The sequence below is a fragment of the Emys orbicularis genome, chromosome 8 (assembly GCF_028017835.1).
Source record: "Emys orbicularis isolate rEmyOrb1 chromosome 8, rEmyOrb1.hap1, whole genome shotgun sequence".
Taxonomy (NCBI): domain Eukaryota; kingdom Metazoa; phylum Chordata; order Testudines; family Emydidae; genus Emys; species Emys orbicularis.
The window spans coordinates 91,060,506-91,132,594 of NC_088690.1; the positions used below are offsets into that span (position 1 = coordinate 91,060,506).

The window sequence follows — 72,089 nt, forward strand, 5'->3', positions numbered from 1 at the left end:
CTGGTGTCTGGCTGCGCGTAATCAGCGGCCAGGCGATTTGCCTCTACCTCCCACCCCGCCATAAATGTCTCCCCCTTACTCTCACAGATATTGTGGAGCGCACAGCAAGCAGCAATAACAATGGGGATATTCTTTTCGCTAAGGTCTGAGCGAGTCAGTAAGCTGCGCCAGCGCGCTTTTAAACGCCCAAATGCACATTCCACCACCATTCGGCACTTGCTCAGCCTGTAGTTGAACAGGTCCTGACTCCTGTCCAGGCTGCCTGTGTACGGCTTCATGAGCCATGGCATTAAGGGGTAGGCTGGGTCCCCAAGGATCACGATAGGCATTTCAACATCCCCAACGGTTATTTTCTGGTCCGGGAAGAAAGTCCCTTCCTCCAGCTTTCGAAACAGAACAGAATGCCTGAAGACGCGAGCATCATGTACCCTTCCCGGCCAGCCCACGTTGATGTCGGTGAAACGTCCCTTGTGATCCACCAGGGCTTGCAGCAGCATTGAAAAGTACCCCTTGCGGTTTATGTACTCGGTGGCTTGGTGCGCCGGTGCCAAGATAGGGATATGGGTTCCGTCTATCGCCCCACCACAGTTTGGGAATCCCATTGCAGCAAAGCCATCCACTATGTCCTGCACGTTTCCCAGAGTCACTACCCTTGATATCACCAGGTCTCTCATTGCCCTGGCAACTTGGATCACAGCAGCCCCCACAGTAGATTTGCCCACTCCAAATTGATTCCCGACTGACCGGTAGCTGTCTGGCGTTGCAAGCTTCCACAGGGCTATCGCCACTCGCTTCTCAACTGTGAGGGCTGCTCTCATCCTGGTATTCTGGCGCTTCAGGGCAGGGGAAAGCAAGTCACAAAGTTCCATGAAAGTGCCCTTACGCATGCGAAAGTTTCGCAGCCACTGGGCATCGTCCCAGACCTGCAACACGATGCGGTCCCACCAGTCTGTGCTTGTTTCCCGGGCCCAGAATCAGCGTTCCACGGCATGAACCTGCCCCAGTAACACCATGATTTCCACATTGCTGGGGCCTGTGCCTTGTGAGAGGTCTAGGTCCATGTCCATTTCCTCATCACTGTCGTCGCCGCGCTGCAATCGCCTCCTCCTCGGCTGGTCCCGGTTTTGCTTTGGCATGTCCAGGCTCTGCATATACTCCAGGACAATGCGCGTGGTGTTCATAGTGCTCATAATTGCCGCGGTGATCTGAGCGGGATCCATGATCCCAGTGATAGCTATGGCGTCTGGTCTGAAAAAAGGCGCGAAACTAGTATCTGAAAGACCAGGGGAAGGAGGGAGGGAGGGAGGGAGGGAGGGGCGAGTGACGACATGGCGTACAGGTACAGGGAATTAAAATCAAGAAAGGTGGCTGTGCATCAGGGAGAAATACAAACAACTGTCACACAGAATGCACCCCCCCCCCCAGAGATTGAACTCCTAAGCCTGGGTTTAGCGGGCCGTTGATTTGATGGAGGGAGGGGGGAAGGAAATGAATACAGAACAAATCTATTTTTTACATCTTAAGACGACAGTGCAGCATGACTGATAGCCCTCGGCATTTTCTGGGTGCTTGGCAGCAAATACTGGGCGCTTACCAGTATGATGATGACGGATACCAATCATAATACACTATTTATTGCCAAAAGGCAAGGGGTTGCTGCTGTGTAGCAATGTAGCCCTACGTGTGCCAGCCACATGTCTGCCAGCACCCAGATCGCCCTCGGCCTTTTCTGGGTGCTTAGCAGACAATACTTGGCAGAAAATAGTATACTACGACTGATAGCCATCATTGTCCGACGAGGACGGTTAAAGGCAAGGGGTTGCTGCTGTGTAGCAATGTAGCCCCACGTGTGCCAGCCATATGTCTGCCAGCACCCAGATCGCCCTCGGCCTCTTCTGGGTGCTCAGCAGACAATACTTGGCAGAAAATAATATACTATGACTGATATCCATGATTGTCCGACGAGGACGGTTACCAGTCGTAATAAACCATCTACTGCCAAAAGGCAAGGGGCTGGTGCAATGCAGCCCTGCGGCTGCCAGCCCCACAGCTACCAGCATCCCGATTGCCGATGAAGGCTACCAGTCATGCTGCACTGTCTACCGCCAAAAGGCAGTTAGCTGCTGCTGCTGTGTAGCAATGCAGTCCCACGTCTGCCGGCACCCGGAAGACATATGGTGACGGTGAGCTGAGCTGAGCGGGCTCCATGCTTGGCGTGGTATGTTGTCTGCACAGGTAACCCAGGTAAAAAGGCGCGAATCTATTGTCTGCCGTTGCTGTGACGGAGGGGGAGGGGCCTGACGCAATGTACCCAGAACCCCTCGCGGCACTGTTTTGCATCATTCGGGCATTGCGATCTCAACCCATAATTCCAATGGGCGCCGGAGACTGCGGGAACTGTGGGATAGGTACCCATAGTGCAATGCGCCGGAAGTCGACGCTAGCCTCGGTACTGTGGACGCGGTCCGCCGACTTCATGCACTTAGAGCATTTTATGTGGGGACACACACAATCGGCTGCATACAACCGGTTTCTATAAAACCGGCTTCTATAAATTCGACCTAATTTTGTAGTGTAGACATAGCCTCAGTCTTCTCTTTTCCAAACTAAACAAACCCAATTCTTTCAGCCTTCCTTTCAGTTTGATAAGGTGTTTTTTTCTTTTTTGTTGTTTTTCTTCATAGCCTGGTTTAAACCATTTTAACTGTTCATTTTAAATGGTTGTCATGTTACACCCCGGAAATTACTGCAGCCCAATGGTGGATGAAATTCCTACAGTAAGCAAGCCACATAAAGGTCTTAGAACTGAGAATCAAGGTGAATAGTGCAACATATCGTATTTATCAAATGATAATGAAAATCACAGAAAGATATAGTAGGAAAAAATGCATTCCTTGTCCAGGAAATTACTAACCCATGTTCAGATGAAGAAAAGCATACTATAGACAAGGCATTTTCATGCTTCCTTCCAACACAAGAAGATTGGTGTCGTCACTAAAACTCTGCACATGATCCCAGGAGATCTGGGTCCAATTCCCATCTCTGCCACATATTGCTTGTGGGGCCTTGGACAAGTCATTTAAGGAAAAATTTCCAAAAGTGTTTAACTGACTTAGGAGCCTCAGTCCCATTTACTTTCATTGAGATTTAGGTTCCCAAGTGCCTAGGTTGCTTTTGAAAATGGGACTTGGCTCCTAAGTCTCTTAAGAGACTTTGAAAATTGTACTCCCTTTTCCTCAGTTCCTATGCATAAAATATGGCTAACAATACTTCCTCTCTCCCATTATTGTCTGTTTACAGTGTAATTTATTTGGGATGGGGATTATTTCTTACTATATATAGACACAGCATTTAGTACAGTGGGGTCTTGACCTTGGTTGGGCCCTCTATGCTACCATAATACTAATCAGCCTTTGTGTTTGTATACCTTAGCTTTTAATTTTGTCTTTATAAAGCACTTTGGCATCCTTTGGCAGGAAAAGGCCAATCTATATGTAGGATATTCATACTATTTTATTCTTTACTGTAATTAGATGTTTGTTTGAAGGTTTGACCTTAGTTAAATAATGACAGTGTTCAATAAATTATATAAAAAGGACAAGTTCCTTTTTCCTCATTGTTGTATTGAGAATAAAAGTGATATTATCTTATCTTTGGCATTAATCCCTGAGTTGCCTGCAGTGCACCTCTAAACCAGGTATCGAAGGAAATTCCAGAAGAGGAACCCTAGTGATTCTACTGTTTACACAAGCCTCTCAGCATGTGACTGTAGCAGGAAGAGACTGAAGTGGCAAGGTACATGTTTGTATTCCATACCTGTGTGCACATGTGGCACAGGTGTGCACCACAGTTGCCAACTTTCATGTGGTAAATAAGCACCCTGACTTTCACAATAAGCCAAAAATCAAGCTAATCCCATTTCAAAACAAGGCCAAAACAAGCCAATCCCTAAGAACCCCAACACTCTATGTGACTAGATCCCCCCGCGTGCAGAGACTGTGGTGGGCCCGCTGTGCACCCCAACTCTCTCCCCCCTTGCTCCTGCTTGCCCCTTGTCCCTGCTTGCCCCCCTCTTGCCCCTGCTTGCTGGGAGCCAATCAAAAAAAAGAAGCGACAAGCAACAACAAGCAACAAGCTACAAGTCAAACAAGCAACAAGCTACAAGCCAAAAACTAGCCTACAAGCAACTCACAAGCCAATTAAGCCAAAAACAAGCCCAATTTCTGCATTTTTTTCACAGGTTTGGCATGTCTGGTGTGCACAGAGCTGTTCAGAAAACAGAATTTTCATCCTGAGGAAAGTTTCACTACACCTTTCTGTTCTGAATTGGATTTGTTAGTCCAAATATTCGAAAATATAGTGAAATGAAAATTCCAAAAAGTTTTTAATTGGAAAAGTTGAAACCAAAAAATTGTGACTTTTTGATCAGAATGAAACGAAAATTGTTCTTTCAAATTGACATTACGACATTAACGGTTGCTTTGCTTAGTTCTTCTTAAATCAAAAATCTGGAATGAAATGACATTTTATGGCAAAACAAAAAGAAAGTTGTCATTTCATTTGAAAATGCTGATTCAAAACATACATTTTTCTTTTGACATTTCTTGCTGTAAAACTGAAATTCATCAGAATGCTATGCATCTGAAGAAGTGAGGTTTTTACCCAGGAAAGCTTATGCCCAAATAAATCTGTTAGTCTTTAAGGTGCCACCAGACTCCTTGTTGTTTTTGTAGATACAGACTAACATGGCTACCCCCTGATACTTGACATCAGAATTGAGATTTTCCTGTGAAAAGTTTCTGTTTTGATGAAGCCATATTTTTCAGTGAGTACATTTTCTGTATGGAACATTTTAGCCAGCTTTATGTATGTGTTTGCGAGCACATACTGTGTGCAGATGATTATGTAATAATGATGCCCTTGATATCCTACACAGTACTGATGTACCTGTTTTCTATAGGACGGATATCCTCTCTGCTTTATGAGCTATACCCCATTTGTCAATTATTGTTGCCATGTTAGGAGATGGCTGATAGATTGAACAGATACATTTGGAGCATTGTTTTGCTGGGTTTTTTTTAAATCTATTATTTCTTTATGTATCTAACAACTGTGATACCTTTGAAGAATCAGACAATGTCATCTGCTGAGCAGTCAGACATTAGTGAAAAGAGAAATCACATGTAAAAGAAGAATTTTAAAGCAATCTACTTGTGTCACTGAGGAAAACTTATCAGAAAGTAACCACACAGCACCTGTCTGATGATAACATAAACCCCTGTTCCCCTTCACATGGTTCTCTTTTTGGTGTGGTATTTAATCATCTTATTAATGTTACGTAAACTTTTTTTTTCCTTTTAGTCTTAGTAAAATGCCTGCTTCACCCCATTAAGGATTAGACAAAGCAAAAGTCCTCCCTTGTAAAGGAAATCATTTTCCAATCAGCTGGTTATTTTTAATAGAAAGAGGTGTGTCTGGAATATTCCTAATTGTGGAATTATCGTATTTTGTAGGGCTTTACTGGAAAGCAAAACAGACTAACTTACAGCTTCCACCTCTCTCTCTCTCTCTTTCAGTATCATAGAGGAAGTGGATAAAATGGTGGGACCAAATGCTGTCCTCTAAATTTCCCCTTAAGAATATATGAGATCATAATGGAAAAACAGACTGACATCAAGAGATATTTTCGCAATAGCTATGGTTTGATATTTAAAAATTCCACTTTGATGGATCACAGAGATTATCTAGGCATGGAAGTTCCACACAGATGTATCTGATTGCGATCCAGGATTCTTGACACACACCTTGGTCACTATATTTTACTTTTTGTTCTGTGTTTGGAATTAACCTAGAGCATGTGTGTATTATATACATTTACGCAAACATTGTACATTCCATAAACATGTACATATTTACTGTTAATACTAATTATTATTATTATTAGGTTGGTGCCCAAAATCCACAACCAGGCTAGGCTGCATTGTATTAGGTGTTATATGTATAATATTTTATTGCCTCTGCCCCCCCAATGAGCTTACAATCTAAAAGAGAGAAGATGTAACAAGTGGATGATACAGTTAAGCAGACTGGGATGGGATGAGGTAGACAAGGTAAAAAATAAATATAATATGATGTGCAAATCTTTAGCGGGTCAGTGGCAGTGATCCCCTGCCCAGACATTATCAGGTTGCTGTGTGCATTACGGAAGAAATGGATGTTGAGGAGGGACCGGAATGAGTACAAGATGGTGCATTTACAGATTTTGATTGAGAGCTTTTTTCTTGTCAGGGAAGGTTGGGGAGAACATGCTAAAGTGCTTGTTGGAGAAATGGATGATGGAGGCTGGCGTCACTGGTGAAGTGAAGTCCGGAGATGACTTTGCTCAAGATATAGGTTAGATAGATAGGGCTATGTGTTTGCCACTTGACAATCGTTGTTAAAAATTAATCCACAAAGCCACGACATTATCCTCCTTCAAATCTGTCCTTCAACTCAGCCCCGCCACGATGCTTACAAAACATGTGATGATGAATGGACAGTTCAAACACAGTTGGTGTGCGGTGACTGCTGGTCTTTATGTTAATCATTGCTGTCTCACAGCAACTTTGTGCTGTTCCTGACTATTTGCTGTATTCACCTGTTGTTTTATCATATTTTTGGGGGCCCCAAACCAGCAACTAATTGCGCATGGGTGCATTGCTGCCCCTGCATGGAGCCCCACTGACGTGTGCTCATGTGCTGTCAATTGCAGGATCAAGACCGTCATTTGCAACAATTTGCAGCAGCTGGTATCTTTTTTTTATTATATGTATGTCCACAATAAGGCTTCAATCCCTGCTTGGGGCCTCTAGGTGTAATAATTAATAAATAATAATAATATTATTAACAACTCCATGTGAGTATACAGTACATAGATGCATCACTTATTCATTTCTAGTTTTTTAAGTTAACTGGAAAACAAAGGTTTTTTTTTTCCCTTAAATGATGTATATATTGGTTCCCATGTTTTTAAATATTACAATCATTCAGGTTTTGAATTTGTTTTGGTAGTAGAGCTTTTATTTCACATTATTATCATCCCTTTAATACTTAACAGCTAATAAAAGACTAAGTGCATTAACTTTCTCTCTCTTTCATAATATAAAAAATTCCAGGTCAAACAACATTGGAAGTTTATTTACTGTGCATTTTCCCCATCGCAAAAAACAGATTGTATATGAAGGACAGACAGAGAATGACAGCTGGGAAGGAAATACCTCTGGCATGGAATAAAAGGTCATTAAAATAATCTTATTTCCTCTTCAAAGATTACCTGGGACTCCCAAATTTTTTCTTACTTTCTTGCTTTACCACTATCACTATGTATAAAAGGAACTTACTCCACGTGTTGCAATTCTGTGGTATTGCGGTGAAACAAAGTATCTCTTTACTTTCAGAGTTTACAAATATAAAGGCAACCAGCGCCTAGCTGTTGTCAGATCCACAGAACGACCACTTCCAGCAGCATCACCTAACAAGCTCCACTGGAAAAGGTAAGAAATCCTTCTTATTGCTCTATGGTGGAGTATCTCTACACTGGGGCATCAGAGAGCCAGTAAGAGATGAAGTCAAAGGATGCTAGTTATATAAAATACACCAATGCAAAAAAAAAAAAAAAGCTGAAGATCTTTCAGTTTACATTCTTGCTAAAGCAAGATACCCAAGAAAGTATGGTTAAATAGAGTCAGTTGTTATTACATTTTTCTGAAGACAGGGTGGTTTAATATACTTATACATATTGATGTATGTATACACTGTATAGATTTAAATATTTACAGTTAATAGAATTGAAATATATATTATACACCTCTACCTCAATATAACGCTGTCCTCGGGAGCCAAAAAATCTTACCGCGTTATAGGTGAAACCGCGTTATATCGAACTTGCTTTGATCCACCGGAGTGCGCAGCCCCGCCCTCCCGGAGCACTGCTTTACTGCGTTATATCTGAATTTGTGTTATATCGGGTCGCGTTATATCGGGGTAGAGGTGTATATTATCAACATTTATGTTTTTGTGTATGAATTACGCAAACATACAAATTACATAGCCAGATCCTTAACTGATATAAATGAAGTGAATGAAGATATGCCAATTTATACCAACTGGCCCATAAGATATACATGTGTTGTTCATACATCCCTAATCACAGGGGAGGTGTTCATACTGTGATTAGAGCTGATCAGAAAATGGGTTTTCTTTCTGATGAAATTGTAGATGAAAATGGGGGGGGGAAAACAATGGTTTTCCATGGAAATTTTTGACTTTTCATCAAAAACACCCAAACCCAAACACTTCTGTTCTGAAAACAGGGAAAACTTTGCAGTTTGGGTTTTTGTTTGTTTGACAAAAATTCAAAATTTTCCACAAAAACTAGACACTTCTAATGAAAAATGTAGTTTAGTTCAATACCTGATTACACAAAACAACAGTTCTGATGGAAAAATTTCAACCAGTCTTAAAAGTGATGGGTACCAATATAAGAACCTAGGATTTGTCTACACTGCCATCTAGTTCAGACTAGAGGGAGTGTGAATAGCAGTACACACCATAGTGCTGCATTGTAATGCCCCTGCATGTATGCTGCAGGTGCAAACATAAAAGTCCAGAGCTCAGGACTACAGTAGTGTATTAGTTTCACCCTGTCTATTAAAAATACAGTACAGAGGAATGTATACAGTGTGAATCTATGTATTTAAGGTGTCTCAATGGGCACACATGCTCTGGCCACTTTTGCAAATATAGTTATTAACAATTATGTGTCATTCACTTTGGTAGGATTTTTGCCTGAGGAAGTGCCAGATAAAATACTGATCCAGCAAAACTCTTAAGCATATGCTTAATTTTAAGCACATAAGTAGTCTCACTGGCTTTAAATGGAATTACTCACGTGCTTAAAGTTAAAAGTGTGCTTAAAAGCTTTCCATGATCTGGGTTTAGAGCCCAAAGGCCAAATCCTACACACTTTATTCCTGCCAGGAGCCACATTTCTGTCAGTGGGACTCCTCTCATGCATAAGGACTTCTGACATGACTAAGTGTGCTCAGAATGGGGTCTCTTGGCTGTAAGCTCCTTGGGGCACGTATTGTGTCTTCCTCATACTGTCTAGTGCTGAGCATACTAATAACTCTCAATCAATAATACCAATTACTAGCCTTTTTCCAAGCAGGCTTATTAATTGTTCTTTCCCCTACCCTCCACAGATGTCTCATCTACTCTTGGTCCTACTTTCGTTATTTTCCCTTGCAGTCCCTCTGGAAGCGAAGTGGAAACTGAGGGAGAATGGTAAGCATTCTGCATTTACTGAAAACGATCACTGGTCAAATAGTTAAAAACAAATATGTTTGTGAATAAAAGCAGAGTTGCGTTCGCTACAATTCATGGGCTCATATTCTGAATTTTTCATGAGTATTTGGATAATTGCTGGGTGTTCATGAAAAGATTCAGGAGTCCCAAAAGTTTCATGAAGTTTAGCAACATGATTATTCATCTGAGAATTCACACCAGAAACTGCCTTATTCCCTATTCACTGTTCTCCCGTTTCAAGAGTTTCAGTCATGCAATCAGGAAGCAGAAACTGCATCTTGTGACTTAGGTGACAACCCACAAACAAGTAATGAAGAGCAAATAGTCAAAGTGAACATTTCACAAAAAACCCCAGGCCTGAAAATTTTCATCCAGAATGTTCAGAGCAAATAACTCTGAATATGAATTTATTCAAAGAAATGCAGAATCAGTGAACAAATTATTCACTCACAGAAAACGGAGCTAAATTCAGGTGGTCATATTTAATCCCTTTACTCACATTGACCAGCACCTTAGTCTACAAGTATCCCCATTGACTTCAGTGGGACTTCACAGGGTGGAAGCTGGTATTCAACATGAGTAAGAGGATCACTGTCTTGCCCATAATGAATATTATTTGTAATGAATATTTCAACCACTTCTGTTGATAGCTTTAGGTTATAAGACTATGCTGTGGTTTCTCTAAACAACATTAGGGGCAGTTGAAACTAGAAGCGTTTCTGCCACAGCATAAGAACTACACCTTTGTGTCTTTTGGTACCTCTCTGGCATTTCCTGGTGCCTATGCTTCTCGATACTCACAGGCAGATTGGCAAGCCTCTAGCTTCATGTATTTGCACATTCATGACTTTAATAAGCGGTCTCCACTGTCCGATGTGATGAGATTCAGTGTCCTATTATTAGCAATGTTATTTGGCTTAAAGCCATCCATTTGGTAATGAAATCTCCTGCTGAGAAGCAATCTTGGCTCATTGCTGGAATTGATGCTTCCTTCCAGCCTGAGTGGTGCACTTCTAAGTTCAATTGTGGTGCTTTCTAAACCTTCAGTAAATGTACTCTGTGTCCACTCGCAGGGAAAAACACAAACACAGAGGACACTAATGACAACAGGGGCTCATGTGTCAGTGGTACAAGAGAAAGGGTAGATAGGTTACATGGGGCAATGGCTGTATTTGGGGAACTGGTGTCAGTGAAAGTGCAGCTGGAGGTTCTTGACCCCAGGGCCGGCTCCAGGCACCAGCCCACCAAGCTTGTGCTTGGGGCGGCACCTGGAGGAGGGCGGCGCGGCGCTCCGGCTCCCGCCGCCGGGGAAAGCGGGGCCACAGCCGGGCTCGCCGCCCTCCCCCCGGCACTCTGGCCGCTGGGGGCTCGCCGCCCTGCTCCCGGCGCTCTGGCCGCCGGGGAGAGCGGAGCCCCGGCCGGGCACTCCGCCCTCCTCCCAGGGCTCCGGCGGGCCGCCCTCCCCCCCGGCGCCCTCCCCCCGGCCGCTGGGGAGAGCGGAGCCCCGGCTGGGGCTCACCGCCCTCCCCCCGGGGCTCCGGCCGCCGCCCTCCCCCCCGCGCTGGGGGGGGGGGGGGGGGGGCGTTTGCCTGGGGCGGCAAAAAAGCCAGAGCCGGCCCTGCTTGACCCTGGCAAGAATGAAGCGGATTCTTGAGTTCTACTCCTCATTCTGCCTCTGATTAGCTGTGTGAATTTAAGCAATTCATTTACAGATATCTTTGGCCTTAATTGCTGCCCCCACCACCACCTGGAAAAATCTAGCAAGAGAAGGCTATAAGGAAGAAAAATCCACAAAGATTGCTTAATGAAGTTTTCCTAAATTGTTTCATGAAGGGGAGTTTCTCCCAGTCTGGAGTAAAGGGCTCCACAGAGTGACTGAGGAGTATTCAGAGGGTCATGACTATTTGTTGGAGGCCCTGTACCTCTGCTTTGGGATCATCTCTCCCCTAGCAGCAACTTCATTGGGACCATGCTGAAAGGGCAACCAGATTTTCTGCCGGAAAAAATAATACCGCATCAGGCTGTGGGGCTTTAGAAGGAGGCAATACATACTCCTGGCTTTCCCTTTGCCCACCTGCCCCCTCCCCAATCACAGATCCCTCATACTGCAGAGATCTCTCCCTGGAATCCATGGGAGTACAATGCTACAGAGGTGCTTCACCCCTCATTCTGTGAGCAAAGACTGAGATCCAGTAGTCCTTACTCATCAGAGGAGTCCCACTGAAGTCAGTGGGGCTCCTTGCTGGAATCAAGTGAGTAGGATTTGGCCATTGGGCTTTAAACCTGGATTATGGAAAACATTTAAGCATGTTCTTAACTTTAAACACATGTGTAGTCATGTTTAAAGACAATGAGACTATTTATGTGCTTAAAGTTAAGCATATGCAGGGAATGACTGGGCCCTCTGTGCCTTGATTTCCCTCTCTGTGAAATGGGGATAATGACATCACCTGCTTTGCAGGGCTGCGACTGTGCCAAATTCTCTGAGACTCTGGAATGAAAATGACTTCTAAAGTGAAAATAACTCTGATTGCTCATGATGGTTTGGATGCATTTCATATTTAAATTTAAAACCTGGAAATCTTGCCAAAAGACAACTGGGCCTTACTGTTGTTATTCATGCCAGTGGTGTTTTGCCAGTAGTTTCAAGGACAGCAGTGCTAGGCCTAAAATGTAGTTTGATTTTACCAGCACTTTAATCTTGACTAACACCCAACATTTATTTCCCTATAGTTTATGTCATAGAGTCAGAGTGGACTCAGGAAGCACCAGCTGAAGAAGTGGAGCTCACCTGCAATTTATCTGAAGACCAATCTATGTCAGTCTACTGGATGAAGGATAAGGAAAAAATAGGAACTGACAAGACATTAGCCATTTCAGTCAAGGAATTTCCAGATGCTGGCAACTACACCTGTCACAAAAGTGATACCCATGAGATTTTAAGCTACTATTTTTTCCTTATTACTAAAAAAGACTCAAGTAGGCAAATATCTAAGTGGATTCTAAAAAGTTTTAAAGGTAAGGTAATGGGGCAATATGATGTTATTTCCATGTACAGTATGCGCCATAACATCGCAAAGGAAAAAAGAACTCATTGGAAAGAACCACTGTGCATGACTAATGAGGTGGATTATAATCTTTAGCGTGGTACATCTTCAAAGTGCTGTTCAGGCATTAAGGGGCAAATAATGCCCTCTCCTACATGGGTGCAGAGGTCCCCATGTGCAGCAGAACCAGGCGGATCTGATGTGCAATGTGAGAGCAGGATCTGGGGAGTTCAGCTGTGTATGGGGTTCCTATATGCTGTCACAAAGGATGAGTTGGGACCATGACTTTACAAAAATCTTCTGATCTTTCCCATATGGAGTGGGGGAGTAGAGGAATGCTAATGCTACTCTAGCCTCTAGGCTGGAGCAGCAACCATGGAACAGCTTCACAACATGTGGGGGAATGACTGTTCTTCCCCTTTGCCCTCACAGCTCTCATCAGTGCCTAGCTAAGTCGTTCAAACCACGTGCTGAGGAGAGCATTTGCCCCTAACTAATTCATCTTCATAAAGCAGAGGTTACGTGTTTTATCCTAAAACCGCTGCTGAGCCAGGCTTAAAACCAGTAGTTTGGGATCCTAGGCTCATGGTTAACACACTGGACAAAGATACATCTCCCAGAGCAAAATATCCATCTTCTTGTCTTTCGCTTGGACCACTAAACATTGTTAGAAGGGTGGAAACACTTCATTTATAGACATTATTCCTATCCTCAGCATGATAAAACCACCTTTGAAATGTGTCGCAAACAGCACGGTGAGCAATCAGAGAAATGAAAACATTTATTGAAGATATTGGGTTTGTTGAAGACAATTTTTTTTTAATAGATGGGAAATATCCCATAAAAGAAGTGAACAAGCTCCGGGAAAAACAATGGCAACATAATCTCTAAGGGTCACTTTTAGACACCAGCAAACTTCCAGCCACTATTCAGCTGATGTGTATATTGTGCATTGTTTTCCTGGGAACAGAATCAATACCTGCCAACAGGATTTTGTAGAGTTACTGTTTTATCTTACTGGTCAAACAATTATTTTTTTTAAAAATCATTTTTTTCTCTCTCTTTCAATCTAGAGCCAAACAACATGACATTTTTAAAATGTGAGGCAAAGAATTACTCAGGGATTTTCATATGCTCATGGAAGACAGAAAATGAGAGTCCAAATGTGAAGTTCACAATCAAAAATCTAAAAGGGTAAGAGCTTGTACTTTCCTCAGCCACTTCATTAGGATAATAAGGCTGGAATACCCCTCTTTGTCAGCATGTGGAAGGGATACTACAAAAATAGTTGGCCACCTATCACATGAACTGGACCGGGGGAAGGCCACTTTCATCATTTGAGGATGTGGACCAGCACATTGGATATCCTCTACAGGACAGTCCCTTCTAGGCCCACCAAATTACTGCACGGAAATCTGGTCAGGAATTAATATAGCTTAGAAGTGTAAGAACTCCCATTAGATCTTCTCTGCAGAGGCTGTAATGTAGCTGCAGAGTGACTCAGGCAGTAGAACTGCAGGTGAGGAGAGGAATTTCAACCAGACATAGAAGCAAGTCATCTTGTAGAGTCCTTCTCTCCAGATCCACTGGCTGTATGGAGTTGGGAGGTCAAACACTATATGCCCATAGCATTCTCCCTGTCAAGGACCCTGAGGGGAATACTATGAGAGAAACTTCTTGGGGATTTCCTACCTTCCACTCCCCTCCCATGGGTTTCTCCAAGGCAGGGAGTGCTCTGGCCCAGTGTTATTTTTATTTGTTATAAGGGGAAATAAGCACAAAGCATAATTTGCTGGATGCAAAAATACAGTCAAATTCTGGCAGTATTGTGTGGTGTTATTTCTTATGGAAACATACTCAACTTCACTTGTTTCCTCCAGCTGGGTTTGGGAAAGGGGCTGAAGAGTGAAGTTAGATATTAGGCCCTCCACACTAGTCAATAAATAGTGGCATTAAAGAAGAGACTGTCTTTAATTTATGCCCAGAACGCCTATTGACATGGGAGTCTCATGTACCGAGACATGCTATTTATGACACAGCAACATTAGCTTGTCCAGTGACATGGTGTCATTGAAGTATCCGTAAGCAGCACTTTATTCAGAGCTCTCCAGCATTTCCATTATCACTCTCTGCTTTGAATTCAGAACTCAAGAGGATGCGTCTGGAAGTGTAATCTGTGGAAGCCCTGTGCCTCAACGCTATGAACTGGAGACAATGTACACAGTCAATTGTCAGAAAACCAACCACTGCCCATTTGCTGAGGAACACCAGCCCATTGAGATGTTCCTGGAGGTCATTGATGAGACACAATATGACAACTGCACCAGCAGCTTCTTCATCCGAGATATCAGTGAGTGGATCAGAAATCAGCTTTTATTTTTAAGTGTATAAAACTTGTAGTGAATTCAGTGATCCTGAGTGAATGACTGTTGAGGGACAATAGTGCTGATTAATGAATTTACTGCTCCAACAGTAATGGCTTCCCCACACTACCTCTATGTCACCAGTGTGCCTCCGACCTCACCTGAGAGCTGAGAGGGATTAATGCTTAGCCCATTATAACTGTAGTCTAGGCCTGTAGGCTTCCCTCCCCTTATAGGAGTAAAGAAGAACAAAAACTGGCAGAAACCAGGAAGAGGTTGAGGCATAAGTGCCGACTCTGGGTGGTCCGTGGCTCAAGCATCCACTGAAAAAAAAATAGAAGGTGCTCAGCACCCATGAGCCACAGCAAAGGCAGCAGGTATAAGAAGTTTGAAACGGGGCAAGAAATGCTGGATGTGGCGCACCTCCCCTTGGAGGCATGCCGGCCCACAGCATTTGGAGTGCTGCTGCTGTCAGAAGCTCCTGAGAAGTGCGGGAGCCACAAGCACCCGGACTGTGGCCCCGCCTGTGCTCCACCCTGAGGCCCCGCCCCCACTCAGCCTCTTTCCCCCATGGCCCCGCCCATGCTGCACCTCTTTCCCCCCCCCCGAGGCCCTGCCCCCACTGCACCTCTTCCTGCCCCCACTCCAAAACCCCCCACAGGAGCCCCTCTGGTCCTTTGCATGAATTGGGAGTGCCACAGTACTAGAAGGGCCAGGCTGGGGAAGGCAGAGAACAGAGCCAGAAAGCAATCACTCTCTGTGGCAGGCTCCCCTCTGAAAAGTGCAGATTTCCAAGTGAATATCTGCATGGGTGCTTGGAACATCACGAACCGCAGACATCTACTCCTGCATATCACTGCCCCAAAGGAGAGGAGGAGCTTGGGTACACAGAGATAGGCAGATCAACGGGAAAGTTGCTACTGAGTTCATCAAGCTGTCATGGGAGAAAGGGAGGTTGGCCAGCACTCTGGAGAAGCAGACACTCTGCCAAATTAACACTTTCCTTCCCTGTGTATTCTAAAGATCAGCAGGGTTTGAGGCTGTGTCCCTTCCCTTTCTCTTCTGCAGCCCTATAAATCCCTTCATCCTTGAGGGGTCTTATAAGGAGAGCTCTGTGAATGTATCCCTCTTCCACAGGAGGGTACAATATAGTCCCTAAACCTCAAGCACAATCTTGGCCTAATTTGCTATGGTTTCCAACAGCTGTTTGACTGAATAATTGGTACTAATAAAGCACAAAGGGCTGATACTACGTAGCTAATGAATGCTAATGCAGTCTTTATTTTCTCTTGCAGTAAAACCTGACCCACCCGAGTGTGAGCATGTGGTCAAAAATGGCACAGTGACTTGGAAATACCCCAGAACATGGAGCACACCAGAGTCTTATTTCCCTTTGACATTTAAGGTCAACACTGAAGAGTCAAACCCCAGCAAACACAAGGTATTTGTAATGGGGAGTTCTCATTACTCTTAATGTGTATATGATGCGTTCTTTTAAGAACTTGACCCGCTTCCCATTTTGTCTACACAGTAGCATCCAAGTAACATGGATTCAAACACTGTGAAAACAGATCAGTCTCAACATTTCAATAGCAGGTTCAGTGATTCCTCTATGTATCTGATCCAACCCTGTTGTCCTAACTTAAATTACCTAGTGATTTCAATAAGGAACTTTGTCAGAGTAGGATTGGAGAGTTTGTAGTTTGGATAATGCCTTGGGACTCGCTGCAATCAAAAGTACTCTGTTAATGTAGGATATTATTAGTATTTAGTGATGTTTTTCCACTGAAACACCCCAATGGCCTTTAATTACCAATCTCAGTCATGTGCATGTAGCCTAGTTTTTATGATATAACTCTCTAAGCCATCCTGTTATCTCTATTATGCTTTCCTCTTTTACCCTTCTTGCCCAACCAATTGTTTGCTTCACTCAGCTGTTAAGTTGTAAGATCTTTGGGGCAAGGCCTCTCATAAACTATACGTCTATGCAATGTCTCTGGGGCTCTAGCCTAGTTGAGGTCTCTAGATTCTAACCTAAGATAAATAAATAAATCTGCTATTGACATATTTTCCAAAGAACACCATAGAAGTCATCTAACCCGATATGACCTATCTCTACATATGAAAGATAATCATTTGTATTATGTCTTTGCTATTTGCCCAAACTTCAGGTCTCATAGTCAGGGATCTTTTTGACTATGAGACATAGTCAAAGTGAGTGCTCTACTTCGGGATTGTGCCAAGATGACATGTGTACTATCCAGCACTGGAGACAAGAAGATCTTGGTAGTGAGGTGGAGGGAGGAGTGAAAAACGTCACACCCTGCATTGCACAGTCATGTTAGCATGAGAAAAAAGTATCTGTTGACTCAGGATTATTAGGCTTTGTGGATCCTGAGCTGGGGAAAATCCACAATCTTTCCCTACACCAAGGACAAAGACAGCCTAAGTTTTGCCGTACTGAGTTGCATGTAGTTTGATTGCACGTACACAGTTCAGATTTGCACAGAAGAGCTCTTGCTAATAGAGTAAAAAATCAATGACTCATGATCTCACACTACCCAAGAGGCCGGAGGATACTTTAGTTTTTGCCAACTGCTTCCCAATTTCCAGCAGCATGTTATTAAGTAATACTAATTTTTAGGAAGACATAAAATAGATTTGTTTGCATTGCTAATGCAGCTGTGCGGGTTAAACACAACAACTACTACGTGGCAACTTGCCCACAGCGTGACACCAGAAATCATTGGCATAATTAGCAAAAGGACCTGCCATCTTCTGTCTCCCAGTCCTAGGCCTTGACCACAGCGATATACACTTGTAGCTATGAATTCACTTAAGAATAATTCATCAGGAAATACACACAAATCTATAATATAGACGTATTAAATAAAATCCAATATATAAAATATTCAAAGAAATAAAAATTGAACATTAAAATTAAAGTATATGGTCAATCAATGAACTAAGGGCCCGTTCCCACATTCCCATTAATTTCACTTACAATAGAACTCTAAGTGCAAAGATTAATAACAAGATAATATCCATGTGGGGCCGTGAGTATGAGTCTACACTACGGCTTTTATCCCCACATTCTGACTGACATTCACCAAAGCTTATAAGAGAAAATAAAGCAACCTAAATGATACTTATTCCACTTCATGAACAGACCTAACAGGTTAAAAGATTACTTTGTTAAGTAAAAAAAATGAAGAAAGTGCATACCAGCAGATGGAGCCATCTCCTTAGGCATGGTTCTTTGCACTGAGGAAGGGCCTCATTAAAAATATAAAGGTGCATGCTAGCTTTACAAGAGCTCTTTATAGGAGCTGCATGTCCACCAATGGAAATCACACTATGTAAGGACGTGCCAGGGTATTTCAGATCGGTTTGATTCTACTTGTAATACTTTCCTTTCTGCAAAAACTTCCTCTTTGCTCTGATACAGCAGCGATAACTAATGTGAGCACATTTTCATTTTTGCCACAAGATCAGCTAGATAACTTTAACTGGATGTTTGAGTAACTTCTGCTTGACCACTTACAATCCATTGACTAGACTGTGTTTTTGTTCATAGTCTTATGATACTGATGAACAGTTCATTCACTTGGCAACGACAAGCAAGCTAGAGAAGATCTACGTCCAGGCCAGAGATCGGTATTACAATTCATCTTGGAGTGACTGGAAACTCTGCAGGTAAAGCTCACGGCACCATTTATCACAGTAGCAGATATGACTTTTGAGTACATGGGAGGAAGTGGAGCTATGCTAGCTTATTTTTCTCAGATATTGGGGTTTTTTTACCCCCTTACTACTGCCCTATTTGTAGTCCTGAGTGAAAGAAGTTGTTTCTTGAAATATCTTTGAGGGAACAAGAGTGTATATAAACATGTGACTACAATGTCCAACACAGGCTATCATTCTCTTCCTCCAAAAGCCCTGGAGAAATAATTAGAATTCATTTACACTAGACAGGAAACATGTATCTAGGGTTCACCTGGAACAGTTAATGATTAAATGTGCTCTCTGCCTAGCTAGCTATTTGTACTGTGTCCTTCAGTGAGTATATGACTGCTGCTAATGCACTGCCAGAACGTTGATCTTTTGTCTCCCTCTAGTGACTGGTCTATATAAGGGTGTAAGAGACTGCACTTGTGGACTTAACAGGATCAAGTTATATTAGTAAAGTGAACTGGTGTGAGACAGATACAAGCTGTCTCAGTCTAGTTCTTTTGGGTTCATCAATGATAGTTTTCCAGTAGTAACAGTCCTACGGAGACCCTGAAGTAGAGTTTCTTGTCTGTTCTAAGGGGATTCTAGTTCTAATTATTTCCCCAGATAGTACCCTTTGTTTTGCTGAAAATGGAAGTCAACACTGTTGTCTTTTCTGAGGCAGGACAAAGACATGGGAGTGATGGCTCCCTCCATGGACAAAATAGAACAGGCTGGGGGGAAAATGGAAAAATTCTTTGAAAAAATTCTGCAGAATTTTTTTCTTTTCCTGTTTTTAATTGAAAAACACCTGGACTTCAAGGTGTTCAGGCCCACACTTCTGCATCACATGTAAGCACTTGTGCAACTTTGGTCACATGAGTAATCCCACTTAAATTAAATAAATAAAACTACAATGGTCACAGGCCAGATTGTCAAAGATATTTAGGCACCTTAAGATACAGATAGGCACTTCTGAAAATGTCACCAAGCACCGAAGCAAGTTAAGTGCCTAACTTTAATTGAAATCAATGAAATTAACGGGAGATAGGTGCCTTGCCTACTTAGGCGCATTGAAAAATCCTACTAGGCATCTACCTGCATCTTTCAGCACCCAAAATACCTTTGAAAATCTGGCTCTATCTTGCAGAATTGGGGTTCAGCAGCTGAACCAGACTTGCATAAATTTAATGGGAAGTGGACTGAAAACATATGCCTGGGGAATGTTAAGATAATTTTTGTCTCAATCTTCTTTGTCTTACTTTATAGTAACCAGTAAGAGATTTCAGGGAAATGACAGAGGGAAAGCCCCCAAGAAGAAAATGAAACAGACAAAAGACAAGAAGTTAAATATGAATGGGAGGAAAAACTGCAGCTGAACATTATTAGGAAGCCATGGCGTGTATTTTTTTTTTATTAGATTAATATGATGACAATGATTGACCCAGCTTTTTTATGGCACACACCAAGTCAAATTAAAATGTATATTTATCAATGTTTTTGATATATTGAAATACTGTCAGATACAATGCTTTTTTAACATATTATAATATTGCATCTATATATTTATTTATGTATTTATTTATTTATTTGCTCAATACAAAATGTTGCCATTTCAGATGATGGTATTTATTAGATGAATGTTTTTGTGTATTAATTTATACAGAAGGTGACTTATTGTGAGGACAACTTTTGTTATTTAATTATTTATTATTTATAAAATCTATTATTTAAATTAAAAATGCTTTAGCATGGAAATCATTGGCTGCATGAAGCAGCTGTGTATTATTATATTTCATGGCCATATCCAGCATCCAAACTGATGGCACATATTTTAGCTGGAGGGAAAAAATAATAAAAGCTTACAGTCCTTGAAATATTAGCTGCTGCATTTAGTCAGTTGTATTACATGTTCCCTTACATCATGTTGGTGTTCAGCTGGAGAACATGGTAAATGTTTTTTGCATCATGAAGCTAATACTGTCAGAGTAGTAACCTTAGGGTCTGATCCAACTTTGACTGGAGGCAATGACTTCATTTGGCATTGGATCAGGCCCTGAATGATCTGTGTTCAATTATAAAGAGTACTGCTATTGTCTCTCATGGATGGAAATGGGAGTTTTGTAGGCTATACTGCCTGCCCCAATAGTCCCACCTCTGCTGAATACAATAATTTTCAATTATGCTTTGCTTATCTTTTATTTGTGACAACTGGGCAGCCAATGCATCATTTTGAATGGTACCTTTTTGATGGCAACATTCATTCAGATTTACCATGTAGTAGACAATTAACACACAGGGCATGTGGCTAAGAATCTGCAATCAAAATGGATGTTAAAATAGAATATTTAAACATTTAATTATGATGCATCTGATATTTCAGAAAGTTACTGCTAACAGATTTTATATGCAGCTGTTAAGTGTTTGACTAATATTTGGAGATTTGCAGAATAGTGTTTTACAATATTTTTATTTTTCATCTTACTAGCACCCCCAGGTGTGCTAGGCTCCTTCACAGAACCCAAGGGAAAATCTTGTCCCTGTCCCTAATTACTTACTGTGTAAGACCCCAAATTCAGAAAATAATATAAGCATGCACTATATTCATCCCACTTAAGGCTTCTTCCAAAGCCTGTTGAAGTCCTAGAAAGGACTCCGTTTGTGCACATGCTTAATTTTTTTCTGTGTTTGAAATGAGTGGTGATTTAAAATATTTAAGCATTGAAATGGGGGATATCTGATATTTCAGAAATCAGTTGCTAATAGTTTCAGGTACAATATTTACTAATGTTGAGGGTATATATTTTGCTTTTGTTACTAATATTATTTATTTTAAGGTCTGCTTGTAAATTTTTGTCCTACAAATGAATTAAAATGCATTTGAAAAAAGTCTTGGTTTATTTGTGGTCTTTTAGTATAAATGGTTAATACCACACTTACTATCCTAACACAAAATACAATTTGTTTAAAACAAACAAAAGGAAGTACTACTTCACACAACGCACAGTCACCCTGTGGAATTTGTTGCCAGAAGATGTTGTGAAAGTCAAAACTGTAACGTGGCTGAAAAAATAACTAGATATGTTCCTGGAGGATAGGTCCATCAATGGCTATTAGCCAAGATGTTCAGGGATGCAATCCCATGCTCTGGGTGTTCTAAGCCTCTAACAGCCAGCAGCTGTGAGTGGACAACGGGATGGATCACTCAATAATTGTCCTGTTCTGTTCATTCCCTCTGAAGCATCTGGCATTGGCCACTGTTGGAAGATAAGAATACTGGGCTGTATGGACCATTGGGCTGATGGAGTATGGCCATTCTTACGTGATGTTCATTCATTACTAGTTCCTCCAAAACAGCTTTTGTTATTTTACTGCATCAAAGACCCCACAGCACAGTGACCGCTGGTAGTTAGCAGTCTGCTCCAGGACCTGTTCTGTGCCCCTTTATCTTGAGGTGCTGCCCCCTGGCAGTGCCCCACACTCTGGGTCTCCCCTCCCAGGGGAACCCCCAATCCTCTAAACCCACCTTGCCGCAGTGGCCACTGCCAGTCATCATCTAGCCCCCGCTCCCTGGGGCCAAATGCAGTCTGTAGACCACTCATCATCGGCAAGGGGGTTAGGGCCTGCTGCCTTTGCTTATCTCTGGGCTGCCCCTCTGCAACCCCAGTAACTATTTGGCCCTTTTAGCAAGACCTGCAGCCTGGGTTTTTTCCTGGCTGGAGCCCCCTATCTCCCTCTGCCCTTCCCCAGCACTGCTCCACCTCAAGTCCCCTTCTCAGCTCCCAGGCAGCCAGGTCCTTCTTTCTCAGGAAGCTAGAGAGAGAGAGTGTGTTAGCTTCTGGCCCACAGCCCTCTTATAAGGGCCAGCTGGGCCCTGATTAAGCTGGCCAGAGTTGTGGCTGCTTTCCCCATCAGCCTACCTTTTCCCAGCTGCAACCCTCTCCAGGGCTGCTTTAACCCCTTCAGGGCCGGAGCGGGGTGACTACCCCGCTACAGGCCCATTTCTTCTTGACAACTGATCAGTTGGTAAAAGCAAATGGGACAAATGCACAGTTTTGCCCCAAAAAAGTGGGTTGCGACCCCTAGCAAGGTGCAGAAGAACGTGTAGGGGGAGGGAGAGGCAAGCAGCAACACCAGCTCTGTGTGGGAGGGAAGGCTCGGGAGAGTGGCTTGAGCCAGGCCAGCCCCATGTGGGCGGGTGGCAGGGGGTCTTGGGTCAGCCCTGCACGCAGACGGGGGCCTTGGGCTGGCCTTGTACAGGCGGGCAGTACAGGGGGCCTCAGGCCAGCCCCACCTGGACAGCCTGGGGCCTGGGCTGGCCCTGTGTGGGCAGGAGGCAGGGAGGGCTGAGCGGAGGGCTTGTGCAGTGGGGGGGGGCGGGAGGGAAGTTGGGCTCAGGCCCGAGTGGTGTCCCATTTTCCCTTTGGGAAAATATGGTCACCCTAGTCATCGAAGCTCTTTCCAGTTTAAAGAAGAGCGTTATTAAGCAAAAATGTCCGAGACTAGAAAGTGTAACATCAATAAGAGGCACACCTTAACTATATGTAATACTTCTAGCTCTACTTATAATGCTTGGCACTTACATAGCATCTTTTGTCCCAGGTTCACTGTTGTCCCACCAGGGCACGATCAAATCATACAGAAGCATAAATAATATAATGATAAATAAGTATGTTAAAAGAATTTACAGACCAGCTGCACTATACTGAACTATTCGCCTAGGATTTTATCTTTAAGAGAATCAGAAAATACAAAAATGAAATCAAAACATCAGCTCTTATTTCTGCAGGTGGCTTTGCTCATACTGAAGGGCCAGCTAAGTCTGCATGGATGGAATCCTCTTCTGTCTCTCACAGAGAAAGGATCCTTTGATCCTCCCCAGGGTGTGGAAGCAGGGAAAACTGATCTTCCTTTAGGCAAAAATCCAAATGATTCAGCACAGGCCAGTTTCTTAGGAAATACATAATCGGATTCTCAGACCACGCTGTTCCTAAATGTCTTTGAGCAAGGCTTTGCTACTTAAGGCTCCGATCCTGCAATTCATGACACATGGGCAGACTGCTGTATCCGCCCACGTGCGTCAAAGTGCAGGATAAGAGCCTATGCTCTGGTCTACGTACAAACTTGCACGAATATAACTAACTGGGTTTTAACTCACATCATTTGTTATTCCTGAATATACTGAGTGTACTCTATTAACTGGGTGTACGCAGACTTACATTAAGATGACAAAAGATATGAATTCAAACAGATTTAGTTATTTTGGCACAAGTTGGGGTGCGGACAAGTTGTACGTTTTTATTTGCAGCACACCGCCAACTCCTTCAAGCAACTTGCTGTCCCCAATTAAAAGCACAGCCACATGAGTGGGAAGCATTTAATGCAAATGGACTCTTTCTGGAATGCAGGAAGACAACATCCTCCCATGTGGAACCAAAATACATGGAGCTGCTAAATTAATGCTTGTAAGCAGCATACATTTGTTATATTTGACTTGCAGTGTACAAAAACATATATTAACTATTATGCAATGTGCCACTTATATGATGTTTCATACAACTATGTTGTGTATATAAAGTTATGACATACATTTGTTATATATGAAATACATACTTCTTGTCTATGTGGGTTTGTCGGAGCATATCAGACGCATTAGAGGTGATAAGCTTTCAGTCACTGAGTAATTTTTTCCCCCCAAGATAACAAGACAAAGGGATAAGAAGGTGGGAAAAGGTAATATACAGTAACAAAAGTATAAAATTATGAGACAGGTACACAATTAAAATAGAGCTACATATATTCAAAAAACTACTTAAGGTAAAATCTTGGCCTCATTGAAGTCAATGGTAAAATGCCCACTGACTTCTGTGTGGCCTGGATTCCACCCCTAGAATCTAATACAAATAGTATATTTACCATAAGTTTCAGGGCCAATGATAGATATGCTAATGAGACCAATTCAGATACTTCTAAGAAACTGTACCAAATAAATATGAACTCTCATTCATCTACAAAAGATATTTTTTCCTCTGGCTAAGATCCCCCAACCAATCTAAGCTCTCTCAGACCTTTCTAGGTTTGTAATAGTAGTTAATGAGAGTGAAGTATTCATTTTTATGCAGCTAGCAAATGATAAATCTAAATGACAAATGTCAGTAGTAAAATCAGCTGCACATGAAGCATACTGCAGCAAGCAGGAGGCCTCTGCAAAATTCACCTGCTGCCTAAGATGAAGCATTATTTGAGTAACATGAATATATACTGGTTGTTTTTACTGGCATTGATTCTAATAGGTCTTCTCAAGTTCTTAAAAGTACACGTGTTGTGCTGAATCAGGGCCATAATGGATGCTGTTTAGAGTTAGCTTGTAGCTGTATTAAATTTTGAGGTTTTGCATCTTGACATTATCTCACTTCAGAAAGTGAAAGACACACAGACCTGCTTTAACAATTGTATTTCAAAATTCAGGGAAACTCCAGAACTTAGATGATCCCTCTAGATTCAGTTAAAAATAACTAAGCCTTGCCGGTTACAGAACTTGTACTGCAGGCATGTACTGCAAAGTGGCATAGAACAGGCATATGCAATTTTTGCTAGGGTAAGATAAATATCCAAACACTAAAAACAAATCTTTAGAGGAAACCCCCACTCCGACCCTCCAAAATGATCCTTTCTTTCCTTCCTCCTTTCCCACAAAGAAATCCCCACCTCACTTCCTGTCCCAGTTCAGAAGATTACAAACAAGTAAGAACATTTGTGATTTCTCCCCTAGGTTCATTGGATTAATGTTGTCATTGCAGCAGCCAGCAGAATCCAGAATTCCATACACGGAGCAAGGAGGCAAGAGGACATAATGAAATGGGATTGAATTAAGGAGACTTGCTCATGCCCAAGTGCAAGGGAAGCGGTGCATTCTCTCAGGCTGCAGTTTCAAAGTTTCATTGCATTCTTGAGTGCCTTAGTCTTGCTTAAAAACTATGCATAAAATGGCCACCTTCCATTTTCCCCAGCTTTGCTTATGTTGCCTAATGTTGCCACGTGTCAATATCAGAGAGGGATCAGAGCAGAAAACATTTATCCAGAATTCTGCCCAATTTTGAGAGATTCAGTAAAAAGGGGACCCAAAGAAGGATCCACCCTCATTCCACCTTTTCCAAAACAAAACCTGATTGACAATCCAAACTAGCATCGATTTTAGTCAAATCCTATCCTTTGAGAATGTACTTTACAGGGATGTGCAAAGAGACCAAAACTCAGAATATAGAAAACTTAGGACTTCTGAGAAATTCAGAACATTTAAATGAAGATGAAGCAAAAGGCAGCAGAAGCAAAGCAAATTTTGCCTCCCTCTACCTGCTGTTTGCTACACAGTGTTTCTGTCCTTCTCCCTTCTAAGTAGGGAGTTGGGATCTGACAGGGTCTTTTACTTGCTCCACACTTTCCTAAAATAATCAGGAGCAATAATGTGTCAATTCACCAAACAAAAGGCCTTCAGGCAAAGCAGACAGCTTGCTGATCAATACTCCTATCGATCTCTGTGCTCTGTGTATGAGCACAAGTCAGTAGGACCCATGGTCATCTTCCATCTAGGAGTATTTTCAGTTTGGAAATGTATCCTGGGGTTTCTGTGCACTAATGGCAAACTGACTCTTGTGATGGTAAAACCCCAAGCCCTACTGTGACATTCAGGGATTGGGAGGGTCTTCTTTGGATTAGACTGAATTTGTGATTGTGCAGAAAGACCTCCTGTTTTGGGATGATGTGCCCATGTAATGCCAAATGTCAAATCCTTTTTTACTGCAGATGGGCTCAAACCCAAATATGGGACCCAAACACTCAGTCCTCATTGAGCTTTGTGGAAGTTCAGATCCAGATCTCAACTCTCCAGCTCTGTTCCATCTGGAGTTTATACCAATATCGTAGAGTGAAGGGAAAATGATACCCATTCACCAGCAAATCGTTACATTTTGATTTGTTTTAAGAAGCCCAAATGATACACCATTTGTTGCACTGGAAGTACTGAAGATTCAAGGAAGTGGGGGGGGGGGGATGCAGGGAGAAAGTTATCCTTAGTCTCCCACAGAAGACAACACTAGATAAGATGGTGAATACACTGAATAATTTGGACAGTTTCCACCAACTGTCCACTTCATCTATTAGCTCCTCTTTAATGTAGTGTGTTCCTTCACCTGACTCACATAGTGATGTTTCTGGTCCTTGATTTGACAACTGAAACTTACTAGCATCAGAATAATGAAATACAAGTATAGAATGTGAATACCTCTATGATGCTCTTGTTTCCATGCAAATGGTGTATTTGTGTGAAAAAAACAAACAGTCTTTTCCCAAACACCCAGAAAAACATTCCTAAAGAGTGGATAACAAGCAACATGAACAAGGTCAAACCAAACAGCTGTTCAGAATTCAAATGACTGTTTGTAGGCTGAATATTTGCAGCATTCAGCCAAAATAGCAGGCTTCCCAAGCTCAAAAAAACTGAATGCATGAAATTCACAAGCCAAGAAAAGGGGCCACATTCCATCATTTCTATCCACATCTGCTGAACTGAACTCATTTCTCAAATTTGGAGACACCAAATAATTTAAGCATTAAACTCTCTTGGTGTGAATCATCTGGAACATGCCCAATGGGAACTAGTTTGTTCCATTGTAAATCCCGACTTGTGTACACCCATGGGCATCAGTAAGGCACTAGCAGCCACCAATAATGAGCCACCCTATTGAGTCACTGCTTTAAAGGCGCAACATGCTGGAAATGCAGTGGTCAGTTGGCAAATGGAGATTGTCTAATGTGCAATACGTCTCCCTTATCCACAAGATCCAAGCTCTGACTCCTGTGATGTGTATAAGTATAGGGTAAACACATTCAGATGAGGACATTGCTTACAAACTGGCACTACCTAACAGGCACCACCTCTCTGCTCATGCCAATTACCATGTCAGGGTGATTTCACAGTCATGGTGACTGCTGCATATATATGTAAGCTTTGGGTAGGAGATTTACTTAGCAAAGCACTGACAGATGTGAAAGAGGCCAGACACCCAGCTCCACCATGAAGATGACAAGAGTCTTTTTACTCCTCACTCTGGCAGTTTTCTGCTTCTCCAGTGAGTACATTTTGTTATTTCCTGATATTCTGGAGCAGGTGGTGGTGGCCTAGTGCATTGTTCCCTGGATGATGTAGTCAGCCCAGCTCAGTTTCTAGGAAGAGAGAAGAGAGGGAGCCTTAAGGGACAGATGCACACACTGCTCAGGGGAGTTCTTCTTTCCAGGTATCAGTGCAGTGACTTATTCTTTTTCCATGCATGTGGAAGGAATAGTGGAGCCTAACCAATGTTTAGATGCTGGAAGGGAGCTAGCAAGTGAACTCTTGTGCACCACTTAACAAGCAACATCTCAGCATCTTTAACGAATTTGAGCAAAGGGAACCTATTTCTATGCATCTGACGAAGTGGGCATTCACCCACGAAAGCTTATGCTCCAATACATCTGTTAGTCTTAAAGGTGCCATAGGACTCTCTGTTATTTCTTGCTGGTGGTGCAAACCAGGGATGTCTCCCATTCTGCGGTTAAGGGGTGAGTCCAGCAGTGGGAGCTTGACTGATAGAATCCTCTAATGGTTGGAGATATATTTGAGAGACCAGGGGGCTCCAGGCTACAGTATGATAAAATATAGAGCTGGTCCATCCCGCAGGAAATTCCAACATTTCAAAATTTGTTTGTATCCCAAATTGGGACAAAAAGTTGAAATTTCCAATTTTCCCCCCCACACAATGGAAATTCTGAACATTTTTAGTCTGGAAACATCAAACTGACCTTATTAAAACATTCATTTTGAGACTGTTGAAACATTATACCATGAATATTAAGTATAATATTTTTATAAAATGTTAACTTTAGTATTACATTATATTTATATATGAAAGTTGAAACAAGCCAAGAAAATCAGAATGAAATACTCCATTTTGATTTTAAATTGAATTGATATTTTTCTGTTGATATTTGTCAGTTTTGACAAAACACTGTTTTCTGACAGAAAACTGTTCTGTCAAATTTTTTTTGACCGGGTCCAATAGTTTACTACTGGCATTCTAAGATAAAAATAATGATTCTCTCCTCTGGATTTCACAGTGCATCTTGTCTTAGATTGCAAGGTTTTTGTGGCAGGCACTGCCGCTCTCTTTGGGTCTTGTTCACAGCCAAGTACACAGTTGGCATTAAACAGTTAATAAAATTAATAACGTCTTGCCTTTTAGGGGAGGTGGCCTGAATCTGATTCAGTTCCAGGATGATGCAAACCTAGATTGAGTTTTGTGGGATTTGGTGGTATACAAGAGACTGAAATTGACGCAAGGACTATGTGTAACTTTTGCTACTATATATCTCATCATAGGTTGCACTAGACAAGAGAGTTTCAACAGAGATCTAAGGGTGTTAATTAATTTTGGGTCACACACCCAACAAGCCCTGTGACATTGTAGTTTGCGAAAATCATGCGTACAGGGCACTTTGACTTCTCTTACCTTTTGGAAGCCATGACTGTTACAGGAGATGCCCAACATATATACATCCCTAGAGAAAGAAAACTGTGTCATCAAAAAGAACTGCTTTATTCCAAGAACAGCTGATTTCTTCTTTGTAGTGTTATTATTTATATTAACGTTTCACTTTTTTTTTCATAGATTCATAGATTCTAGGACTGGAAGGGACCTCGAGAGGTCATCGAGTCCAGTCCCCTGCCCGCATGGCAGGACCAAATAGAACTGCTTTCAATTGGAGGACCCAATTGAGATCAGAGGTGCTAGACATACATATAGTAAGAAACAGACCCTGTCCCCAAGAGCTTGCAGTCCATATAGACAGGACAGATCCAGAGTGAAAGAAAGACTTTATTATTATCCTCACTAGTGACCTTATTACTAGACCTCATTAGTGAGGATAATAATGAGGAAATCAAGGCTCAGAAAGATTAAGTGACTTAAGCAAGGCCACAGAATGAGTTTATTGTAGGACTAGGAATTGAGCCTACGTCTCTTAAACCCCAGCCTAGCATCTTAACCATTAGACCATCCTGAGCAGTAAGCACAAAACTGACTCCCTGGCCTTTAATCTTGCTTTGATGTGTCCATTTGACTGAAAGGGGCTTCATTCCCTCTGATAGGCAAAGACTGTGCTAGATGCTGACACAGAATTCAAATATCCAGAAGTAAATAAGATTTGTTAGCAGTTATAATAAGTCTTGATAAATGTGTTGTATTCAACACTGAAAAACACTGTCATTATTTACATCAAAGGAGGTAATATTTCACAAATGACCCACGAATACAGGAAACCTCTCAGTAATATTTACTAGCTACAGTTAATCCAAAGTAACAGTGGCTTTGTGTGGCTAGCATGGCACAAAGCAGCCAATGTGAACCGGTGACTCTGTCCCCAGGTGTTTAACTGAATAGCCTTCAAACATTTTGCTTCATTTGATCTTTTGTGTCTGTGATTTTGTTCCAGGTGCTGCCAGCCAAAATGGGAGTCAGGTGAGTCATTTTCCCTTGATCAAAAATAAATGGTTTGGAATGATTGCAGAGTCAAAATCTGTGGCAGGAAAAACACTAAAAATTAAATGGGAAGTATTTAAAAAGGTATAATACAGGAATGCTACAGGATCCAGAGAATAAATCCCTAGGATTCAGACACACAGTTTTCATACAGTCAGACTGATAGCATTCAGGCCCAGATTTTTAAAGATATCTAGGCATTGCTGCACTCAGCATTGCAGTGCCAAATAAATTAAGGTCCTAAATCTCATTTTTAAAAGTGATTTAGGCACTTAGGAATCTAAATTCCATTGACTGTCAAGTGGTTCCCATATCCCAAACCATGTGCCTGAGAGAACTCCACTTACCTCCAATGACGCTCCAACCCCATTGAGGAGGCAGGAATAAACCCCACAAACAAATGCTGCACTCAACAACAAACAACATTTTCATCTGAGCAAAGACAAGCCCTCGGGTTTTACTGGGGATGATTCAAAGATGGGGCAGCTATAGGGAGTCACCTATACACATCCTCCAGCAATATAGTAAAATGTACCCAGTCCCCAACCCCTGAATATGCAAAATAATGCTCTCCAAAGTGATTAAGAGTCCAAACAGCCACCCAGTCTCAGTCCCAAACAGAGTACCTTCCAACCCTTGCAGTGGTGCTGGGGCTTTAGTCCAGCGTGAGTTTGGACTGCTGCTGAGCTCTGGTCTCTAGTGTGTTGACTGGTGTCTGTCTCCTTAATCCCTGTGCTGGCTGGGACTCTTCTGCTGCGTCCGGGCTGCTCCATCAGTCTGGCTACAGCCTTGGATCCAGGCTAAATTTGGTCAGCTCCTCACAGCCATTGCAGCAGTTCCACACCACTCAGTCACAGAGGACACCCCACCCCCATATGCCTGCCAGTTGGCCGAGAACCAATTAGTTGGCCTACAGCCAGTCCCTCATCCTTGTTGTGGAGTGACATTTCCCCCCTCCAGCGAGAGGCAGGCTGGCAGCAGGAGGCCAAGGGTGGAATTTCCTCCCAGGCTCTAACTAACCAGAGCTCAAGAAGGTGGAGCATTTCTGGGGAGTGACTTCTCCACAGTTATAAAAGTTTTTTGGGTGAAATCCTGGCCCCGTTGAAGTCAATGGCAAGATTTATGTTGACTTCCACCACGGAGCCAGGATTTCACCCTTTGTCTGCATCTTACCCATTAACTAGGATCTTGCATTGTCACAGGTAAATCCATGTTAACTGCATTTAAGGCTCTGATCCAGCAAAGCACTTAAGGACATGCTTGAGCTCAGTGGAACTGCTCACATGCTTAAAGTTAAGCACGTCCTTAACTGCTTTACTGGGTTAGCGACATACTAAGACTTTACTTCTTGTGGCTCTCAACTAGTGCCAATAAAGCACAGCTAAGTCACGTGGTGCCAATCATATAGGAAAGGGTGACGGGGTCCTCCATCACTGCAGCTCTCCTCCAGTTAGCATCAACAGATGAGTAATCCAGAGAGGAAGGAGGAAGAGTTTTCTCCTTAAACAGGGGCAATACAAGGATGAAATATTTAATAATCACGAGTCCTTCCTAGCGTCAGACAAAAATCCAGTTTAAATTGCCTAACCTGACAAGTTACAAATTGTGAGTCAAGCTTGGCAGACCCAATCTAGGCTTGTTTCACAGGTTATAGGGTCTGCTGTCCTCCTGGGCATTGCACCGTTGCTCTGAAAACTAATACACTTGGATTCCAACCTTCAAAGAAAAGGCACTCCACCATCACAGGAACTCCGTTAAGAATACCCTGCTTCTAATCCCTAAAAGTTCATACCTAGGCATTGTCAGCAAAGCACCTCGGCTGGGCGTAGCTATCATAGCGGGTTTAAGGATAGAAGTGGTTCCAAAGGTAACCAGAAGCCAAATCACATGGAGTTTTCAAGATTAAAACCATCACCTTGAATTCCACATGGGAGTAGATGAGAAGCCCGTGGAGTTCATGTGTTTGCAGAAGTAAGATCAGGAATGACACTTCGCTTGGTTGGAACCAGTACAGACCTTAGAAGCTGGGTCAGGGGCTGTTCTGGTCTGGGAAGGGTAGTTCTTTTTCCAGTTATGCCATCCTCAGTTTTATCCTCTGGTCCATAACTGATGCAGCAGTAAGGTAGATTTAAATTGGGAGTCTTCTTTCTACAATTTCTTTTTATGTTTAGTAGCTGCACAATTGAACGAGGCCTGCCTGCAATTTTGCCCAGCTAGTTCTTCTCACAGTTATAAGATGAGTTGGAAGCTGCTACTTTCAGGGATACAAGAGGCTATGATCACCCTTTGAATGAATCTAACATGTCCTCAGGAACTTGACCTTCCCCACAATAAAGAGCGACTCACAACTAGTGTTGGTCAAAAACTTTTATAACTCAAATTTTTTCAAAGAAAAAAAAGATAAATTTTTCATGGGAGTTTTCACAAAACATGTTCCCATTTTCCTAGCAGCTCTACTCCCTACAGCCCTCTGTGTGTCCATCTCTTCAACACAGACAGGCTCGAAGGGATAGCAAACCCTAGAAAGATGTCGTACACCTGGCTCTGCTGGTGTCAGATACTACTCAGTGGGAAAAATTGGCTTGTTGTTTCCATTGTTTTAACTACTCCTGAGAGCCAGATCCTCAGCTAGTGTAAATGTGGGTAGCTCCACTGACTATGCTGATTCACACTACTTGAGGATCTGGCGCAGGGAGTAGGCAACCCCATTATTATTGTAATTGTAGATGAAAGAAATGAGGAAGGGAATTTTAAATAAAATGGCATTCTTTTGTTTATAGGTTGACTGCAGTGAATTTAAGAATGTAGAGAGAGGTAGAGAGACCTACTGTGCAAAGATCTATCAACCTCATTGTGGCTCTGATGGCAAAACCTATACAAACAAGTGTTCCTTTTGTGCAGCAGTCACGTAAGTACAGAAACAAGGAACTGCTCCTGAGGCATTAAAACTTTGAAAAGAATTGATTTATCTGTCACTTCTATAAATCTTATTATCCCATAGGGTTGCCCCCATGTTCAGAATCTGTATCTGTTTGCCTATTTGCTTAGTTTCTATAGAGTTTCGCCCAATAATGAGGCCAAATTGATTGAAATACTGATCACTAGAAGTCAGTGGAGAGCTCCCTATCTCAGCAGAGATTAGAGACTAGACAATCAAAAGGTGAGCCCACAGAGCTACATCTCCCAAATGAGGTGTTTGCTAACAAGAAATCTGGGACCCAAACAACTTTATATAGGATTGAAAAGTATTGAAAGTGTCAGAAGAGTTTACTCATGGAATAAGAATAAAAAGTCTAAACAAAAAAGAAATCCACTGTAGTTAGGAGCCCTCCTGTTTCTCTCAGGGTCGATGCCATGGCAGAGTATTATTCATGGATATAGTACTGGTGGTGGCCATCTTGCTGAAAATTAGTGTCAGGCTAAATTCTGTGGTCTTTTATTTAGCAACATCCCCATTGATTTCCCAACAGTATGGCAACCCATGCTCATACAGATAGTGAACAAGTTACCTTCCGGGCTGTTGAAGAACTTGAATAGGAGATAAAAGCATTAAACATTAGATATTTTCCACCATTTGTGAACCCAAGATGGCATTGTCTTAATTCTAGAGATAGGCAAACCAGATTGTCTGACATATGGAGTGACGCAACCTGTGTGCAAAACTTGAATCCCAGTTTCCACATTTAGTTAAATTATAGTATATTAATTTAATTTTCTTGCAACTCTGGGCATTGTGGTTTTGTGCAGAATCCTAAGAGAAAAAATTCTGCAACAAAGGAGGCAGTTTTTGCAATATTTCTGGCTCAATGTCACAAGAGGAGATCCTTCTCTCATGAGATTTCCCATCCAAGTTTGAAGACCCAAGAGGTTTGATAGTTCACATGAGCACCTATGCTATAATCTGTGAGGGGAAAATAGCCAAGGAATGGCTCTATCAATCTAGTAGAAAACTGCAGATTCTTACAGCATCTCTGTTCACAAGTGGGTCAGTTGGGGACTTTAGTCTATAACATCAAGTTTGCTGCCTCTAATTTCTCTGTGTTTTCATTTTCTCCAAGGAAAAGTAATGGGACACTGCGTCTGAAGAAAACTGGTGAATGTTGAATGAATCCCCATTGTAACTGTGTCTGAAAGTCCTGATTACACTATCTGTATCCATTATCAGTTTGGATCATATCACTGTCTCTTCAGTTTACTTTATTAAACAAGCAAAGCAGGAGAAATGTTTGTCCGTTGTTTCTTGTCGAGAGGAAGGGATTATGGACTGTAATGCTGTATATGAGTTCTTTCCAGCGTATAGAAAATAATTACAGAGCAGTAATTCCAGAGAATAAAAGATATAATACTGCTGTGTTCATGATATACACACAGAGAAATTAGATAAAAACATAAAATACCCTTTCCAGAAGACTGCAATGTAACACTACTTGATTTTTTTAGAAATGAGAACTGTAGCACACAAGAACCCCAAAACAGAGAGAGACAAAGCAGGCTGCTTTCTAAAATAGAGAGGCTCACTCAACCTACCATACTCTAGGCTGACTCTCTGCAGACTGACTGCTGCTGGACCCCGATTACATGCTTTCTCACAGAGCCCTCTAGCATGCAAACAGGACCAGAAATTAAAGTGATAGCTTTGTCAAACAATCGCCACTTAAGTTTGATCAGTAGTGGCTCTTTTTCACTTCTGATAAGCTGGCTTTATATATCTCATTTGCAGCCCTGAACAATTGTTGTTTTGCTCTTATACTTCGGACTATTACTGCTTTACTGGGCTCTTGGATCGCTTGCTTTGGCTTTGTTTGTTCCCCTTTTCATTTGTCTTCTGTGAATATTCCAGGAAATGGGTTCACTAGAAGAAATGTTCATGAAAACTGAGAATATTTAGCAGATTTTTGCGGGTGTTAAGGGAAAGCAAATTTTGAGCTTGAAACATATCAGTTTGGTTCAGAATAAAGCACTGATAAAAACTGCCACAAAATGAAAAAGGAGGACGAGATCTCTCCGCTCTTATTCACCTTTTAAAGGTGAATGAATTTGGAAAACAGACAAACAGACAACACACCAAACTCCTCATTTATCAATCCAGACCATCATATTGGGGAATCGGCCTTAGCACACTGTACAGTGCAACAGAATGACTGATGGGGAATTTCACAATCAAAGGGAAGCGTTACAACTTGGCTTTGTGAATGGGGTTTCTTCAGACGGCACCTACTGAGCAGAGCACTAATAGATATTGAACACAGATCTGACAACCATCTCCATCATGAAAATAACAGGTGTCTTTGTTGTCTTCACTATGATGATAATTCTGCTTCTTGGGTGAATAAGTTTTGGTCCCCTTTGATGTGACGAAAAGGCAGCTGGCAGGGTAATCATCTGTCGCCAACAAGCCTCAATTAACCTCTCCATGGCCCCAGACAAGGAGAAGGAGGGCACATTAGTGATGGGAGCACATTCTATTCTACTCTAGGGAGTCCTCTCTGCTGATTGATGGGTCACCACTTATTACCTTCTCTATACTGTTGTGAAGGCTGGAGCTAACTGGTGCCCAGGTGTGTTAGACTTAGCCAGAAAGTTTGGAGGTTGGCAGGGAGGAGCATCACTGGGACACTAAGCTCTGGATACCATATTGAGCCCTTGCAATGATGTATCTGTAAACTAAGAATATGACCAACTTCTTCTTAATCCTTTTTTAAACAATTGGTGCAGAAGGAATGTGTCCCTTGATGGCGCTGTTGTTTTAGGGTGAGGCTACTGGGCTCAAGGGGTGAGAAAGGAGGTTTATCAGATGGGTTTTGGTAAGTCATGCTTTCTTGTATTGTACCAGTTTCTTTGTTTGGGGGCATATTCCTTGGGTTCTGTTTTAGCCTCTCCAAGCTTCCAGGCTCCACTAAGGCAACATCTTGCATTTTAGAAAGTGTGAGCTAGTGCAAGGCTGTGCATAGCTAATAATACTGATAGACATAGGTGCCGACTCTGTGGGTGCTCCGGGGCTCAAGCTCCCACAGAAAATAATAGGGGGTGCTCAGCACCCACCAGCCACAGCTGTTTGGCAGGGCGGTTGATCAGCTGTTTGGCGGCTGGTAGGAGGCGCTGGGGGGAGGGAGGAGAGCAGCAAGTGGTGGGTTGGCGGCGGGCCTCGGGGGAGGGGGCAGAGAGGGGGTAGGAAGAAGCGGAGTGAGGAAGGGGCGGAGCAATGGTGGGGCCTCAAGGGAAGGGGCAGAGCAGGGTGGAGCACCCACTGGGAAAAATAAAAGTCAGCAGTAGTAATAGAGGAAAGTGATAGCTCAGTGTAATATTTACCATCATCTATGGGCTTTTTTGCTTCTCTTATGGTTTACAGCTACCGTATCCAGTCACAGATGGATAAAAAAAGTTCAGCTGAGAATCGAGGGTGTTCATTCATTTTGAGTCATACACAATCTGTAATATTGCACGTTGTGGAGGTCATAAATATACAGAGCCCTTTGTCTGACATCTGGAACCTTCTGGAAATCCAGATTATTTAAGGGAGAGTTCAGCATCATGTGCAGCCTTAGACATTAGTGCTGAAACAAGCTGAATGAGTGGCTAATTCCAAGAAGAACTGATTCATCTCTGGAAGATGTTGCTGAGGACATTTGAGATCAAGTGTTAATTTGACTTCCTGGAGCATATCTTAGCTCACTACTGCAGAGAGGACATCCAGGAGAGTGCTGCTGTAAGGCTGTGACATTCCGGACACTGCTTTGAAATTATTTCAGATGTGATTGAAGTAAAAAATAATACCTAAATCAACATTCTGAATTCTTTGAAAGAAACATGTTTAGGAATCCACAGCTGGTATAAATCAGTGCAACTCCAGTGAGGGCAACAGAACTATGCTGTTTTATACAAGCTCGAGTGTGTCCTTAGAACCAGCTGAGCAAAAACTTCTAGTGGAACACTGAATCCTGAAGAATGTTCTCTGTCCAACAATAAACAGATCCAGTCATTATGTACTAGCATGATTTATAGCTCCAGTCTCAGCCCATTAGGGCAGAAATGTCCATGCCGTGTTGTTTGCTGGGATAGGTTTCGTTCCATTTTTTGACAGATGAGTGTTTTGAATTTAATTTCTCTCCAACACTGTATCATCCATGTCTGTGTGTTTGTTCCATGAATTGCCAGTCAGGATTGATAAGATGAGTCCACTTATTACTGCTACTCATCTATCACATTTCCCAGATCAGTATAAATGGTTTGCACCACACTTTGGATGAGATCTCTGTGTATGAGAAACACTAAAACCAATAAGAGAAACTGGAAGGAATCAAGCAGGAAAACTATCCCAGTGCCATCAAACCAAAGGAGTAAACTGCTGTGGTCCAGCTATCCATGTAGTCAATACAATCTGTACTTAGACTGTATGAGATACAAGGCCAGATCCTCATCTGTCGTAAATAGACGTAACGCCATTAAAGTCCCCAAAGCTATATTGATTTCCACTAGCCAAGAATTTGGGCCACAGAGAGCAACAGAGAAGGGCAATGGGTACTGTTTGTCCTGGATTTTCTCTTCATCTTACCCAAACTCTTCTGGAGCTTTTATTCAATAGCTCTGCATGTCAGGGCCAATTTCTTGTATGTGTCAGCTCTGCTGGCTAGTTCGTGCCAATAGAGTTGTGCCGTATAAGATATTACATGTAACAGAAAAGGCTGTAGGGTCATCCCATCCCCCCCACCCTAGATAGTACTGAAACTCTTGTCCCCCATGACCATCAACGGGCGAGCTATTCAGACAGGCAGGAGGCCTTTGCTTTCTCCTCATAGGCAGAGAGGAAATGAGGGAAATCCTGAACCTGAGTGTATAAAACTGGACCAGAATGAGAACCATTTATCCACTTCTCTGAACTGTGGAGCCATAGAAGAAACAGGTGGCAAAAATCATCTAAAATGTTATTATATTCTCTGGCCGGGAGGTGAGCGGGGAGACGTGCAAGCCGCCACTAGATGTCACTAATTGCCCAATAGTCTGCCAGTCTGTTTGTGGCACTGATGGTAAAACATACAGCAACAAGTGTACGCTTGGTGGATCAGTCAGGCAAGAACAGAAATAAACGACTAATTCTGAATGAAAAAAAATACTCTCAGAGCTGATCCACCCTGAAGCATTTATTTCCCCAACATGTGGCCACAAACCAGATGGTATATTTATTGATAGATTTTTGTGGGTGGGTAAGTATGTGCTAGAGGGTGTAGGATTCAGCAATTTCTGTGAAGTTGAAGCGCTTCCACCAGAACAAAATGAGGCTGTTTCAGATTCATTATAGATCATTCCCAACTCAATTTATGAAGCCTCTGCAATGAGCTGTGTATCAGTTGTGAGCAGGGAGACAAGGAGACTTGGTTTTCCATCCCCTACACCTTGTGGAGTCACTTACACCAGTAAAAAGTAGGGCTGGAATGCTGCAATTTTGACTTGGTAGTATTTCGCACCCACTTTGCACTGGCTACATGACTATACAAGGTGCAAGGCAATGGAGAATCAGGCCAGGAAGAGGTGCCCATGGGGAAATGAACCTTTTAAAAATGAGTGTACAGGCCGTTAAATGCAGGGACTCATAGGCCAGCCATTTTCAGATATATTATAGAAAAGTGTTAATAGAGCTTGGGTAAAACTTTGAAAAACATCTTAGAGACATAGGAGCCTAAGTCCCACTGACTTTCAAGGAAACTTAGGCACCCAAATCACTTTTGAAAATAGGGGTTAGGCTCCTATGACACATAGGTGCTTTTGAAAATATTACCCCTTGACTAATTGTATTTTGGAATAAGATCTTGAAAAGCCTATTGTAACATATTTCCCCAAGAAACCATTGCTGCTGCTCTTTTCTTAAAACTCTTTTTAATCACTGCTAGCACTACTGTGTTGATGACTGCTGGTGGTTACCATCTTGCTGAGAAATGATAGCTGTAGTGACCTTGGTTTTGGGGAAGCCTTGGTGTCAGGCAAATTGTAGCTGGCTTTAGCCAAAATTGACTAGTAGAACAAAAGATTTAGGGGGAGACTTCCAGAGGAACAGAGGGGAGTCAGGTGCCCAGCTCACACTGAAAATCAACATTAGCTAGGTGTCTAACTCCCATTTGTGCCTTTGGAAATCTCCACTCTAAATATTAAGCCATAATATCATAAGGCTTATGATACTAGAAAAACTAGATAGGCCTAGTGGCAGGAGACCAAAGGAAGAGCACCTTCAAACCTCTATGTTGAGATTATTCAGTTGAACAGTATACAAATATTTGGGGGGTGGGGAGCGGGGGATGAGGAGAAAAGTGAACTGTTTTAATCTGAAATAAATTTTTCCTTTATGAAAAAGTCCAGTAGAACTGTAGTAGAGAATTTTTAAAACCAGTCTGTAAACTTCTGTAGCAGAGATATTAGCTATCTGATTGTATGGACTGGTTTAAGATTCTCTAGAATGGTTCTCATTCTAATTCTGTGGGGTTTTAGTTCAATTTCTACAGAACCCTATTAATTTTATCCCTATTCAATTGTATAGGACTCTTCTATAAGGGTTCTACCTTCAAATACATGTGCACAACTCTCATCAAAGTCCAGTTGCATATCTGAGGGCAAAACTTGGCCCATCATGTATGAATAACTAGCATCTATTGGATTAGTTCACTGGAAAACTTGAAATGTTTTACCTTCCAAGACTATACATTTAGATCATTCTCATCCTCTCTCTCTCTCTCTCTCTCTCTCTCTCTCTCTTTCTGTGTTTCTTCTGTACGGTAAGTTGTGCGAAAACTGACATGAGGAACCCTGCTGCGGGTCTGAGGATGAATGAAAGTGCTTTCGCTTTCCACAAGCAGATCACTGCACAGAGACACTTCTCTGCTCTTTTCAGGCTGATGGTGTCACTGTCTCTTAATTTGCTTGTTCAATAAAGTATACTAAGCAAAATCCTTTGTCCGTTTTCATTCAGAAAGAGGGAATGTGGTCTTTGATGTCTCATACAAACTCTTTCCAGATTATAGGAAAAACATTCATTAGCATGGCTGGTCAAGAAATTATTTTCTTTTTACAGTGAAAAATTTCAGGTTTATGTCAAAAAGCTGAAAACCCAAAGACTCTCATGTACATTTCTATGTGTGTTGCAGATGCTGCTTATTCTCAGTCGGGGGCTGGTTTCCCTACAGTGGAAGGGCCTCTCCTGACGAAGCTGTGGAGCCAAAGACAGCAGTTGTCTTTTCCAGTTCTCCTGATGTTTGCTGCATCCGTCACAGTCCTAGTTACAAGGCATCTTCTAAAGCAGGCTAGTTACCCTTATCCCTTGCCAACACCCAGTATGAACCTGGTGGACCTTACTGTTCACAGACACAACTTTGGTACTTTTTGTCGCTTGTGAGGTTCTCCCCGTCTCGCCCCAGCCTAAAAGTAGCTTTGTTATTACCTAGTCTCTAGTCACATTATACGCTTGCCTTAAAGTGGTTCTGGCCGACAGACCGCCCTGCCCTGCATCTGTGGGCAGTTATATGGACTCTGCCCCCTAGGCTGCACTGCCCTGAATGCAAGGGCAGCCATATTGTCTGCGGCCTCTGGGCTGTGCAGCTTTCAGCCTAAAGACAGGTAGACTGTAACCACGATGGTATCACAACTCCGCCACGCTCCAAAAGAGGACATGGGGGTGCATACCGTGTGACATGCTTCCTCACTTCCCTAGCCCCTCATCAGTTATAACTTGGCACTGAGGAGAATCTGGTCCTATATGTGTAAAAACAACTCCATGGAGTTCTATGGGTCTAAGACTGGTGAGGTGGTGTGGAGAATAAGGCCCTTTAGAGCTTTTTTAATTCTCCCACTATCCCCTCTAGCCTTTTAAAAATACTAAAAGGCTTTTCTCTTCAGCAGGGCCAATTACACAAATCAAATGCAGAGTTTCCAGGCCAGCCCACTTTGGAGATATTATGAATCAAATGAAAGTTAGGAACATTTTCAAAAAGGAAATGGACAGGTCAGTTTTCAAAATACCATAACTTTGATTCATCTTTTTTATTTTAACCAAAATTACAAGGAAAATGTTAGCCCAGGATGTCCTCTACATGCAATATTTCAAGATCAGATTCCTGTTTTGAGAAGGGACAGTAAAAATCAAGCTTATAGTGGGAATCTAGCCTCAACCTAATGCTGCTTTGTAGCAAACAGGAAGGGTTTCATGGGAGGCCACAAATCCCCCTTTAAAGAAAAAAGAAAAATAAAGAACTTTACAGAATTTATTTTACTGAACAAAGAAACAGAGATAGTGATGCCATCTGCAACCACTATATAGAAGAACAAATAGAGAATGTGCTTCTACATAGGGACTTTCTTATGGAAACTCAAAACAAGAAATCCACTTTTATGCCTTCTTTTTCTCATGACATGGTCCAGGGTGTTTTAAGCTAAGTTTTCCACATGCTGCCCTAAAAGAGAGACACAAAGGCAAAGAGATAAGATTAGACACAAAGATTTCAGTGGCATAGTCTTGGAGGGAAAACCTCTAACCTTTCCCACTAAACTTATGCAAATAACAGTAGTTATTCACATAGGCTAGATCAGATTCTGCCTTCACATATGCACACTGGCATTAAGGGGAGTTGTGAATGCATATCGACTGGAACAGTGTTTCCCAAACTTGGGATGCCGCTTGTTTAGGGAAAGCCCCTGGCAGGCCAGGCCGGTTTGTTTACCAGCCGCGTCCGCAGGTCCGGCCGATCGCAGCTCCCACTGGCCCCGGTGCGCTGCTCCAGGCCAATGGGAGCTGCTGGAAGCAGCGGCCAGTACGTCCCTCGGCCCGCGCCACTTCCAGCAGCTCCCATTGACCTGGAGCAGCGAACTGTGGCCAGTGGGAGCTGCGATCGGCCGGACCTGCGGACACGGCAGGTAAACAAACCGGCCCGGCCCACCAGGGGCTTTCCCTACACAAGCGGTGTCCCAAGTTTGGGAAACACTGGACTGGAAGAAGTTACATTCATTCAAAAATGCACTTTCCTCAACACTACCACATTCCCAAAGCAAACACACACCATGTAGGAAACAATCATGCCAGCATGGCTTAGCCATGGACTGTCTTTGTGTTTATTGTACAGCTCCAAGCATAGTGTAGTAGCTAAACTAATATTAATAACTTATTTACAATTTGCACTTTTAGAGAGCAACACTAGAGGCACCCATTAATATTAATCCTTTATAAGAAAGCACTACCATAGTTGAATAGCCCCAGGCACTACAGCTAGCACTAGTGATACTTCACTGTTCAGGTGGGACTATTTCTGTAGGATTTGGTGAAGTGGTGCCTTATAAGGGCTCAGTTTTAAGCATGATGGCTGCCTCCAGTGTTACTTTCTAAAATGCAAATTGTAAGTAAAACTTACTTTGGAACTATTAAAGAGATGCCATTTGCTTTCCTTGCGATACTGGAGTCCATTTTAAGAAAGCAGATGCAGATTTCAAGGTATAGAAATTTAGTCTGCTGGGTGATAATAATTACTGAACTATGAAAACCTCTTGGGGCTGCAATAATGGGCTGGAAATGTCATGAGAAGAGGCCATCTTTAGCTTCCAGGGGAGCTGAACAATATCAGACTCTGTCAGGCTCCTTCAAAATTTTTGCTTTCAAGTAGACCGGGAAGGGCAGAGATCGTAAAAACAAAAAATTATTGTGAATTAAAAACAAACTTTCTCAGTAAGCTGTTTGGAAGTTTTCATGGGAAAAACATTTTCCAGTGAGAACAACTTTTTGTTCTTTTTCATAGAGTCGTCTCTATACACTTGTCGATATTCATTGAAAACCCCACATTTTTCAGTGAAAATAGATTTTTTTCTGTGAAAATGTTCCAAAAAGTCATGTAAAAAAAGTTTCAGTGGAAAATTTCCTATCAGCTATTACTCTGAACTTCAAAAAGTTTGATTCCGTTTTCGGGGAGGTTTGGAACATCGCTTATTGCCTGGTGAAGAATCGCAGAAAGAGCTGATATCTTCTACCACTGAATAAGAAATAGAATTTATGAGAATAGAAAAACATTTTTACCCCTGAAATTACTCTGCCCTGTCAACTTCACTATAGAGCTTCTGCTTAGAACCTCTTCCAGTCCCCCTATCTGGCTTCCTTCTTCATTTTTAAAGAAACTGTGCTGATATCCTCAGTCTCGAGCTGGCCAAAACCTTTCTGCCAACACACATTTTCAATAGAAGGGTCTTCAATATTTTTGACAATCCCCACTCACCCTCCAAAAAAAATCAAAATAAATTCTTGACAAAAATTGTTTTCACCAAAAACTTTTTCTGGGGGGGGGGAGGGGGGCGGGGTGGAAAAACCATTTTCCAACCTGCTCTGTCTCATTTTATTCAGTTAGGTTTGCCCATTCCCAGTGCAAAGATATTTCCATCCTGAGCGAAGAAGAACATGTAAACATTTAATATTTTCATATGAACCATTTTGTTCTATTAGTTTAGTTCTTTTAAAGCCAGATGGCAACTGATTACAGAATCTGGTACTGCGCTCCCACCAGGGCCGGATTTCCAATTAGGCACAGTAAGCATGTGCTTACGCGCCAGTGTTAAGTACCGTATATACTTGTTCGTAAGCCAAAATTTTTTAGTAAAAAAGAGAAGCATCAGAGAATGGGGTCGGCTTATGAACGGGTATAGAGAGGGAGAGGTGGGACACAGCTCCCCGCAACAGAGGGAGCAAGGAGAGGCAGCACAGCCAGCAGAGCCAGAAGGGAAGAGGCGGGGCCAGAGTCTCTCCTCTTCTGGCCACGCTGCTCTCCCCCAGCCTCCGAAACAGCTGCAGCTCTGGTAGGCTGCAGCTGCGCCGCCCGGCCTGCGGGAGCAGCTCCAGCCGGGCCAGAGACATCCTCCCGTGACTTGCCCCAGGCAGGGCCGGCTCTAGGCACCAGCAAAGCAAGCAGGTGCTTGGGGCAGCCCATTTGCAGGGGCGCAAGAATCCAGCATGAGAGCTGAGAACCAACAGGGAGCCCTGGGAGCTGTAGTTCCTTGGTTAGCTCCCTGCCTATAGAGCCAGCCCTGGAGCAGGGAAAGAACTACATTTCCCAGCATTCCCTTGGCTGCAATTAACAGGAAAGGGTGGGGGAAGGAGTGTAGAACTGAAACCTCATGCTACAGCTTGCTGTAAATGGTAGGAACAGAGCCAGCTCTAGGTTTTTTGCCGCCCCCCACCTCAGCCCTGGGCTCCCGCCGCACCCCTGTGTTGCCCCAGCCCTGGACTCTCCCCCACCCACACCCCCTGCTGCCCCAGCTCTGGCCCCCACCTGCTGCCCCAGCCCTGGGTTCTGCCCCCACCCGCATCTCCTGCCACCCCAACCCTGGCCCCCACCCACACCCCCAGCCGCCCCAGCCCTGGGCTCTCCCCCCCCCCCCACCCGCACCTCCTGCCACCCCAGCCCTGGGCTCTTCCCCCCCCTCGCACCTCCTGCCACCCCAGCCCTGGGCTCTTCTCCCCCCCCTGCACCCGCACCCCCTGCTGCCCCAGCCCTGGGCTCTGGCCTCCACCCGCACCTCCTGCCGCCCCAGCCCTGGGCTCTCCCCCCACCCGCATCTCCTGCCACCCCAGCCCTGGGTTCTTCTCCCCCCCCTGCACCCGCACTCCCTGCTGCCCCAGCTCTGGCCCCCACCTGCACCTCCTGCCGCCCCAGCCTGGGCTCTTCCCCCCCTGCACCCGCACCTCCTGCCGCCCCAGCCCTGGGCTCTCCCCCAAAGAAAGAATTGGGTGGACTAAATGGACATTGCACCTCTCTATCTGAAGCCTAGCAAGGAGGTACGTGGATCCCACTAAAATTTAAAATGAAAAGTAAGGGAGGGAAGGCTCTACTAGACTGGGCAGCTTTAGATACAGTACCAGGCACGTAGGAGGATTTACACTTCTGAGCCATGGAAGCAGAAATTGACTTTTCTTTTCCAGATTTAGCTAATATTCAGAAAGGGAATCCAGCACCTGCCTCCAGATTTGAACACCCTCAAAATTCAGGAGTGCTCAAGCTCAATTTGGGCAGCTGTTACTTCATTTCTCCCAAATCAAATATACTGATCCACTGTAACTTGCTGTAGAAAAAGTAGAATAAATTGAGCAAGAAATGCTTCCCAGTGGTTATTAGGACTGGAATTGCTATTTTCAACAGCCATTGCTTTTTTTTATTATTATTATTATTTTTAAGTTTTAGTTTTATTTGTTTAAAAGGAAGACAATGATATTTCATTGGCAAATTCCCCATAGAAACAAAGAATGGAACAAAAGAATAATAAAGGCACCTCAACTTTTCCTCATTTATGTAGGACAGTCTTATAATATGCATCCAGATATCCTCCAATCACACAAGCTGAAAATTGTTCCACTTTACTGCAGTTCTGTAACCATATGGGAATCAATCCTGTCTGTGTTCTGTGCACATCCAAAATTCCTGCTGAATGACCTGCCCTGGGAGCGAGTTACCAGTGACCCAGGGCTGGGGCGGCAGGAGGGTGCAGTGGGCGGGGGCAGCCAAAAATTTTTTTGCTTGGGGCAGCAAAAAACCTAGAGCCGGCCCTTGCCCCAGGTAAGGTGGGAAGGGATGGGATGAGGAGAGTGTGGGGGTCCCAGGCTAGGGGGTGGGATGCGGAGGGGTTACACGGGGAGGGGTCATGTGGAGAGGTCCCAGGTTAGGGGTGGGGTCATGTGGGGGATGGTCACAGGGGTTACTCTCCTAACCCTCAGCTTCTCCCCCCCAAAAAACTGTCCCCACCAGTTGCTGTCCTGGCCTGTCAGGGTAAGCTGTTGGCGGGCCAGGACATTTTGTTTACTTAGGTTTACCTCCGTGCCTGCGGACGCTCGAGGTAAACCAACCGTCTCGGCCCACCGGAGGCTTATCCTGATGGGCCAGGAGCGAAAGTTTGCCGACCCCTGAATTATAGGGTCGGCTTATGAATGGGTCATAAAAAATTGCCATTTTTACTTATCCATCTTGGGGGGGTCGGCTTATAAACAAACCGGCTTATGATCGAGTATATACGGTATGTGATTTTCTAGCCCAGTTGGGCTAGTTTTAACTGTCAATTGCCGGGGTTATTTAGCAGTTGTGAGTTGTGGTATTTTGGGCTGTTTTGTTGCCACTGGCCACACGGCCACTGGCCGCACTGCTCGGGAGTTCTCGGGAGGGAGGGAGCCTGGCGGGTGCATTTTTTCCTCAAGTGAAAAGTCACAGCATCCTTCTTGGAGCCAGGTTAGGAGGCAGAGTGGGCCACACAGAACTGCTGGGGGCTCCAGGCAGGGCCACATAGGGAGGCAGAGGGGGCGCTGAAGATGCTGTGCCTCGGAGCACAAAAAGTGTAAATCTGGCTCCCACACAGCTGAGTGCTAATAAAATTGCTTTTCAGCCAGATGACTACCAGCTGTACATTTTAAGAAAGCAGCTGGCCAGATTCTACCATTGTAAGTTCAGAGGAGCTCTACTGAAGTCAACAGGCACAGCGTGGATTTATTCAATAAATTATGAATACTTATTACTCAGATAGTGCCATATGCACTGGTGTAACTAAGATCAGAGTCTGACCCAGTGAACTTGAAGAGGGAAGGGGAAAACTCAGGATCCTTTATTATTCCTAAGCAAAGAAGAATCTGTTCTGCTACTGTAATACTGACGGACCCTGGTCATTGGTGGGCAGGATTGAACCTCGGGCCTCTGGAACTAAATGCATGAGCCTTTACTCCATGAGCTAAAAGCCAGCTGGCTGTTAGCTGAGGCTGTAGAGCAGCTAGCTAGAGCTCGCTCACTCTCTGTCTCTGTCTCTCTCTTATGAATTTGAATCAATTTGGCTTTGTTACAGGACAGCTTTTCCATGTCAAAGCAATTGCAGAATAAACTAAAAAAACCTGGAAGCAGATGAGTACATTGAGGGGTGCTGCTCCTATGGGAGGAAAACCCTTCTGGAAAAGGCAAATAGATTAGCTCTGAGTGTTGTTTTTATTACTCTGCACAAGTGGTTTATTTCAGGACTCACCTCATGGCTCTGCCAAAGTAACAGTAGTTTCTATAAGTTCTGCCATCAGTGGCACAGACACGTTCCTGGACTGTGGGGCACAGGATAGGATCATTCTTTGGGTCATAATTACATTTGGTCTGCAAATAAAACAATATATAATTTTAATTCCCTTTACCATCTTTTCCTCCTATGGCTCTATACTGACTTGCCAGTTCTCCTCTTTCTGCCTCTAACACTAATCTGACCAGGTCCCGTGGCCATAGTGTCAGTCTAACTTGGGTTGCTAGTTCTTTGAGACATGGGCGCTTGTCTTCCTCTTGATTGTACAATGCCAAGTACATTGAAAGTGCTCAATAAATAATAGTTATGTCACAGGAGGGGGTGGGGGGTAAATCCAACATCAGAAGTAAGGCCTGTTTCTCCAATCACCACTAGCAGAGCCAGGCCTGTGAACAGAGGAAGGACTCATGAACCCAGTCCATGCTGAGGGTGTATTTGGAGGAGTGAGGTAGTGTTATTTTTGTGAAGTAGTTCAGGTTCCCAAAGATGCATTTAACTGGGTTTCAAAGGGTTAAATACTGAGTCTCTTCCCACATCTCTCAAATTGGCAGCTCTCTGTTGGACCAGCAACTGAGGTGGCAAAATTGAAGGGATTTTTCAGTTACAAAGGTTAAAAATCTGGAAGAGCATAAAGGCAGGAGAAGCCCGATTCATCCTTTTCTCGTAGTGCACCAGCTGCAGACCACTCCTGGTACTAGGGATGGAGAGTTAGTTCAACCAGAATAAGAACCAGGCCAGACCTCAATCTAATCTCTTATTGAGACTAACCCAATCCTTTAGTAAGGCTTGTAGTGCTTCCAATTAGTGACGGGCTCCTCTTAGCCCCATAGTGTAGCTGGGAGTTAGTCTGGAAAGATCTACCGCAAATTTTCTGGATGCTGAGATCCTATTGGGAAGGGAGTTGTAGGAAACATTACATGGTTACAGGGTGAGGGTTTGGGGGATCAGGAATCTGATGGGGAATTTGGGTTGCAAAGAGGGATACTCTGGGTCTTTTGGGGGAATTGTGTCAAATGGACAGTGGGGATGCAGTCAAGGGGAGGAAGGAACTCCACACAAGCCTCTGGGAGTATGTATGGGGTGACACAGGGAGAAAAGGGTGAGATGGGGCTATCAGGGAAGTTGCTGAGGAGGAGGAGAGCACTTTTGAATCAGAGGGACATCCTGAATTTTTGATGCTTATTGACAGTGTACTGAAGTCAGGGACACAAGAAATAATCTTGCCCATTGCTTCCTAAGGTCCAGTGGATAGGGCACTGGGCTGGGAGCTAGGAGACAGGTTTGAGTCCCAGTTCTACCACTGGCCATCTATATGCCTGGAAATCACTTCCCCTCTCTGCGTTTCATTCAAAACCCCTACTCTGTAGGGCAGGGGGATATAAATGGTCCCCAATATGCCCCACCTCCACATATTAGGGTTAAAGATTTTACCCTTTCTTTCCCTACATAGACACAGGAAGGGAAAAGTCATTATTCTGGCTGTTCGGATTTATCTGCTGCTGATGGAGGTGTAGGAGAGAGAGACTCTCATAGCCTTCTGTCTGATTTGTAACATGAACTGGCTGCACCGTACTGGCAGTAACTGGTCATTTGACTCAATGAACAGAAGAAGTCAGTCCTCAGTATCCAGAATCATCTGTGGTGGGAAAAGATGCTTCCTAGTAAGGTATATAGACAAACAATGGTTTGAAATTTCAAACTCTCTCCTTGATATTTTCCCCATCACTTCCCTTCCCGGTAGCTCTTTAATTCTCAAACAATCCAACCAGGTTTTGTATCACATCGAATTATGCATGGAAAACAATGGTCTGACCATGTACACCCAGTGTAACTGAATCCCAGGGATTTACTCTCTCAGTTTATTGGCACCAAGGTAGTCCCTTTTTGATGATCCTAGCCTGTTCATTAGCTATTTTGGAGGGGGGAGATGATTCCAACACAGAGTTCATGACCACATAGTGCTTTCATGTGTCTCTGAGACAAGGGAATTTGAGGGGTCAATAACAATAAGAGCTGGACTCACCTTGCCATCGTGACTGGCAACATCTGGAACAAAATCACAGACAGATAAAAATGAGGGAAAACATTGGAAAGAACTTAAATGCAAAACATGCATCTGTCTGGAGCAAAACTGAATGCAGCTTCTAACCCAGCAAACACCAGGGAAAGCAAGTTCCCTGCCCTAATGGGCCACGCATAAAGCTGTACGTCTTATTAATAAATAACGGCTGCATTTAACAGAGTCCATTTTTCTGGGTTTGGTGCTCCATAAAACATTGCATTCCTAGCAAAATGCTCAGAAAACAAAAACAGTTGCTAAATGTTGTGTAGATCTTGGCTACTTGGATCATTTATTGAGTCTGAATATTTAAAATGGATGCTGTCACTGGTATAGTCTGTGACATCACAGCAAGTGGAGCAGGAACCCCAATGATGCCCTTTTTCAGGAGAATGGGATCATCACAAGCCACTAATAAGGGGAACCTGCAGGACAGTAATAGTCACACTAAATCTATGTTACTCTCTGCTTTATGGGCATCTAACGCCCACTGAGGTCAATGAGAGGCTTTCCATTGACTTTAGTGGGGCTTGGCTTTGGTCCATATATTTTAAAAAGGACATAAGGAGAAGATGGAGATAGTCTATGCTAAGACACATAAATGCAAGAGCTCACTGTGGTGCCCAGGACCCCGTGTCCTGTTGAGGTTCTAAAACCTGGACATACTGTCAAACACCAGCAGCCTTCTCAACAAGGTGAAGGAGAAGCCTTAGACTGAAGAACTAATATATCTGAATGAAGAACTTCAGAGTGAAGTGCACTCCTACAATCTCCTTCTCCTTGCTATTTGAGGCCAGGTCATGATTAATTAATGCTGGCAGGTGGCAGAGAATTGGGCCACCCCTCTCACTACAAGGGTTAGTAAAAGTTACTCACCGGAGCAGCAGAAAACTGCCAGAATAAGGAGCACAATTACACCAGCTATCTTCATGGTGGAGACAGTTGCTGTCTCTCTGGTTGAGTCTCTGCTTAGTGGATTTCTCTTAATAAATGCCATGAGTTGAGCTCACATACATATATATATATCTGTGTGCAGAACTCCAGATTCTTCAGTTTGATTATGAAATCAGCCTCGTGGCTTGGTACTGCTAATGGAAACCAGAAGATTTTTGAGGAGCAGTTCCCAACTCTCAGGAATGCTTCCTTATCAATATGATTTCCAGAAAAGCAGGATGAGCATAATTTACATTCTTGATCTTTGCACCATGGAGCTTGTTAACAAGATTTATTGTACAATCAATAATCCCCACTTCAACCCCACCTGAATATTTTCATGGAGGTACATTTCAAAAGGAGCAACTCTGCAGAGAGGACAGCAATTTCTCACCATATTTACATCTTTATTAAGTACCAGCCTCGTGCACATTTCCTTGCAGTGGGGGGCTTACACTGGATTGAGTTATTTTCTGATGGATTTATCCAAAATAATTTCACCATGAGAAAGTCATGGTTACCAAAGCAATTTGTTGGTATGACATTTATTTGCAAATAAAAATAGGATTTGGGTCAGCACTGGTGTACGGATGAAGTACAAAGCAGCAATTCTCTTGTATCAGTGAACGATGTATCCTACAAAAAACATTGATATGACAGTTTGTGGTGTATTAGGATTTTTCAGATCGTGTCAGGGAATGGATGAGAATGTGTTTGCGCTGCATGGGTGAACGTGTTGAAGAACAGATGAACAATGATTGTTTAACATCCCATAGGCATCTAATGGAGACTGGTGATCAACAAAGGCCCTTCAAGTACAGTCTAATGTCACATAATGTCTAATTAATTTTTTCAGCTCTTCTGCCCTGTAAAAAGACGTAATGGAAGTGCAGGTGAAGAATGTGTTCGCAGGTAGCTGAGCCTATCATTGGGGACTGAATCCCTCTCACTCTTAGAAGCAGAAATGTGCAGACAGGGGGACATTACTTTCTGTAGGAAGCAGAAATACATCAAAAAGACATGGGAGGTTTGAGGTGTAAAATAAATGTAGTAAATCCCGAGAGCATAAAGCAATGAATGGGGAACTCTTAGAGGAGCAGGGGTGGGAGGGAAGAGTGCAAGGCAGGGAGCTGGAGAAGCCTATCACAGCCCCCTGCTTCCCTGCCTTAGCCCTGGTCTGGGCATAAATTAGAGCAGTCTTGAAGATGTTTCAACTTGTGGCAGCCGGCAACAGAGCTTAAGGGGCCATCTGCCAGTTGACCAAAGCTGGAGTGTAATGCACGTTGCCCCCCCCCCTCCTTGCCCCTCTCCCATTGTAAGGAGGGTGGCATAATGGATCCAGACACACCAGTCCTCCCTACACTGGAGATTCCCTCACGCTGACAGAATCACCAGGAGAGGAGTTAGGGCCAGCTTCCATCCCCTTTGTGCTGCAGCATTGGCATTCCGACGTTGGCAAAGGGATCTGAAAGATATCAGCAATTCACATAGTCATCTTCGTGCCAGGATCCAACCCAGAGTCAATTTCTATGGCTGAATAATAAACTATTTGAACTGTGGCATATAGAATGAAAATACCAACCTAACTTTAACTGCTGGTATTGCAGTAGAGGAAAGTATGCCTTTTGTCCAGAAACAGAGGGGTTAAAATTTATAGCACTGAGGTCTTTACTGAAATTCTTTGAAAATCCAGTAAAGTTACTACCATCTCCCCAACCTGAGGGTGAGATACTGTAGATAAGGCATCTGCACAGGGGAGAATTACAATGAAAAGTCCCTCCAAGTGCACCGCTAGGCCAATAACTCAATACTGTTTGCCCTTTTTGACATTCCTCCTTAGTTATCTTGATCCGGTTACAACAAGTGACACTAGCTGGAGATACACTTAGGGGGAAACCTCCCCAATCACTAAACACTAAAATAATCTGTATAAAGATAGAGAGAGAGTCTGTCAGAACCAATAATGTCAACAAACCCAGCCAGGCACAGGAGAAAGACTCTGTAACAACCTGATAGCAAGAACTAGGCCTACATTTGTGTGTGCTTTTAGTGCTCATGAAAGATTGTCCTTTGGGCCATACCAGGGCAGGATCCTTCTCTATCTGCCTTAGCCTTGTCCTAGAGGCATGACCTCTAGGAGTGACAGCATAATTCAATTCCTGTGCCACAGTCTCCTGTGCTGAGATTGCCAACCAAGGTGTCCAATAGTTTTAGTTGTGCTGGCATGCTGGTAGTTTCTGTGACGAGAACACCTGCCCTCTAGGACGTGGTCTGAGACTCACCAAACTTATTGTATAATGGTCACAGAACAGCCAGCACATAGTAAGAACTTTGGGTCACTACTGGCCTACGCTGGATTTAAACTGGAACTAGGATGTAAATAGTTCAATGAGAGACCAGGCACTGAAGGAATAAACTGGACTGTGACACAGAGAAGGGTTACACAGCACCTGTAGGTAGAATGTAAAAATCCATGCTAAACTTAAAGAAATGACTTTGCAGAAATCCCCAAGCAGCGCACTAAACAGATGCAGAAACTGGGGAACATGCAAATATTGGCAGGAAGGGATGTTCCTTCAGAATTCTCCTGAAGAGCTCAGCTGTATTGCCACGAAATCTATACTCAGAGCTGAGCTTGATTTTCAGAAGTGTTGAGCACCCAAAACTCACACTGACTTCAGCTGGAGCCGTGAATGCTCAGCACTTCTGAAAAGCAGGGCAGTGTAATGTGGCACTGTCCTTTCAACCAACCTAAAGCGTTCTAGTGACACTTCATGCCTTGGTAGAATCTTAGAATCGCTTAAAAGCAGCTAGAGACAATGGGAGCTAAATGTAGAGGCAAGTTCAGAAGTGCATGTAATGGAGACCTTTAGTGTAGCTTCAATGCTGAGATGATTGGAAGAAGGAGTACATTATATCTTCTTAGATGCACCTGTATATTTGTCCCAATAATATTAAGCAGATTTGTTTCCATTTTAGGTTTCTAGACATCGTTTACATTGTCTGACATGACCCTGGCTCAGAATCCTCACTGTCCAATCATTTCCCTCTTCAATTAGTGCCATTCTGTTATATTTATCATATCAAATCCTCCTTTTCTGAATCTTCTTCATCCCCATTCTCCTCATCCCATTGTTCTCTCCCTCCCTCCAACCAATCCTGATACATCCCTTCCCACGCCTTTCCCTTCCTCTGAACTCCTTTTTTTCTTATTATTGAGCCCAATGCCAGATCCTTCTTCATGCCCTCAGATCACAATCAAGTTCTCAGATGAGCTCCTCCATCCTGAATTTGGAGGCTCCTTCTGTTCTACCAGTTGTTCCTTATCATACCAGTTCTCCTACCAGTCTCTCTTCCTTGTTCCCCAGTCCAATTTCCTTACCACTGAACAGCCAAATCTTCCACTGCTGGCATTTCCAATGCATGTTAGGATGTCAGCAAATCCAGCAGTCTCTGCAAGGTCATTTGTTGTCTTCCAGCCTGGTATGCTAGAGTGAGAGTTTCCCTGGGTCAGAGGACTCTACTGCATTTTAGATCATATGATATGTGAGAGTTGAAGACAGCAGCAGACCTGTGCCAAATCCGGAATTCAGGTCCCAAACTTTGTTTTTTGTGGATAAGGTACAAACTCACAAAAGGTGCCAAATTAAAATTCCTAAGTAACATAGGTGTAACCCGCACACCTCCTGGCTGTGGTGCTCTGTCCCTTCTAGTGGCACTGAGACGACTTAGAAATTAATGAGTCTGCTACAGGCTTAGCTAACAGCCATGTGACTTTTAGCTCATGCAGTAAAGGCGCATGCATTTAGCTCCAGAAGTCACAGGTTTGATCCCGCCCGCCGATGACTGGGGTCTATCAGTGTTACATAGGCAACAAATACAGACCAGGAAGACTGATTGCCATTACAAAGGCAATCCACAAGTATAGACCAGGAGATTGTTTGAAAAATTCGAGCTCTGATAGGTCCTGAATGAGAAAAGTTATATTCTGTGAGATACATTTAAAATTTCAGCAAAGGTACAAGGGATAAGGGATTAGGAAGTGTGGGGGGAACTTTGTGATCAATGAGTAAGCTGATTATGCAAGAAGGGGAGTGTGGATAAGAGGGTTGATGCAGATAAGAGTAATTGGGTTCAGGGTGGATGTTCAGTGCATCTTTTAAGTACTTTATAAAAGGATCCAGTTCATTCAGTGCTAGGGCAGAGGGTCAGTCCTCTTCCTACTTTATCTAAACCAGTCCCTCATCCCTACATTTAGATAAATCAACCAAGCCAAGAATCTCCCTTAAAACAATAAGAGGACTATTCGTTCAGCCACTTTCCTGTTCCATCACCTGTGGCCCTGCATTGTCCTGCTGCTCACCTGTGTAATTAAAGCCTACACGGTCTTCATTCACTAATGACCAAAATTTCCAATATTCAGTGGCTGAAACTGGTCTTACCCTGTATTTAAACACCTGAATCAGAATGGGCTGATTTTCAAAGGTGCTGAGTGCCTTCAACTTGCACTAACTTCAAATGGAGTTGCAGGTGCTCTGCACCTCTGCAAATAGTAACAGATTTAACAAGCCCAGGTTTCAAAATGTTGGCCTACGGTTTGGAAGGCACTTTGAGGTTCCCAGCTTTTAATTTGAGGAAGTCAGAATGCCAAAAGCAAAAGGTAAATTTGATCATGCAAAACAGCCCTCACGTTTCCCACAAAGCCTGTTGATGCCATTTTATCACCGGTTGCCAGCAGCTAGAGGAAGCTTGGGACTTCACGCAGAAATATACCAGTCATTGCCACATACCATAGAAAAGATGATAACCTGCAAACCCCTATCAGTGTCAGCTGAAAAAAATGTTGAAGCAGCAAGATAATCTGGACAATCAAGTCTGTGGAATGGAGCAATCTCTTAGAAACAAAGGATGGGGGAAATGGAAAAACTATAAGTGACATGGCCGAGCTAATAAAACAATCTGTCAACAGATGGAGCCTAATGGTTCCTGTTCCAGGGTTCAGACAGTGGAAAATTAACAGAGATAGACAGAAATGGGCATATAATAGAAGACAAAGGAAATCCCATTGGACTCAGAGGGCCTGATCCTAAAGTTTTAATACTGTATATTGAAAAAGATCCCATATATCACTGGGGTATTAAATTGTTGCCTCTCACAATAATAATTTTCTTTTTTTACAGCTATCCTAGATCTATAAGATAATACAAATACATAGTAAAAGACAGTCCCTGCCCCAAAGAGATTAGAGATGGACAAGAAAGGTAAAGGGTGGGAGGCGAAAAAGAAGAATGGTAAAGTGACTTGCCCAGATTCACCCTGTGGGCAAGAAGCTGACTCAGAACCAGAACCCCCAAGTCTCCCAACTCCCAGTCCACTGATAAGCTCCTGAAAGACAGAAAAGGCAACAAGAGAAGTTACCTACTTCACCACAGGATCACTGCTCTGTAAAGTATTCTTTTAATCAGACCTCAGTCCCATGTCTCAAGCTACAAGCTAATGAAAGGAGTTAGAATGGTGAAGCATAATAGTATGGTAGTAATGTTCATTGCTGAGTTTGTAAAAACAATATTTTGGGGTTCCTTAGTTCTCAGTGACCCCAGCTCAAAGGCCTGATCCTGCTTTCATTGTCATCAATAACAAACCTTCCTGTAGATTTAAAGTATTGGGATACAAAGTCTCTCTGTTTACAACAAAATTTGTTTTTACCTAATTGCAAGTGCTGCAAATTTACTGTGGGATCTGAAAATTGAGCTGTGTTCTTTCTAACTCATGCACTGTGGCCTGTAATAAAGACTCAATAGTTGCTCTCAGTTACACCCATTGTCTTCATCTTCACTCAACTACAGCTCTGCAACCCCATTAACTGTAATAGGTTGACACAGCTGCTACGGATAGTGAATATTACTCCAGCAATTGGAACTTGATGAATATTTCTCCTGATGGTGTTAGAGCCAGCATAGAATCTAGCTGTGTCTCCTATAGGTGTACTAGCTCTGCTGTGCTAATAGGAGTAAAATGTAACAAAAACTAATTTTTGTCAATAAAGACAACATATATTATTTATTATTAATAATTACTACTACTACAGTAGTGTCAAAAATGTGCTAGGTGCTGTACAAATATATAGGCAGATAAATCCCCTTTCCAAGAGCTTACAATCTAAAAAGATTAAGCAACAAACAAAGAGACAAGCAAAGTAGTCAGGGTGATATAGGCATAGGTCTTGTCAGGACTGCTTATACACATGAATACTCACATGAGTGTGACATCTACTGACTTCAGTGGCCTTTGGATCAACCCAAAAAGGAGCTGATTTAACATAAGAACGGCCATACTGAGTCAGACCAAAGGTTCATTTAGCCCAATATCCTGTCTTCCGACAGGGGCCAGTGCCAGATGCTTTAGAAGGAGTGAACAGAACAGAGCAATATTGAGTGATCCATCTCATCCAGTCCCAGCTTCTGACAGCTGGAGGTTTAGGGACACCCAGAGCCAGAGCATGGGGTTGTGTCCCTGACCATCTTGGCTAATAGCCATTGATGGACCTATCCTCCAGGAACTTACCTAATTTTTTTTTTAATCCAGCTATACTTTTGGCCTTCAGAACATACCCTGGCAACAAGTTCTATAGGTTGACTGTGCGTTGTGTGAAGATGTACTTCTTGAATAAGAGTTTGCCATTTTTACATAAACATTTTTTCCAAGCAGAACAGCTTAAACCTGTTGTTCAAATGCTGAGAGTGCCCTGACGCAGCCATAGCAACTGGAAAACACTTCTGATAGAGGAGACATTAGGTCAGCACCTGTCATTGCTATAGGCAGAGCATTATAAGATCCTGTTTTCAGTTGTTCATAACTTTGCCAAACTTTAATCACTCGTGCTGAAATTAACTATCCTAGATGTCTGCCTCAGGCTGAAATTATCTGGAAAGTTTCAGATAAAACACATTTGCCATTTACAACAATACAGTTAGAAGAAAAAATGTGTTGTTTTAGCCATCTTAAAAAAATTAATCAATTTCATTAAGAAGCTCCAGCTCCTCCATACTTTGGAGGAGGGCCTTGAAATTTGGTCGGGGAGGGGAGGGGTGAGGTTGCCCTGGTGTCAAGGATGTGCCTTTTGCTGTTTCTGTGAAAATCTGCACAAATTTGACCAAGTTAAGAGTGTCTGAAAATCTAATTTTCCACATGCTCAGAAGAGGCTTGTTAGGTTTGGCAGCTAAATTCACCAAAGTTTCCATCTGCACTGAGTATGCTCTGTCCCCTCACAACTCCTACACCCTGAATGGACAGCACATGTGCCATCCCCACAGAGTGACTGAGCTTGATATTCCATTCAAAGTCTATGGAGCTGAGGAAGACTTTCTCTGCAGTTGCTGCTCCTCTCCGCTCCAGTGCTGGGCACAGGAACTGAGGTAAGGAATATTGTCTCTCCCGTGTTCTCAGTGCCCCACTTGCTGGCACTCAGTATGTGGAGGAGAAACAGCCATACTCCAATACAGAAGGGTAAGGAATGTAGGGAGCCAGCAGGGTGAAGCAAATGGATAAGAGCAGAAGGAGAGGGGAAACTTTGGGAGCACAGGGAAAGAATGGTCTATAACCAGTAGAAAACCTGTCCCTCCAGAACCTGGAATTGAATCCAAGAGTCCTGAGTTTCACCATTCCTTTGCTTTCAGCAAATAGCTGTGAAACCCGCTGGCAAAGCGTCCCATTCCGCACTACTGCTAGTCCACATCAAGGATAACAGCCTATTATTGCTACCAGTGACTCCACTAGCTCAAAAGGTAGAGGTCTATGCTGTAGATTTTATGGTCCTAACCCTGCAGATGACCCACATTGGGGGTTGCTATGGTTTCATATGATGGACTTTTTTTTTCAATTTGTATTTTTAAAATTAGTTCATTACACTGAAAGAACAACATTAATAGAATGTTCAGGTTGCTAAGTCAAGCCCTTAGAAGCTAGGAAATGCCAGCATTAAGGTTCCCTGTGCAACCTTAATTCGGCTCCCTCGTGTGTAGGCCTTATGATGCAGTCTCTAATTACATGATCAGATAATATTTTTTCCAAAGTACCCTGCCTGATTTAGTGCACGGCATGGATAGTATTCTGGGAATGAATCAGGGTTGTGTAGTGAATGAGGCAGTTGTCTGGAGGATCTCAGCCTTGTTTGTCCAAGTAGTTGGAAGGTGTGGGGTGATTGATGCAGGGAACTTCAGGAAGAGAAAAGATGGTCTCATGGTTTACGTAGTTGAATGTCACCCTGGAGAATTGAATTGGATCCCTGTCTCTGCCACAGAGTTCCTATGTAGTGCTAGTCAAACTGCTTAAACCAATCGCTTCACAGGAAGTTACTAATCTTTGTGTTCCTCATTCTCTGGGTGCCCAATATGAGATGCCTGCGATACGATTTGCAGAAGTGTTCAGTGTTCACAACTGCAACGGACACTGGAGCTGCCCTTTGAACATAAAAAGTACCATAAAAATGCTAAGTACTCTGAAAAATCAGGTCCTAGGGCACCCCAATTAGTGGCAATATGGCCTGAATTTCTCAGTTCCTCGTCTGTAACATGGGGATAAAGATACTTCCTAAACTCACAGTGATGTTGTGAAGATACATTTATTAACATTTGTGAAGCACTATAGTAATAGTCTCTGTGAAGCCCATGGCCTACATCCCTTGCTTCATAGAAACACCCATCAGGAGATTAAAAAAAAATTATTCAGTGCAAGATTTGGATTGTGTGCTTTAAATAAGGCTACACACTTCTGTGGAGGATAAAAAAAATATTGCTTTTTCATTGAATAAGGAAGGGCCCTTTGGAAAATGTACTATGTGATCAGGTAATTAAAGATTGCATAGGCAATCTTAATTCTGGCATTTGCTAACTTCTAAGTGCTTGACTTTGCCACTTGAACATTCTTTTATTATATTTTTTATATTATATATTATATTATGATTATATTAATGCTATATACCTGCAGAGTGTTCAGCCTCATTCAACACTTGAGAGTGTATAATGCTGAATTATTGTAACAGAAAGGTCTGCCTCTTTAAGGTCCAGGGAGCAGTCAGCCCTGTTCTCAGGGCCGGCTCTAGGTTTTTTGCTGCCCCAAGCAAAAAAAATGTGGCCGCCCCTCACCCCACCCCTGGGCTCTCCCCCACACCGCACCCGCACCCCCTGCCGGCCGGGACCCGGGAGAGCCGAGCCGGGGGACCGCCCTGGCAGGGGACTGAGGAGCCGAGGCAGGTTAGCCCCAGAGGGAGCAGATCTCCGGAAAGTGGGATGCGGGCCCCGCACGACAGCGCCCCGCCCTCTAAGGCCCCGCAGCTGCTGCTGCTGCTTCTGGCCGCCCTGCCACAGCCCCTGGGTGGCTTGGGCCGCTTCGCCCAGCCCCGGCTGCGGCGCTGGGGGGGCAGCCGCCCTGCAGCATCTGCAGGCAGCTCCATGTGCCCCGAGGGGTGGCCCCCAGCCCGAGTGTCCCCCGCTAGGAGCCTGCCTGGCCCAGCAGGACTGGCTCCAGGGTTTTTGCCGCCCCAAGTGGCGGGGGGGAAAAAAAAAAGCCACGATTGCAATCACGATCGGCGGCACTCCAGCGGCAGCTCCACCGCGCCGCTTTCTTGTTCAGCTGGAATTTGGTGGCAGTGCTTCCCTCCGAGAGGGACCTGCCGTCGAATTGCCGCAGAACAGCCCGACATGCCGCCCCTTCCCCTTGGCCGCCCCAAGCACCTGCTTGCTGGGCTGGTGCCTGGAGCCGGCCCTGCGGCCCAGACATAAGGTGCGGGCGCTGCTCCCCCGCAGCGCGAACTGCAGCGGCCCCAGGGCGATGCGCTGCTGCCAGGGCCGGCTCTAGGCTTTTGCTGCCTGAAGCAAAAAAAGAAAAAAGACGGCCAGAATGCCACCCTTGAAAATGTGCCACCCCAAGCACGTGCTTGGTTTGCTGGTGCCTAGAGCCAGTCCTGTCTGTTCTGGAAAGGAGCCAGGCAGGTATGGGGAATCATCTGATCCAGCTGGACAGCATTTAGTGACTGGGGCTAATGATTCCCAGCTAGGGGATGTAAAAAGAGCTCCAGGGCATGAAGAGGGCTTGGATCAGGGGAAGGGTGGAAGTGTGCTTTCCTGTGGCTGCAGCAGAAGGTTGTGAGAGGGTAGAAAAGCCCTATGGACACCCCTCCACCCCCAGGCTGGGGGAAGGTCTAGTACATTAACCCTATTGGAAACCTAAAGGCCATGCAATCTTAAATGAGGAACAACACTGTTGCTTTTGATTCTTTTCTCTTCTCTTTTCTTTTAATTTACTTATTTTAGGGATTATCCTGCTCCCTGAGAAAAGGGCTACTGTCTGAAAGGGGTGTGGCCAGTTTTTGTCCTAAACTGGTCATGGGTCCACCACCCTGCAACTGAGTTTTGCGGCAAGATGGTAGTCTGTAATGATCAAAATAATCCTTGCCCTCTGTAGTCAGTCTCAAATGTGCCTGTTTGGGTAAAGTCATGACAATTGTTAGTCTCTGCTATCTACAAGATTCAGGGTCTGACTCCTATTTTCTCCATTTTTCAGGGAATGCAGTTGAGAAAGAAGCATTCCTCATTAGGCAGGACAGCCCCTACAAACTTTGTCTAGATTTCATTTTCCATGAAAAATTAGAAAGTGCTTTCATAATCTAAGGGGAAACATCTGACTTCTTGGGTGTCTATATACACGTACTCCATCTGTGGAGTTTACTGTAAGAGCATCAACTGAGTTGAGCCCTAATCTTCAACACAGATTAAACCACCATCTCCAACATGAAGGTAATCAGGGTCTTAATGCTCTCCATTCTGGTATTTTTCTGTTGCTGCTGCTTCTCAGCCCTGGAAAGAGTCCTGTCTTGACACTTGCTAACCCTCTCAAATCAAAGATACTCAGAATAATGAATATCTTTAAACAGATTAGGGTGTAACTGAAAAATCAATCCAGATGCAGTGTAAGTAGGTGCAAGACAAAATGCTACAAAAATGTGTTCTTTTGAAAATTAGAGAGACAAGCTGGGTAAGGAAATATCTTTTATTGGATCAACTTCTTTTGAAAATGTCCTTCCAGGAATACCTTTTTGTTTAGTTAAATAGTAAGTCAAGGAAATTGCTTTATTAAATAGTCAACTATGCTCTTATTAGTTACTATCTTACAATTTAAATTTCCATACACATGGTCCTTAAGAGAAGTAAACCGTCACACAATAAATGTGCTGAATTAGGCAGCTACATTTGGATATTCTGCAGGTAGATTTAGTTTCATTTCCGTCCGGAACTTTACTTCTGTTGAGCTTTCGGGGCTGCTTTTCTTGCAGATGCTGCCAGACACCCAGGGCTAAGGTCAGTATGGCTCTTTCTGTTAATTATCACCTTCTGCCAATCTTTGGTTTAAGATAAACGTTTTGTGATAACATTGTGCCATGATGTCTGTTTTGGAAAAACACTAAAACCCAGGAAAAAACATGGGTTCATCAAGTGCCATGACACTGAAATTGTAAATCCCTTAGATCCAGATACATGGTTTCCATACAGAGATTAATGTTTGTGACATAGTGTGTCATTAGACAGTGTGAAATACAGAGAACAACCAGGAGATGAAATAGTGAGAGGGGAATATCAAATAATCCTCAAGAATCCAGTTGTTTTCCATTCTTAAAAATGACCCTTTTTCTTTGCACCTGATTCATTAACTAGACTTTTTCACCAGCTTAGGGGAATCCTTGCTGAACTGGTATTTAGTAGTGTAGGCACCTTATTCTAGGCGAGAGGCCTCTAAACTTAATTGGGAGTGTTCCAGTGAGGGAGATCTGAGTGCTGTAATCTAGCCTTGGAGACTACAACTCCGATGATGCCTAGGGAGAGAGGGGCTTCCAGGAGATGCAGGAAGAGCATGTCATAGGCTCTATCTTGGGTGGGGAACTGAGATCCTGGTCAGGGGAGTGGAGGTTGCTTTGAGGACTCTGTCCAAGCTAGGAGCTACTGCTAGAAAGCCAGAAGCTGCTGAGGCTATTGCTGGGCTTCATTGCAGCGCTGCTGTGCCCAGAACTGACTGAGGTTGGCATGTAGTGAAGGCAGTGTGAGTAAACACCACTGTGGTTGTTTGGGAAAGTGCTTACAGGGGAAGGGGGACAGCAAGGATACTATAAGGGGTCTGATTAGAGATGGTGTGGTCTTATTGTCTAACCAAGGTCCAGGATTATAATTAATGGAGACATCCCATCTCCTAGAACTGGAAGGGACCTTGAAAGGTCATTGAGTCCAGCCCCCTGCCTTCACTAGGCAGGACCAAGTACTGATTTTGCCCCAGATCCCCAAGTGGCCCCCTCAAGGATTGAACTCACAACCCTGGGTTTAGTAGGCCAATGCTCAAACCACTGAGCTATCTTCTGGTTATAACAACTCCCATTTTGCAGCTAGGCCCCTTGTTGCCATGGCTGGACTGCTTTACTGGACCAACTGAGTGCTGTCTGCAGCTTCAAGATCTTCAAGTGCACCCATGCAACTAGCCAGTGCCTAGAGCTCTGACATTAAGAGGAGTGCACACACAGGGGTGGGGTAAATGGTGCCAGGGTAAATGTAAATTGGTTACATTTCATTTACTTCTGTAAATGCATTTATTAATTGTTTTAGTGACGTGCCTCCTACTGAGTTAAAGTGGCTGTGACATTTTAATTAATCTCAGTCTGTTATATTATGTGTTTCTAAATCGTTAAGTAAAGGTGTGTTATCTACTGGCTATCTATTGTTTATAATTGTACTTTGGGATTAGATCCATTGCATAGATTAGCTCAGGTTTACCAAGGCACGCCAGGACCCAGCCAGCTGGAAGCATTGACAAGATTAATGTCCTTTGTAAGTGAAAGGACTGCAGCAGAGGGGTGGATAGAGGAGTCCCATCTATCCAACATCACCACTGGGATACTCAGGATCTCCTTTACTCTCAGGCGCCTGGGCACACAGGTGAGTGCTGCCTGTTCCTAAGTGACCAAGGAAGGAAAGGGGGACTGGGGCTTATAACAGTTTTGCTTATCAGGGCTGATTTCTTGTATTTACTAGTTCTGATGTTAAGTTAATGCCAATGAAACTGAGCTGGGTCACATGTTACAAGTTATGGCCCTGATCCTGCAAACATTTCATGTGACTAAAGTTACACACATGCTTGTGTGTTTGCAGGATCAGGACTTATGTACAAGAGGCTGAGAGGGTCCCTCCCGTCTGATAATTCAGCAACTCCTTTCCATTGTCACCAGCTGATGATCAATCTGGATACACAGGATTGTGACTTCCCCTTTTCCCATTGTGATCGAGAATAGTGAATGGGTGAATTCTAAAGTGTCACTTCCCATCTCAAAAAGTGGAAGAGGGGGGAGATTTATACCAGGCTGCAACCCAGTTAAACATCTCCCAGCGAGTCAGACAAGATGTAAACCCTTTGGGGGCAGTCCAATCCCTGCCAACAATAATCTTGCTCCCAGTGATTCCATATGACACCGAACAATGACCTATTGTTGTTGACATGGAAGAGTACTGGGTGTCCCATATTGAAATAGGACACATGCAGAAAATTAGTATTTATTAGATCCTTGCCATTTGAAATAAGTCCCTCGTTTATTTCAGAATACCTGTCAATGTCTATAGGAAAACTAGGCTACTTGGCCTCCTAATTGAAGCACTTACATACCTGCTTAATGTTAAGCACCTTAAATCCCATTGACTTCAATTAAACTATATTAATTTACACCTGCTAAGAATCTAGATCTGATCTGTCCCCCTATTTTCCTCCAGGTCAAGTGGTAAACTCCATTTTAAGCATTATGGCAAATGTTGAATATTTGATACTGCTGATCACTGAAAGCCCACTACCTAGCACCCTACACAACTCTAGTCTACCTCATCCTTCCTTGCTTCTCCATTGCTTTTCAGTTGGCCCGGAGCAGCGAACCGCGACCACTGGGAGCCACGATTGGCCGAACCTGTGGACGCGGCAGGTACACAAACCGGCCCGGCCCGCCAGGGGCTTTCCCTGCACAAGCGGCGGAACAAGTTTGGGAACCACTGCTTTAGCAGATCCACGAACAGACCTATTCTCTGCTCATCCTGTGCTTCTGATAGTATCGCTGTCTCGATCTGCTTGTTCAATAAAGTAAACCCAGCTGAATTTTTTTGTTTTGTTGTTTTTTCTAGGTGTGGGGAAGGGGTATTGTTTCTGATATCTCATACTAAGTCTTTACAGTTAACAGGAAAGAAAAAAGTTCCCTTTGTAGGATTGACCATGATGAGCTGACATATGTTTAAACACAACTTGCCCTCTCTACGCTAGATGCAAAGTCTTTTTAAAAATTATTAGTTGAAATGTGTTAGCTAACATGCTTTAAAATGCAACCTGTTTTTCTAGTGTAGACATGGCCTGTTTATCAGAGCATAGTCCTGAGTGCTCCTTCTAGACATGTAGCTTTGCTACTTTCCTGATTGCTTGTTGGCCCAAGATAATTTTGGTCTCCTTTTGCCTTTCCACTCCATTTCTGCCAGATGGGTTCCGTTTGCTGATCTGATCATCTCAACTGTTCTTACATTCCTTTCAGAATGGAACTGATCTGCCTTTTGATACATGGATGGTTCCATTGGGAGAATGACCTTGGGAAAGTCATTTCACTTCTATGTGCCTTGGTTTCTCCATGTGTACAACAGGGGTAATAACACTGAGGATAATAAATCAGTTATCAAGTTTTTTGTTTTAGGGTTGTATTAAAAATAGAAATGAGCAAATGAATATCAGCAATCCCTACTGGCCACCATTATCAGTTGGCAGCTAAAAGTTGCTACAAGTCAGGCAGTGTAAACGCTGTTTGTCGGCACTTTTGCTGACAAAATACTTCCACCCCCTAGAAGCGGGGTTGGCATTGTCGACAGGAGAGCGCTCCTGCTGACAATGAGCCGTTTACACTGCCACTTGCCCCAGCAAAACTTTTGTCTTGGGGGAGAGGAGGAGAGGATTTTTAAACACCTGTGAATGACAAAAGTTTTGTTGTTCAATTGGCAGTGTAGATAAACCCTAAGGGCTAGTCTACATTAAAGGCTTGTGTAGTCACGGCACAGCGCTGAGAGAGAGCTCTCCCAGCACTCTAAAAAACCCACCTCCACGAGGGGCGTAGCTACCAGCGCTGGTGCACTGTCTACACTGGTGCTTTACAGCGCTGAAACTTGCTGCACTCAGGGGGGTGTTTTTTCACCCCCCTGAGCGAGAAAGTTGCAGCACTGTAAAGTGGCAGTGTAGACAAGCCCCTAAGATACACATAGGTCATGAGGAGGAATTTGAATGAGAAGAGGATAATTACTTAATAGATTAGTTCAGGAAGGGTATTCCATGTGAAAGGGGTTATGTGGACTGGAAAGCACAAGCAGATTAACTGTCATTCACCTTTTACATTTTATAGAAATATCCATGTCTTTACTCTTCACCTGTGGGAGAATTTCTGAGTAACAAGGCCTTGTTTAAAGGCATTACCATGCACATTTTTAAGTTTGAAGAGTTAACATATATTTGAGCACCTTATGACAGAGGCTCAGAACATTCTGTCCTTACTGGTTAGGTGATTATTCTGTACTGGAGAGACAGCTATGGTATTATTACCATTACATTTTCTGTGTGTACTTATATATCAAGTCCAGCATTAATCTGTCAGAAACTGAAAACACAAACACAGTTTACACTAATGAACAAGAAAAGGTGCTTAGATCCCACAGCAATAATCTGGGGGGGAACTTCAGGTCTTTAAATCTGAAGGAAACCAAATGCCAACAACAAAAAGTGAAATCTGGTAGTATAAATTCTCTCAATCACAGGTCTCTGCTGTGCAAGGCAGCATGTGGGTGCCATCTTATTGCAAAAGGTCCCACAGCAACAGGATACCACAAGCCTGACAGGGAAAGAAGGGCACCAGGAGCCTTCCCCTTTGAGCATCCTGCATCAGAACCAACCGTTATTGCTTCCCTCAACTGGCTACTTTCTCTGACATCACTTCAGCAATAACGGTTGGTTCTGATGCAGGATGCTCAAAGGGGAAGGCTCCTGGTGCCCTTCTCTTCCTGTGCATCAGCATAACGTCCAGATTCAATCTGGCCTAAAAAGTCATTATCCATCTAAGGAACAACATACTGTAAGAAGGCTGAACTGTGAAACACAATTGAAGGGCATCACATCTGTTTTCCAAAAGCCAGGAGTGTGTCTTGGTGCAAGAACTGGAAAGCACTTTTGATGGCGAGGACATAGAAACACTTCAGGCCACGCTGTCCTAGCCGTACACCTGTCTAGCTACTATTCAATACACTATATTTTGCTAAATTGTAAGCCCCTTGTCAGAGAGTGACTGAGCTTTCAAGAAAGGTGGGATTAGTCCCCCTTATGACTAAACAGTTGCGTCCAGGTTACGCCTAATGAGGGGTGGGGTAACGCCTGGGGTTGTAAAGAGACGTGTAGCAGGCTCATAGTAAGGGAGTGTGGGGGAGGAAGAGAAATAAAGGAAGGAATTACAGAAGGGAAACTAGTGTCAGTAGGGGGCTTTGGAACAAGAGTAGGCTCTTGGGATGCAGCCCTGGGGCCAGTGTTCCTGAAGAGGAATGGGGACCTGAGAAGCTGGATGAAGATTGTTCTTTGTCCTTGCTGTGGAATTTTTTGTTAATGTGACCCTTGGAAGGGGATACTGTTAGGCATATATAGAAAACTTGGTGGACTCACTGGTAACCCATTTGGGAGTAAACTGAGGCAGGGCTGTTCCAGCACCCTGCTATTGCCATGTGGGGGTACTCTGGATGTGGTGACCTGGTTACACCCCTCTATTTGTATGTGAGGCATAGATGGAGCAGATAATGGTCTATATACTTTGGCTATACCGGCCTCCCTGTGGAGCCACTGTAAGAAATATGCCCATTGGGGGAAATAGTCTAGTTTTTACTATTGTTAATGTCTGTTTTTTAAATATATGATTTCGGGCATGTCACACATTTGATGCAGTTTTCAGGGAACTTGGTTGAGAAAGAAGCATTCTTCTGAGACTGGGGCAGCCCCATAAATAGCCTTGTCTGGGTTTTATTGTCAGTGACAAATTAGACAGTCCCTCACAATCAAAGTGGAGAATCTGACTTTTTATGTGTGTTTACATAACCGACAGCTTAATCTGTGGTGTAGACTGTGAGAGCCTCTATTGCGCAGAACAGTAACAGACCGAGCTCAAACTAAACAGCCATAAAGATAACAGATGGCCTAGTGCCCCTCTCTCTGGCACTTTTCCTCTGCTTCTCAAGTAAATAACGGTTGCTGCAGCCTTACAGAGCCCTGTGTCTGATACCTCTAACCCAGGGATCGGCAACCATTGGCACGCGGCCCACCAGGGTAAGCCCCCTGGCGGCCAGCACATCCCTCGGCCCGCGCCCGCAGCCCCCATTGGCCTGGAGTGGCGAGTGGGAGCCGCGATGGGCTGAACCTGCGGACGCGGCAGGTAAACAAACCAGCCCGGCCCGCCACAGGTTGCCGATCCCTGCTCTCACCCTTGGGAAGGGTTTGACTATTAAAAACGAGCTCCATAGAATGCTTATTGCTAAAGAGAGGCTGATTTCTTTTTGAAAGATGGGTCTGATTTTTAAAAGGGCCTCAAACTGACCTCCAATTTTGCATCCATAAATAATTGCATTATCAATTAATTGTGGACTCCAATTATGGCATTTCTGTGTCTGATTTTGGGACTGAACTTAGATAGATTTAAACAAATAACTATTCTTGCAATAAACTTTGGATATAAAAGTATCTGTAAAATTGGGTCCTAAGCATAAAGCTGAGTCTCTGGCCAGTAACTCACCAGCAATTATTCCAATCCCTCATGGTGCTGAAGGGTCCTGGCTCCAGGTGCTGTGAAGTCACAGGTGATGGGAGAGCTGACTCATTAGTTGAGGAATGGTAAACAATCAAAATGTCAATAGGAAACAGTTAGAATGTTATAGTAAACAATCAAAATTCCCTCCATGGTTTACTAAAGTGACTGCAAATCTCCACAGCAACACACTGGGCCCCTTTTCCCTCTCACATTGCTATAAATCAAGAGAGATGCCAATGAAGACCATGGAGTTACACCTTTGTGAAGTGGGTGTATATAACAGAACAATCAGGCCTATGGTGGATTAATGCAGGAAACCTTCACTTGGTCATGTTTATTGGGTTACAAAACTTCATTCAGTCTTCCTACTGACAGATTAATGTTTTTAACTCAATGTCCAACTGATATTTTCTTTCATTTTATGTCTTGTCTGTGTTTTGGTTCCAGGTGTTGCCAACCAGGATGATGAGTGAGTCCAGCTCCTAGTTGTTTATTAATTTATGCTTTTCCTCAATCTGTGGTTGGTAACAACACTGACCATTATATCTGTGTTGGAAAAACACTAAAACTCATGGGAAAAGAGAGATGAATAAAGCAGCCAAAACTAGCCCATTGCCATAGGCATGAGAATAAATTTCTGGGATTCAGATATGTGGGTTCCATATAGTCAGACTGAAATTCATGGACAGTTGTTGTATGGGCTACAGTCTGTGGTTAGAGTGTGAAGTACAGAGAGAAACAGAGGAGGTGAAATGTTAAGAAATCATGAGGCTTTTAAACGTTTCTAATATCTGAATCTTGCTTGTTAACCAGAATCTTTCATCATCACAAGTGAATCCTTCTGAAACTGACATTTGATAAAAAGCAACAGAGGGTCCTGTGGCACCTAGGGTGTCACAGGACCCTCTGTTGCTTTTTACAGATCCAGACTAACACGGCTACCCCTCTGATACTTGACATTTGATAGTTATCCATATGAGGCATATCTTCTGAGTTTATGGGCTCTGTTGTCCAGTTACTGCCAACATCTGTGTCACACAGTACAAATCATACACTGTAGGAAAGGCTGTGAGCATCATATGGAAACTCTCCCATCCCTCAACTCCAACAGAGGATGATGAATCCGTAGCAGTAGGAGGGGTGACTTGTCCCTGATGCTGCTGGGAGACCCGTCTTTTCACACATCTTGTTATACTGGAAGAATATCTCAACCCAAGAAAATGGGCTTTGTTGTTGCTCATATTTAACTCCTTCTCCTGGGAGAGGAGTGGGGTTGACTAGTCTGTCTCAGAACACCAACACAGAAAGTGTGGGGGGGGATGGACGGATGCTTTGGTCTGACAGATACTGAATATACAGAGCAAGACCCTCAGTTCAAAGGGGTCTTAAACCTGGGGCTTCATCTGTGGTTAAAAAAAACCCTCTTCCAATGGGAAAAAGCCAACAGAGCTCGCTCTGTAATACCTACTCCTCTCCCTCTCTCACCCCAATATGGTGGCCACAGGCCAACTTTCTGGGTACTCTGAATTCTACTTTGGCATTGTGAAGGTTCCATCACCTCTGCTCCTCCGTTGTTCTTCTGTGCACAGCTCTTTTACCCTGGCTTTGGTCAGCTGGGGCTTAACATTTATCCCACTGAAAACTACTCATAGTTTGACAGCAGACAGATGCAGCAAATATGTCAAGTGTTCCTGCATTGCTTCTCCTATAGCAGGGGTTCAAAAACAGGTATGGCAGCTCCCAGTGGCCGCGGTTCGCTGTTCCCAGCCAATGGGAGCTGCGGGAAGCGGCGCAGGCCGGGCCACTGCTTCCTGCAGCTCCCATTGGCTGGGAACGGCGAGCCGTGGCCACTGGGAGCTGTGAGTGGCCGTATCTGCAGACGCTCAGGTAAACAAAGTGTCTCGCGGCCCGCCAGGGGCTTACCCTGAACAAGCTGCAAACCAAGTTTGGGAACCCCTGTCCTATAGAAAAGGAATCCAGTTCATTTTAGCAGTATTGCACTTTGTTCTCAAACTGTGGTTTCCCCCTATAAACTGGAAAGATTGTGTCAGACATTGGAGACCAACCTCTCTGTTTCTCATATTGATAATTAATAGTCAATATGTAATAATTTGTTGATAATCAATAGCCAATTAACAGATAGCCAGTAATTGATAAAATTTTAATTGTGATTATAGTTTTGATGAGAATGGTTGTCTCGAGTTTAGTTCAGATTAATAATAAAACGCAGATAAGTCAGCTTTTGATTGGATTTTATTGATTAAAGATAGTAAAGACAGGACATTACACAGAGAGGTCTACAATTACTCACAACCGCAGAATGCCTTCCCCTGTAGTTGTCTCTGACAACCTGCTTCCAGTCTGCAAATGGTCTCTTCCCCCTTCACAAATTATTTCCTTGTTACCCCTTCTTCTTTACCACAATGATCCTTAACTACTTCCTCCTTTTGGTACATACTTCTTCTTATCTTAGGTTATTTCCTAAGTCCTCTGTTCCCTTGTAACTTTCCAACTGTCTCAACACCTGGTAATTAGTCATTGTTTATTCCCTTATTTGGATCATTTTATTCGTTATGCATTTTGCACACATTTCGTGGTTAGTATTACTAAAATATCTGTTACAATAAGTTCAAAATACATGGTTAGTGCTTGGTACAATTCCAGTCCTCATAGTTAGCCAAACTGCAAAGCATCATGGGACTCTAGCTCCCAGGCAAGCCTTAGATTTTTTCTTTGGCCTGTTTAGATGGCAGGCCTTTTTTATGTTTAATCTCTCATGGCATGTATCAATAAGAGGAAACTGAAAAAATAGACACTTCCCTTTTGGCTAGCAATCCCCAGGTAGCATCCATTGGGTTTCTTTCTGTCACTTAAAAAAAAAGAGTGAGGATGATAATTCCCAGTAAAGGTTGGTATAGTATGATCTTATATTTATATTAGGGCTGTCAAGCGATTAAAAAAATTAATCGGATTAATCATGCGATTAAAAAAATTAATCACGATTAATTGCGCTGTTAAACAATAATAGAATACCCTTTATTTAAATATTTTTGGATGTTTTCAACATTTTCAAATACATTTATTTCAATTACAATGCAAAATGTACAGTGCTTATTTTATATTTCTTTTGATTGGAAATATTTACACTGTAAAAAGCAAAAGAATAGTATTTTTCAATTCACCTAATACAAGTACTGTAGTGCAATCTCTTTATCATAAAAGTTGAACTTACAAATATAGAATTATGTAAAAAAAAAAGCATTCAAAAACAAAACAATGTAAAACTTTAGAGCCTACAAGTCCACTCAGTCCTACTTTTTGTTCAGCCAATCACTAAAACAAACAAGGAGATACTGCTGCAGATATTTGCAGGAGATAATGCTGCCCACTTCTTGTTTACAATGTCACCAAGGCGTTCACATGGCACTGTTGTAGCCAGCATCGCAAGATATTTACTTGCCAGATGCGCTAAAGATTCATATGTCCCTTCGTGCTTCAACCACCATTCCAGAGGACATGCATTCATGCTGATGATGAGTTCTGTTTGATAACGATCCAAAGCAGTGTGGCCCCACACATGTTTATTTTCATCAACTGAGTCAGATGCCTCCAGCAGAAGGTTGATTTTCTTTTTTGGTGGTTTGGGTTCTGTAGTTTCCGCATTGGTGTGTTGCTCTTTTAAGACTTCTGAAAGCATGCTCTCAGATTTTGGAAGGCATTTCAGATTCTTAAGCTTTGGGTCGAGTACTGTAGCTATCTTTAGAAATCTCACGTTGATGCCTTCTTTGAGATTTTACCAAATCTGCAGTGAAAGTGTTTTTAAGATGAACATGTGCTGGGTCATCATCCGAGATTGCTATAACATTAAATATATGGCAAAATGCAGGTAAAACAGAGAAGGAGACATACAATGCTCCCCCAAGGAGTTCAGTTACAAATTATTTAACACATTATTTTTTTAACAAGTGTCATCACCATGGAAGCATGTCCTCTGGAATTGTGGCCGAAGCATGAAGGGGCATACAAATGTTTAGCATATCTGACATGTAAATACCTTGCAATGCTGGCTACAAAAGTGCCATGTGAACGCCTGTTCTCACTTTCAGGTGACATTGTAAATAAGAAGCGGGC

General features: G+C 43.3%; 2 protein-coding genes across 2 annotated transcripts; both read left to right on the forward strand.

Annotated features, from left to right (window-relative positions):
• Positions 1 to 9,242: 9,242 nt before the first annotated feature.
• IL12B (interleukin 12B) lies at positions 9,243 to 18,455 on the forward strand. The gene is made up of 6 exons (XM_065410148.1): positions 9,243 to 9,324; positions 12,079 to 12,363; positions 13,466 to 13,586; positions 14,537 to 14,742; positions 16,051 to 16,196; positions 18,333 to 18,455. Exons 1-6 carry the CDS (start codon positions 9,243 to 9,245, stop codon positions 18,453 to 18,455), a joined length of 963 nt encoding a protein of 320 aa, XP_065266220.1.
• A 9,084-nt stretch (positions 18,456 to 27,539) lies between these two features.
• Positions 27,540 to 34,143, forward strand: LOC135882098 (serine protease inhibitor Kazal-type 6-like). The gene is made up of 4 exons (XM_065408877.1): positions 27,540 to 27,594; positions 29,993 to 30,018; positions 32,820 to 32,947; positions 34,098 to 34,143. The coding sequence occupies exons 1-4, from the start codon at positions 27,540 to 27,542 to the stop codon at positions 34,141 to 34,143; spliced, it is 255 nt and encodes an 84-aa protein (XP_065264949.1).
• Positions 34,144 to 72,089: the final 37,946 nt, after the last annotated feature.

Bases quoted from the DNA above. Each gene is read 5' to 3' on its own strand.
- IL12B (XM_065410148.1), top strand. From the start codon at position 9,243: ATGTCTCATCTACTCTTGGTCCTACTTTCGTTATTTTCCCTTGCAGTC. The intron at 9,325-12,078 runs GTAAGCATTCTG...ATTTCCCTATAG, and splicing joins GTGGAAACTGAGGGAGAATG to TTTATGTCATAGAGTCAGAG. The intron at 13,587-14,536 runs GTAAGAGCTTGT...CTTTGAATTCAG, and splicing joins ACAATCAAAAATCTAAAAGG to AACTCAAGAGGATGCGTCTG.
- LOC135882098 (XM_065408877.1), top strand. From the start codon at position 27,540: ATGAAGATGACAAGAGTCTTTTTACTCCTCACTCTGGCAGTTTTCTGC. The intron at 30,019-32,819 runs GTGAGTCATTTT...TTTTGTTTATAG, and splicing joins CCAGCCAAAATGGGAGTCAG to GTTGACTGCAGTGAATTTAA. The intron at 32,948-34,097 runs GTAAGTACAGAA...ATTTTCTCCAAG, and splicing joins TCCTTTTGTGCAGCAGTCAC to GAAAAGTAATGGGACACTGC.